Source organism: Helianthus annuus, chromosome 2, assembly GCF_002127325.2.
Source record: "Helianthus annuus cultivar XRQ/B chromosome 2, HanXRQr2.0-SUNRISE, whole genome shotgun sequence".
Taxonomy (NCBI): domain Eukaryota; kingdom Viridiplantae; phylum Streptophyta; class Magnoliopsida; order Asterales; family Asteraceae; genus Helianthus; species Helianthus annuus.
In genome coordinates, this window is record NC_035434.2 from 54,814,028 (window position 1) to 54,886,116 (window position 72,089).

A 72,089-nucleotide genomic window follows, 5' to 3' on the forward strand; every position below is an offset into this window, starting at 1 on the left:
GCGTTTTGGGTGTTATTTTCGAAAAAAAGCTCCGAAGCGTTTTTTAAATCACGTCAAAATGGAAAACTGTTGACCAATCATATGCATCCCTCTTTTTCTTGGCCAATCCCCTTTTTTTGGTTAGTTTTTTTTTATTTAATTCTTTACACCCCTTTTTAACATAATACCCACATTCCACTACACCCATTTTAGAAAAAAAAACCGCCCAATAATGCCCCTTGCTGACTGGACTGTCACATGGCGGAAAACGCCCAAGGGTGGGGGCATTATTCACTCTTACCACTACGCATGGTCTTAGAACATTTAATTAAAGTTTAGTTATTTTAGAGAGACAACTAAAGTTTAAATGACTTAATTAAAACACCCAATAAACTTGGTTACATTTATGTGACATTTTCTCTAATAATAAATGTTACTATAAAATTTCTATGTAGTTTAATTGTGAAAAAAGATCGCTAAAAGATTGCTGATAATGACTTAAAATTTAAAATTTGTGGACGGAGAAGATTTTAAACTCCAGAGATTATGTTATGGTCATGAGACCGGATGGTATGGGGCTCGTCCCCATGTCCATCCCTTTACCGCCGCCCCAGCCTTGCCACCCCCTTGCTCCGTCGCCGCCCAAGTGGCGTCCTCTTCGTCCGCCCAAGCCGGGCCTCACTCCCTCACACATCTATACATACATACATATATATAAAAGCGTTCATCCCCTACCCCTAAGTCCATCCCCTTTAGGTCCATCCTCACACCCGCTTACGTGGCATCTTACGTGACAGCTCATCTCCATAAAGATGACCCTCCCCATACCTTCCATGATAGACTTTGGATGAAGTTAGAATATTGTCTTGCCTTTGTTAGAATTCTCATATAAGAGTTATCGTTCATCAAGCACTATAATGTCTTCTTTCGTATGAGATGCTCTTTTTTTGAAGGGAGTGTAGGACTCGGCATCCTGGTGTGTTAAGCACACTTTTTTCCTATTTATATTGAATTCTTTTATTATTTTTAATTTAATTTATATGGATAATTATTTATAGTTTAATTCCATTTTTACGTCTTACTGTAGTCATGGTGACAATGACGATGGCTATTAAAAGAGGAGCTGGTGGTGGTGTCTGGTGTGGTGCTGATCATAGAGATATTGAGAGAAATTGAGTGAAAGTTGATTGAAATTGATCGATGAATTCATCAGATTGTTCATATGATGAGGAGATGAGGGGGAAAATTAGAGAGGCTAAGTGATAATGTGGCATCATTAAAACAATTGTGATGATGAATCATCACATTAATCATTGTTCATTCAACTCTCTAACTATCATATATTAATTTTATAAAGGTGCTTATTTTATTGTTTAGTTTTATGGATTTACTTCCAAAATGTTTAACTAAATTGTATTGAAATTCATTTTTTTTACTATTCTTTTAATTATTAGTCAAGTTATACGAACCTTTTCATGTTATTTTTTCACTTTTTTTTTTGTTTTTTTACCAACTCATTTTTATATTATGCGCTAAATAAAATGCGCTAAATAAAAATTTAAATTTCTAAATCCATCATTAATTCTTCCCGAATAGGCACATATAACACAATACACCGAATACACAACAAACACAACAAACACAACATACTCAACAATTTCACATACCTTTCAGAAAAAACAATTTCACATGCAATAAATGTATGAAACAGACTAGACGTATTAATAGTGGTGGACCGGTGGTTGGTTGACCGGTACCTGCTGATTAGGAATGATAATGGGCCAGGTATTGTTAATTCCAGGCTCGTACCCGGTTGTAATTCTTTGTCCCATACTTTGGCTGTTACCCGTCGGGTATCGGGCATACTCGCGAGTATTGGGTATACCCGTTAATTTCATAAAAATATCAGTCGGGACAAATGTGCAATTTTTACTTTGATGTTTATATAATTTACTACTTTAATGACTATAACAAATGAAAATATGATTAATAACTTACATATCATATTCCGACCATATATACCAAACTAAATCAAAACGATTACTTAATTAAGTAATTGTATCAGGACCACCTAATTGCATAAACATCCACATAATAAAGGGTGATAGCTTCCATATCCAATATATATGCTCACAAATAAGTTATTTGTTCACTAAGCACCTACCAAATACATATCCACATATGACTATAGAGAATGTAATAAGTACATGTACTAAGTTCATATATGGAAATCTATAATATAATACTTTCGGGTATTATTCGAGTAAATGGGCCGGGTATCGGGCGGGTATCACTAAATACCATACCCGTACCCGATTTTTTTCTTTTTTTAAGCCCGTACCCGGCCCATACCCATTGGGCTTCGGGTATACCGGGCCCGTATGTTTCAGGTTTCAGATATACCCGTCAGGCTTGGGCTTTTTTACCATCCTACTGGTGATGACGATGGGCCGAAAATTGATAAGATACACATGCAAAGAAATTTAAAAAATAAATTAAAATGCTTTAAATTTTTACCTACAAAGTGTATTTTCATTAAAATAAATAAATAAATCATTATCAACCCAATTTGATTATGGCTGCTGAGATAGCAGAACAAAGTTGATTAATCATTCAATAAATAGAATATTGAATAAAATTTGAGTTGGTAGACATCAACACATTTGAAAATGATAAAGGTACTTGATGTCGTGTAAAGTTTTGTAGACCAGCAAATCAAATCAATTGGGAGTGGATTGGTGGTTAAACCGGCAAAAATGGTCCGGTTAGCTAGTGTCATTCTTTTTTCCTAAATCATAATCATTAGCTTCCAAAATAGAAATCATTTCTTTTTTCCTAAATCATAATCATTAGCTTCTAAAATAGAAAACAAATCTAATTTGAAACGGCTGGTTCAGTTTACAAAGTTAGTTTCGAGTTAAAAAATTCTAAATCGAAACGGCTGGTTCAGTTTGCAAAGTTAGTTTCGAGTTTTTAACCGGTTGATTTTTTAATGTCGTGGCTTGTCGTGGAAAGATTGGTGTAGTTTTTATTTACATTGTATGGGAGCTTAATGTTCTGTTTTTCGGTGGACCTTGTATTCATGCCGGTTAATCGGTTAGATTGACCGGTTGATTTTTTAATAAATTTGTAGGCTGTTCAAAAAAAAAAAAAAAAAAAAAAAAATAGAGAGTTTCGAGTTTTTAACTGTAAAGTGTGAATCTTTAAACCCCATTTCTTAACCGTAAATCAAACAGTTAAAGCAAGTTTTTTAAATGTTAATTGAACCTTATAAACTTACAACCAGCCAATTATATATATATATATATATATATATATATATATATATATATATATATATATATATATATATATATAGGATAATGCTAGATAAAAACCCTAAAATTCTTAGAAAACTCTGGAAACCCAAATGGGAAGCCATTTTTACCCAACCTCCCGACATTTTTTTTTTGAAAAAAATTACACATGTAATATACATGTTTTAGAGTGTTTTGGGCCAAAAAAAACAAAAAAGCGCCGAAGGGATTTTTTTTTAAAAAAATAAACAAATTTCAGCTCCTAACACGTGTTAAGCAAAAAAGACATAATTTCGCTGAAAATTGCTGAAACTTGTTTTTTTTTTTTAAAAAATATCCCTTCGGCGCTTTTTTGATTTTTTTGGCCCAAAAGTCTTAAAAACATGTATATTACATGTGTTATTTTTTTCAAAAAAAAAAAAAAATGTCGGGAGCTTGGGTTTTCTCGGGTTTTTTATATATATAGGGTTTTCTATCTAGCCCTACCCTATATATATATATGGAACCCATTAAGTGGAAGTTACCTTTGAAATCAATCTCCACCGTCGGATCATGCTGAGATTAAATCTCAGCCACTTAAACTCACAAAATTAACCGCTATTGTGGCGGTTCAGAGCGGTTATTAGCGGTTTCCTTAATGGGTGGTTAGCTCCACATTTTCCTACCTATTATCTCCACAATTTTGGTGGTTATCTTCTAAGGGGTGGTTAGCCCAACTTTTCAGCAAGTAGTGGGGATAACGGTCTACGTAACTTCCAAGCATAATGTGCATAAAATACGTAGGGAGCATGAAAACGTATTTCATTTTGTTGGTCACATAACCAAGACAAACACTGCAGATTTCTCACAAGACATATTTCGTGATATGCAGTACCTATTTTCAACAGCAGAGTTTGCATGCAAGGTAACTCTGATTTTCTACATGGTGCGGAATTTAAGTGTATGATCCAAAAGTGACAAAATACATATTATATATATTGTATTAGCAACTTAAGAAACTTTCCATTTCCGCTTTCTAACAATGATTCTGAAGCCAAGCAGGACTGGCTTATAGTTAGTCTGATCAGAGAAACACTCCCAAGTGTTGAGATCCTTTATTACGGCCAATGTTTCAGCCCTACAAATGTCAGTTTGAGAGAGATTAGTGAAGAGGTGACCTTTTTTATGTAATTTTACAATACCAATGCATCAAATTATACGATTTTAGAGTTGCATGCATGCATGAGTGTATTTTTATTTTGTTGATTTTATTATATAATTGAAACCCCTCCACTTGATGTATCACATTTTAGCTTTCTAAAAAAGCTTTTGTAGCCAAGCAGGACCAACACATCAGCCCGATCAAGAAAGAACAAAAGGTCTGTTCTACTTTAACAATACTGGAAAATGTTTGTTTTACTTTTAACACTACGGGTAAAAGTTTAGACATGCTGAATATTTATATTTCTTTTCATAAGTTTCAGACTAACACTAGCAGGAACAAAGTGGGGCAACGAGGGAAGTTGGGGTTGCAACTGCCCTTTAGCATATCTATATAATACGCGAATAGTGTCTTAAAAAAATATTTTTTCTCAACAGAACTTGCGAAGCACTTCAACTTATAGAAATGAAGTACATTTTCGAAGTTGACGATTACGAAAGCCAAGGTAAGATAAACTAAACAGTAGAGATGGAGACGTACATGTTTCATTGTTGTAATATAGTTATGCTTTTTTTTTTCATCTCATCCGAGTGACATGGAACAAAAGTAGCAAAGGATAAGTGGAAATGGATACATTTACATGGAGCAAAAGTAGATTCGAATGAAACCACAAACTAACTTGCCAAGGTAATTTATTTTATTAAATATTCTACTAACCTACTTCATTAAATGTAATCAACAATGAATTTTGTTTTCTTGTAGGATGTGTATTTTTATGTTTATTTTATTTTTTAGAAAGACAGTCTCATAGTTGAAAATTAGTTTTTTATGAACCAGTTGGGGTTAACATCAACATATAAACTTGACTAGGTAAATGACCCTATTACTTATTGTTTACTTTATATTATTAAGTAGTAATCAATTCTTTTACTTTTTTTTTTGGTTTCCATGTAAGATAAACAGGTTAAATCCAATGCATGATGAGCAACAGGTAAAGTTTATCTTTCATATATATAAAGACACACTGTGACAGGGCTGAGATATCGACAAATATTGATAATTTTGCATAATTTTTTAATCATTCCATTTTTTGTCTTTCATGCAAGATGATCGAGATTCTAAACACTAAGAATGCTGGCATGATGGTAGAGTTATGTTTACTCAATTGGTCCTTATTAACCGAGTTAGTTATTTAGAGGTTGCTAGAAGCATACCTACTACACCCACTTTCTCCTAAATTAGTTGAGTTAGTGGTATTTGCAAGTAAAGAACCATTTTATTAAGAAAATTCAAAAACCTTCAAAAGTAAATAACTTTTTTAAAAGACACGCTCTATCTACATGTTTTCTAATGTAATAACAAAAACATTAAAAGTTATATGTATACTTAATAGTCTTATATAAAAGTTGCACTAATAAAAAAAGTATACTTAATACCAAAACGGCTTGCGAGTCAATCTGCAACTCCAAATTCTTCAACTTTATATCATAATCACCCACTAAATTCACATCTGATTCCATTTTTATTTCCATGCAGGGTTGGCATTGCTCAACGGCCTAGGTTTTGGTAAGATTAGAAAACCAATCATTTGAGTAAATTCAGGAGCACATTTGTCCTTTTTACAACTCATCCTATATTTGCCATGTATTTAAATACCCTCGCATAAAAACTTTTGAGAATGCTTCACCAAGGGTGAACTTATCTTGGCACGGTGGGATATATTATCACATAAGAACATTTAAACCATGCCACATGTTGCTCCCTTGCTACCATATATTAGTGTTGATACTTTGACAAATGGACACCATGCATCAAATCAACAAGTTAAAAAAAGGCCATCTTTGAGGTTAACGAGGACGATCCAAAAGCCGAAAAAATTGAGGAAGTAAACCATGTTTGACTGTTACAAAACTTTCCCGCATTGTTGCCTACCGTTTACTTTTGCATTAAAATGGCATCATCTCATTTTTTGTCACTCTATCACTTTTATTTTATATTGTTGTGTGGTTTTACACTATTCACGTTCGTTTTCCTTTTATAAATTAAAAATGGTGCTTTTGTTTATAATGTTGTTTAGACTTATGTCCACTTAATGTGGGTATTTGGGATTTGCTTATTTTGAGCTCCTTTTTGTAGTGTTTGGATAATGGGTTTTGAGAATGAGTTTTAGTGGTTTGAAAAGAAGAAAAGGAAAAGTTAGACGGTTGCAACCTTTTCAAAAAAGAATATGGAAAAGAAGAAAAGGAGAAGCGTTCCCGAACACCCTCAATATATATTAGCTTTGTTTGTTACGTTGTTAGCGTAAGCCGTCCAACGGACAGGTATTAAACTAGTTTATTTATGTTTGGAGGGTTGGTCACTTATAAAATACCACTAGAAAGACCCATCAAATTAGAGGTCATATTATAGAGTAATCGTAAATATTATACATCTTTAGATCTTAAATATCCTTATTGAAATGGGAAAGTAATATAATCGATTGGTCGTATTCAAAGTTTCGTCTGAGATTCTCAACCAGTGATTTATATCTTTGGCATTTGAACTGAAATCCACCATAGATAAATTTAGAAAATATCAACTTGTTAGTACATTTATACTATCTATTAAAGTAGCTTAGATGATGACGTAATTTTGCCTACGTGTCGTTATATTAGCTATGCCACATAGACTCCGCTGATGTCATAATTCCGAATTTTTTTTAATCTTAATGTATATACAATCTGTTTTTTAAATGAAAAACTGATGTGTGTAAAATGCAACATATAAATTACATCAATTGAGGCATAAAACTAACCCTTTTTAAGTACTAATGTTGGAAAAAGAGTGTTTTTGTCTTCCTTTTGTATTTTCAGAATTAAATGAGCTCAAATTCACAAAAGAAGCAAAAAAACAGCTAAATCTAACATAAATACAAGAAAAGCAACATAAGTGGATTGCCCGACCCCTCAACAGCATCCTCCCAAGCAAAATAGAGAAGGCAGAAGACTCAACACGCCCCGTGCTCAGCCAGCACGGGGCCGTGCCCAAGAAGCAGCAGAAAAGACAAACCTATAGAAGCTTCTATTGCCCACCACGGGGCCGTGCCCAGTGAACACGGGGGCGTAGCGAAAGTACAGCAGGCGCATTAATTGTAATTGCGAATTACAATTAATGAAGAGAGAGTGTGTCAGACAGGCACGGGGCCGTGTCCAGCGGACACGGGGCCGTGCCCAGCCTTCTGTTCAGCCTATAAATAGGAGTGCTTGGTTTCATTGCAACTCATCCCTTGGCACACCACCTCTCTCACACTTCATCCACCACCCACCACCATCACAACACCATCATCCACCACCATCATCCATTGTCCATCATAGAGTGTGTGAGTCGTCTCGGGATCCAAGATTGATCGTAAGAGTTCTTGACAATCAAGGCCATGTTTGCCTAAGTCTCTTACATCACTTGGTGAAGACAAGTGTTTAGTATAATACTTTTTATTTTTAATCTTTTGCACTTTTTATTTGGTTTTGTATTAATGACTTTAATAACTAGTTGCTTATGTTGAAGGTGATCTTTCCTTATCGTTTGTCCGTGGTGTCTTGGCATTATTTTACTGTCTATATAAAATAAAAGATTTTCACCATTCATATCTCCACGGTCTATATGGAGGTATGTTGGCTACCTGGTCGGGGGTTAAGGGAACGGTTTGGTAAGGGTCTTGCCCTTGTCAGCGTTTAAAGGTCCTGCAAGGGACCTGGGTCAAATTTAGTAGGATCTCCTTCAATGCCCATAGGTATTGGATGGCGGGGATCCAAACTCTTTGACCCCCTCATAAGTTAACTACTATTAATACTATAACCCGGCTATTTAGGACTGTATCCCTGCTGACTCAGACTACTTAGTCGAGGGTAACGTCACCTCCAAAAGAGGGGCCTACCATAATTTGCATTAATAACTTAATTCATTATCTTTCAATAATCCGACCCTTTAGGATTGTATCCTTGCTGACTCAAACTACTGGGTTGAGGGTAACGTCGCCTTCAAAAGAGGGGCCTACTACAATAACTAAGATAATCTCTTAAAGAAGTGCAAAAGTGCGAAAATAATCAAAGGTTATACTAATACACGAGTCGGATCCAAGTGATTCATCTTGTCTATCTGTTTTTATTTTTTTTATTTTCAGCATTTAGTTAGTATTTATTTTCTTAGTTTAAAAATCTTTTCTAACATTTTGATTTGGTTAGACGTTGAGGATAAACCAGTACTAAAAGCTCTTGTGTCCTTGGACGACCTCGGTATCTTACCAACACTATACTACGTCAATGATGGGTGCACTTGCCCATATGTGTGTTTAGTGTTAGTAAATATCGTGTTTTATAAATTTAAAACTTGACTAAAAGTGTAAAAGGGCTTAAAATATACATCTAAAACATATTACACTACACACGCATCAAGTTTTTGACGCCGTTGTCGGGGACACAAGGATTTTAAGAAAGTTAGGAATCAACGACCTAATCATATTTTTATTTTTATTTTTTATTTTTTTATTTTTTAGGATTTTTTTGGTTTTTCAGCTTCTGCAGAGCTCAGCACGGGCCGTGCCCAGCGTTGTTACTCGCAGTTTTTAGTTTTCCAAGTTACAGAAGGCTGACCACGGGGCCGTGTCGGTGCAACACGGGGCCGTGTCCAACTCTCCAGTAACTGGGATCTGGAAAACAATCACTGTAACTCCGACCACGGGCCGTGTTCACTGAGCACGGGGCCGTGGTGAACCTTCTGACCAGCATTCTTTTTTGTTTTTATTGCAGGACTTGGAACCAGACGCCACCCCTACGTAGTGTATGAGCTCCAGTTCTAATAAGGACATAATAGAACATCTAGAAGAAACCGAACGCTTTCTCAGAAAAAGACTAAAAGCCAAAAACCAAGAGAAGGTTTCGGGAAATCCACTTCCAATGGCGGATCAACGTACTCTCATGGATTATCTACGACTCACCGTAGGTAACCTCGGCGCCGCTATCAATGCACCGAATGTTGAAGCCAATAACTTCGAACTTCGGCTGCATTTGATACAAATGCTCCAAAACTCCGCAACCTTCCATGGGCTTGCGGACGAGGATCCCCATCTACATATTACTAATTTCCTAGAAATATGTGATACCTTTCGGATCAATGGAGCATCAAATGACGCCATCCGCCTTCGAATGTTTCCTTTCTCACTAAAAGACCGAGCAAAAGCTTGGCTTAACGCCCTCCCAGCTAGATCGGTAAACACCTGGGATGAACTAGCCCAAAAATTTCAATATAAGTATTTCCCTCCCGCTAAAACGACTAAATTAATGACTGAAATTAATACATATTCACAAGAGGACGGGGAATCCTTATATGAAACTTGGGAAAGGTTCAAGGAGCTATTGCGAAAGTGTCCACATCACGGCCTTGCGATATGGCAACAAGTATCCACTTTCTATAATGGGTTGTTGCCACACACAAGGCAGACACTTGACTCTAGCTCCGGGGGACTTTTAGGTAATCGCCGCCCGCATGAAATATATAACCAAATTGAGGAAATTGCTCAAACCAATTTCCAGTGGCACACTCCCCGAGGCAATAAATCTATTGCCCCGGGCGCCCATAAGGTTGATGAAAACAATTCTTTACAAGCCCAAATCGAGGTCCTTTCTTCAAAAATAAAAAATTTGGAAATGGCAAAAACGGTCTCGGTTATGGCTTGTGAAGGGTGTGGTGGGCCACATGAAAATTGGAGTTGTATGAAAGAAACGGACTATCAACAAGAGTCGGTAAGCTACATTGACAATAGACCTAGGCCGTCGGGTCCTCCAACGGGCACTTACAACCAAGGATGGCGGAATCATCCTAACCTTGGTTGGAGAGAACCCGACAATAGTAGTAACCAACAAAACCAACGAACAAACTTTCAACAACCAAGAAACGAGTCACAAAATTTCACTCAACAACAAGGTGGACGAGAAAGGCTTGAAGATACTGTATCTCGCCTCATCTCCGACACTGAAAAGAAAAACTTGGAAAGATTTCTACAATTAGAATCAAATTTTAGAAATCAACAAGCTAGTATTCAAAACATAGAAAAACAATTAAGTCAACTAGCCCAAAATTTTTTCAAGAGACCACCAGGCGCATTACCAAGCAATACCGAAACAAACCCAAAAGCGCAAGTTCATCTCATCACGTTACGAAACCGCATCGTGGGGCCTGCGGAAGCGCCACCGCCGACAGAGGAGACTATACCACCGCCTCTGCAAGAAAAGGACTCCCCTCCATCATCAGAGCCTACCAAAGCTCCTCGAGTTCCGTACCCCGGTAGGTTAATTCGTCAAAAGACCAATGAGCAATTCGCAAAATTCAAAAGTCTACTAAAACAATTGCATGTCAACATTCCTTTTATTGATGTCCTAACCCAAATGCCTAAATATTCTAAGTTCATGAGGGACTTCCTCACTCATAAAAGGAAAATTGAAACGTTGCAATTAGTTAACTTAGGCGAAGAATGCTCCGCCCTCGTACTCAACAAACTCCCCCAAAAGAAAATCGATCCCGGAAGCTTCACAATTCCTTGCTCGATCGGGGACTCCCCCGTTCGTAATGCACTAGCCGACCTTGGGTCTAGCATTAACCTCATGCCCTCATCAATGTTCAAAAGACTCGACCTAGGAACAACAAGTCCTACAAAAATGAGCATACAACTTGCTGATGGTCCGTCAAATTCCCACAAGGTGTCATCGAAAATGTCCTAGTAAAGGTAAACAAATTTGTCTACCCGGCCGACTTTGTTATACTTGATATGGAAGAAGACACCGAAGTCCCCCTCATACTAGGGAGACCATTTCTAGCCACCGCACAAGCAGTGGTAGACATGAATAACGGAACGCTCACCTTAAGGTACGGAGGTGATGAAGTAAAGTTCGGGGTTGGGAAGAGAATAGAGGACGATGACCCGGTCAACTACATGAAGGTTATTGATTCGAGTTTGGATGCTGCTCTCCGACGGTGCAACATGGGATGCAAAACATCCCACTCAGAAATTATATAACCTCACTTTGGGTCTAGCCAAGGACCCTTATTAACGTGGCGCACCACGGAGGCATTCCGCGGAACTATCCTTAGCTTAGTTTAATCTTTTAGTTTTAATTTGCAGAAATAAAACACACTCATGGTGGTAAAGGATGATAAGGGAAATGAGAAACATGGCCCCATGCACAAGAACAAGGCCACACGTCGACGATTTCTCCGTTACAGAAGGTTTAACACGGGCCGTGCCCAACCAACACGGCCCCGTGCTGAACCCCCTGCAAGAAAATGCCCAGTTCAGCTAACTGGACACGGGCCGTGTTCACCAGACACGCCCCCGTGTCCTGGCTTCTGTTTCTTTTTCTTAATTATCGTTACTGGCACCTGAACACGGGGCCGTGCCCGGTCCCCACGGGGCCGTGTCCAGGCTGCCAGTAACATAAATTTTTGCTTTAAAACACCATGTTACACATTCAATCAACCTAAAAATTTATTTTTGGGACACATTGAGGACAATGTGTAATTTAAGTGTGGGGGGGATGCTAAAACCTTGAAATGTTGCAAGTCCAAATAACAAGCCTTACACAAAACTCTATTGGAACCGCTAATCACCCCAAATTTTTTCAAATTTTTTTTTTCATTTTTTTTGTACTTGTTTAAAGTTTAAGTTGGGAATTCTAAGATTAATAAGGTTATATTTTTGCAAGTTTACAACCGATAGCGTCGTGATAAAAAGAACTAACATAAGAAAATTATGGAACGGCATGACAAACTTAGTTAAAATTCGATTATATATACTTGATCACATAGAAAAACCCATTCCCATAAAAAGTGAGTTTTGAGCCTTTATTGAGCATACAAATACACATCTTTAGACTAAATGCTCATTTTTCATTTCTTGTGTGAATAGCCGCTTGGTTCTTACGACTCTAGAACTTGCCACGACGATTCATTCCCGGTCCTTACCAACTTAAACCCAAGTAAGTAAATGATGGAGGCATTAGGACTAACCCTTTTTCTTTCAAAACCATTATTTTTATTTTTTTTTCACCTACCCAAAAACTCCTCCTAGTTAACCCCTTTGAGCCTAAACCTTTCATTTCTTTACCCTAAAACCCTTTTACCCACCAAAACCCTTTTTATTTTTACCCTTTATTTTAGTAACAAGCTCAGTTTTCGTGTGACTGAAAAAAAAATGATGATGAAGTTAGAAATAAACAAACAAAGCTCTTAAAACAAAAGCTTGTTTGAAGAAATACTTCATTAAGAATAAAAAGTCACTAAAACAAAATGTTTACGAAAACCGACGCTTTTTACGCTTTTCGCCCTTTTCTACTAACCACTAACCCAACTACCCACTTTTAGCCCAAGCCTTTACCCAAAAAGTCCTCTTGATATTTAAAAAGGTAACAAATTAAAAAGGAGGAGGATTGATTGCTTGGCAAGCCTATGGTAGGGATAAGTTCCACGCCGCTCTCGAGTGATTCACTAAAAATACACCTTCGGCCGAGTGTGAGTGATTTCTCCCGTGAGGTATGAGAACTTGTATATAAATGGAATTTTAAAAAGGCATGCTATGCCCAAATAAGTAATTTATCCTATGAAACGTTCTAAATAAATCATAACGAATAGGATTGTAAATAAATAAAAATAAAACCAAAAAGATCTTGGATTCCCGACACTCTATGACAAGCCAAAACCTTCTCTTCTTACCATTCCATTTGGGAGTGTAAGCCACGTATTAAAGAGTTTTGCTTGAGGACAAGCAAAAATTCAAGTGTGGGGGTATTTGATGTGTGTAAAATGCAACATATAAATTACATCAAATGAGCCATAAAACTAACCCTTTTTAAGTACTAATGTTGGAAAAAGAGTGTTTTTGTCTTCCTTTTGTATTTTCAGGATTAAATGAGCTCAAATTCACAAAAGAAGCAAAAAGACAGCTAAATCTAACATTAATACAAGAAAAGGAACATAAGTGGATTGCCCGACCCCTCAACAGCATCCTCCCAAGCAAAATAGAGAAGGCAGAAGACTGAACACGCCCCGTGCTCAGCCAGCACGAGGCCGTGCCCAAGAAGCAGTAGAAAAGACAAACCTATAGAAGCTTCTATTGCCCACCACGGGGCCGTGCCCAGTGAACACGGGGGCGTGGCGAAAGTACAGCAGGCTCATTAATTGTAATTGCGAATTACAATTAATGAAGAGAGAGAGTGTCAGACAGGCACGGGGCCGTGTCCAGCGGACACGGGGCCGTGCCCAGCCTTCTGTTCAGCCTATAAATAGGAGTGCTTGGTTTCATTGCAACTCATCCCTTGGCACACCACCTCTCTCACACTTCATCCACCACCCACCACCACCACAACACCATCATCCACCACCATCATCCATTGTCCATCATAGAGTGTGTGAGTCGTCTCGGGATCCAAGATTGATCGTAAGAGTTCTTGACAATCAAGGCCATGTTTGCCTAAGTCTCTTACATCACTTGGTGAAGACAAGTGTTTAGTATAATACTTTTTGTTTTTAATCTTTTGCACTTTTTATTTGGTTTTGTATTAATGACTTTAATAACTAGTTGCTTATGTTGAAGGTGATCTTTCCTTATCGTTTGTCCGTGGTGTCTTGGCATTATTTTACTGTCTATATAAAATAAAAGATTTTCACCATTCATATCTCCACGGTCTATATGGAGGTATGTTGGCTACCTGGTCGGGGGTTAAGGGAACGGTTTGGTAAGGGTCTTGCCCTTGTTCAGCGTTTAGAGGTCCTACAAGGGACCTGGGTCAAATTTAGTAGGATCTCCTTCAATGCCCATAGGTATTGGATGGCGGGGATCCAAACTCTTTGACCCCCTCATAAGTTAACTACTATTAATACTATAACCCGGCTATTTAGGACTGTATCCCTGCTGACTCAGACTACTTAGTCGAGGGTAACGTCACCTCCAAAAGAGGGGCCTACCATAATTTGCATTAATAACTTAATTCATTATCTTTCAATAATCCGACCCTTTAGGATTGTATCCTTGCTGACTCAAACTACTAGGTTGAGGGTAACGTCGCCTTCAAAAGAGGGGCCTACTACAATAACTAAGATAATCTCTTAAACAAGTGCAAAAGTGCGAAAATAATCAACGGTTATACTAATACACGAGTCGGATCCAAGTGATTCATCTTGTCTATCTTTTTTTATTTTTATTTTATTTTCAACATTTAGTTAGTTTTTATTTTCATAGTTTAAAAATCTTTTCTAACATTTTGATTTGGTTAGACATTGAGGATAAACCGGTACTAAAAGCTCTTGTGTCCTTGGACGACCTCGGTATCTTACCAACACTATACTACGTCAACGATGGGTGCACTTGCCCATATGTGTGTTTAGTGTTAGTAAATATCATGTTTTATAAATTTAAAACTTGACTAAAAGTGTAAAAGGGCTTAAAATATACATCTAAAACATATTACACTACACACGCATCAAAATCTTTTCTTTTTTTAGGAGGCAAATTTGAAAATGCATGGGGAGTTGTTTTGCCATTTAATGCACATCATATCAAGTCTCTCTTTCTTTTCGATTCAAACTTATAGCCACATTTCTCTCTTTCTTCTATATTTCTCTCTTTTTCTATATTCTTCTTCATCACAGGCGATTTCTTTTCAAATTCTAGGGTTTCTCTTACAAAGCTTCCTCGCCAAGAATGTCAGCGGAGAAGAAATCCGTCGGTGAATCACCATCTTTGTCACTCAGTTTCATAGATGATTTGAATCCGTTGAAAGATATGTGGACTATTAAGTGTCGAATCATCCGGAAATGGGTTCAGTCCTTTCGGATGGACCTCGTCTTGCTCGATGAGAATGTATTAGTATTTGTGAAGTGTTGATTCTCTTATTTTACTGTTTTAGGGTTTATACAGAGATGGTTCTCTAATCCGCATGATTTTGGGTTTGTTTTTCTTTCTGAGACTTGGTTGTGTAATAGATGTTTGTGTTTTGTGTTGTGTACTTTAGGTTTGTGTTTTTTCTGATACTCTTACATGTTTTGTAAAAGAAATGTAATTTAGGGTTAGATATAAAGGAGCAAACATGAACTATGTTTAGTTGGTTATTGATCATTGATAGATGTTTGTTCTGGGAAGCCTAAAGTTTGTTTGTTTTAGCGTTAGATGACTTTAGGGTTAGTTATAAAGAAACAAAGATGAATATTGTTTGGTTGGTTATTGATCATTGATAGATGTTTGTTGTGAGTTACTGTTTCTTTGTTAGTTTTACTCTTGGTGACATGAAACAAACTCGAAGATTGTTTGGTTTTTGAAAGTGTTTTGTGTTATGTGTAATTTACTTTTGTGTATATTTTCTGTTTTGTTTTAGTGTTAGATGACATGAAACAAAGTCAAATATTATTTGGTCTTTGTTTGTTTTAGTGTTATTAAATTTGATGCTATGCTATCTTACTAATTGTGTATATTTTCTGTTTTGTTTTAGTGTTAGATGACATGAAACAAAGTCGAATATTATTTGGTCTTTGTTTGTTTTAGTGTTATTAAATTTGATGCTATGCTATCTTACTAATTGTTTCTTTGTTTTGTGTTATTTAGGGTTATCTATATTTTCTGCTGAGTATGTTTTATATTTTTTTGAGGTACCGTTTGGTTGTTTCTTTCTAAACTATCATATTTCACTGCAATGGTCAGGGTCGTAAAATTCAAGCAGGTATTAAGGCTCCATTGATACCTGTGTTTATCTCTCAACTTCACGAGGATGAGGTTGTTATTCTATCCAGATTTGGTGTTGGAGAAAACACTGATGCCTACAAAGTTGTTAATCATGGTTACAAGATTAACTTTTACCGTTGTACGGTTGTTACACGTGCCAATGGTTGGGAAGGGGTTGATTACGGATTTAACTTCATGGCACATTCAAAAATTCTTAAAGGAGAGGGAAAGAATCTGCTCACTGTTGGTAGGACTGTTTATGATAGCCTGATATATATTTTGCTTACATTTTTGAATCTGATTACTGTTGCTATGTTTGACATTTTAGATGTTGCTGGAACTGTTGTGTGGTGTGGAGATATGGAAATCTTTCCGAATGAAAGAAAAAGGATTAACTTTGATATTCAAGATGTGTAGTAAATTTTTCTATCCCACTTATATAAATTTGTTTGTGTGTTATTATTGTATTTAATGTATTGAGGATTCATTAAATGATTTTTCTTATTTATTACTAGACCAATGATTATGTTGTTTTATATCTGTTTATGTGTTATTATGTGTTACTAGACCAATGAGTATGGTGTTATTATGTCTTACTAGAAAATGTTATTAAATTGTTGTTTTATTATTGCATTTAATACAAAGACAGACTAAATCATTGCCATCATTTATTGTGAATGATTAGTGTTCTTTTAATAGATAGTATAGATTTTAGTGGAACTTTTAATGCTGTTTTTTTATCTGTTTGTTGTAGTGGAGAAGTAGTTCGTTGTACTTTGTGGAATGGATATGCACAACAATTTAATGATTTCTTGGCGCAAAACAATCCGAATGAGAATGTGAGGGCTGTCATTCAGCATGCGAAGATTAAGAAGTGACAGGGTAATTTACATTTGACTGATTCACTTACTTTAGTGTTTCCAATGTGTTATTTGTTACATTTTTTTAATAACATTTTCTTATTTATGTGATGAATATTGTTACGTGCAGGACAATATACCGTTCAGAATGATAAGTTTGGAACTCGACTGTTTCTCAACGAAGAAATTGATGAGGTTAATGAACTTCGTAGGAGGTACTATCACTGTATTATATTTCTTATTTTTCATATTTTTCTTAACACGAGTGTGAGTATTAACACGAATGTTGTTTTTATAGGCTTTTAGTGAAACAATTTGAAGGCGGTGCTTCTTCTTCTCAAACCATACTTTCATCTCAGAGTGTATTTCCAGTCCGTCAAGAATTTCTAATTGAGACTCCTAAGAAACATGTTGATGAAATAATTGAGACTGAAAGCGTATGAATATTTCTATATACATACAAAGTCATTTAATTTCCTTTACTTTTTCTATGTTTTATAATTTTAGTATGTTAATAAAGCTTTATCTTTCATATTGTAGGTAATAAGTTGGCGTCAACCCGCGCATTGCGGCGGGACATAATCAAAACGGAAATATATATGTAAAAAGCTTTTAAAACAGACAAAAAGTGATTGTGGCGCAACCCGACCCATTTAATCGCACATAGACTTTTTTACTAGGCCCACTTGAACTATCCATATTAAACATTTACCATGTATTACACCTAATGTCCTAATGAGTTGTGTCTATCTACTTGCAAAAGTTAACATTGACCTCTCTACATGTGACCAAACGAATCTTCATATCCTAAACGTTAGAAGGTAGCCCATGCAACATCTAAAGGGCAACAATATGCATATAGTTTTGAATTGCAAAAAAGATAAGTGATGCAAGATCATTGAAATATTACTTGGTTAACAGGTATGTGCCGCCATTATCGGGTAGCCCAATTCGTAGAGGCTCAAGCCACTTGGAGGGGAGGTCCCGACCCAGATGAATATTCAACCAAATCAACCAAATTCAAAACAAAACTTTCTAAAAACGAAAATAAAATGAAGGATTAAAATGAATCCCATTTGTTTTCGGTCGGGACTAAAACCAATACACTTAGTAAAGAAGATGAATAATTATAAAGACCCGTTGGAAACGGGCCAAAAAGTACAAAATTACACCAAATGTAATCGCCTAATAAACCAACCACCAAAATAACCTATACACATCAAAAACACCAAATTCAAAGAAACAGTTAAAATGTCAATTTAAATTCGGACCCATAGTTTTTGCAGCAGATACAATGAAGCAATCCGAATTAATACCATCTGTTGCATTGGTTCCCTACTGCAGGAGAATCGTATGAAACAGGTTGTTAGACTTCTACGAAGCATTTCGTCAAACAGATGGTGTGCAAACACCAAAATGTCCTTGACTATGACTTGTTTGTAAAATGCCAGCAAGAGTGTAGTATGTAAACAAAAATTGTAAAACTTAACAAATATATCCAAACCTGAATTATCAAGTAACCCAAATCAAATTCCCAAAACCTGAATAATAAACCCGATCAACACCCTAAAAAGTACGGAGTTTAACACATAATCAAAAGGATACACCTTTTTGCAAGGCCCTCACACTGAAACTTCTTCGTACAACAAATGACACCTCTAAATAATCCAAATACCAACAATTACACAAATTAAATGAAAAAAACAAATGATATAAACATGCAACTTGAAGTATATGAGCCCAACCCACTAAAAGATATGTCGCCAACCAATATGCGAATCATTGGCAACCGCAACCCTCTGTTCAATAAACATTCGTGTGCCTCTTCACGTAGTCAACTTACTACAGTATAAAACCAACCCACCAATGAAAACACACACACAGATCGTTGCATGTACCCTCTTCATACGCTACGTTTCTTTTCTTTCCAACTAAGACAACCCTTCCCTAATATCAAAACCGAAGATTGGATGAATAGGTTTTAGTTTTTTCAGATTTTAACCCGCCCATAACACCCAGAACTCCTGAAGGGTCGATTTCAAAAGAAATCTGCATCGGAATGGTTGGTGTGTGATCTGACCGGTGACATCTCTGTGAGAAAGTAACTGCCGTCGGCGTCGCTGGTGTATAGATTATGGAGTTAGGAGAATTGTGGTGAGCGGTTACGACTCGTCGTAGACGAAGATGCTACAGTTATGATTTTTTGAAAAGGTTTTGCATAGTGGTTTTTGCTTTTCCAAACCTAAACAGGGTATTGAATCGCCGGAGACAAATAGGCGGCGGTTACAACTCATCAGGGAGGAAGAGACGGCGGTATGACTCGCCTGAGATGAATAAGCGACGGTTACAAATCACCGAAAGGGCATGATTTCAATAGTTTACGGTTTATGAAATATTTGTTTTTATGGCAACAATAATTCTGGTGTAAACGTTAGGATGTTGAACGGAAACTCTGTGTGAAATTTGGATAGTTCGTATGGATGAAGTGAAAGGGAAGGGCTCCCTTTTATATTGTGCAATAATCTTTTCTTGAACCATTACAACGGTCCGTAAAAGTCAAGACGGTGCGTAACTCAAACGACACATCCCTTGCCTTTTGTGACATTCTATTTCCGAGGAGGCGTGAGTGGTGACGTTTTGTTGGTTTTTGTATAGATAGATAATGTCATGTGTGGTAGTTGCAACGATCAAAATTGTTCAAGAAAACTATGGGTGGTTTTATCTGGCATGTCGAAACTGTAACAAGAAGGTGTTGACTAAAACTGAATACTTACAATATGCTAAAATCATTTCTGATGAGGTCATGAATCTGTCACCTACTTCATTGGTTTGTCCGAAATGCGATAAAGAATGCACATCGATAACCATTAAGTAAGTTAATGTTGCTTTTTAGGTTTATTACTTCCTATAATTGGACTGTAATTTAACTACTATTTATTACAGGTTCAAGGTACATTTAAGAGTTCAAGATGAAACCGGTAGTGTGTCTTTTGTGATGTTTGATAAAGATGTAACGAAGATCATTGGTTCAACTGCGAGTGATATAAGGGAACGCCAAGTGAAGGCCAATGATACTGAAAGTTTTCCACATGAAATATCTCGTTTGGTCAAAAAGAAGTTGGCTTTTAAAATTAAAGTTTCTGATTACAACCTTAACCATGACTATCATGTTTACACTATCCAAAAAGTATGTGATGATCCGACATACTTGCTGAATTGGTTGCAGGTAATGGTAATGCTCTTGAGGTTGCTGATGAGGTAAGACTTTTTGGATATCTTTTATTGATGTGTTTTTGGTTTCCAATTTTTGTATTTTAAATAACTTAGCTGAATTTCTTTTGGTAATATTTTGATATTAGGTGTTTAGTCAAGAAGGTTCAGAAATCAAAGCTGTTCAATTATCTGAATCCTCACAGATGGCTGGTGCTGCTATTTCAAAGGTGAATATGGATTCTATGGTTTTGTTTTTTCTTGTCTGTAGATTATATTACCTTATTTGATACCTTAGTAGTTGTTTTGTGATTTAATTCAAGGATGTTGTATCTGTTACTGCCGACTCTTCCGTTGTCGAAACCGAGAAGGATTCGGGTACCAGTCCCAATGGTAAACGTTCGTTGCAGGAGGTGGAAGGTTAACATGTTGGGGAACTGTCTTCTAGCAACAAAAATAATCGAAAGAGGTCATCTAGGGTTAACATCTAGCTCATTTCACGTCTTTGTCTTTTGATGTTTAATCGAATCTAAGTTTTTGGTATGTACTTAAGTATGTGTTTTTTGAAGTTGGGTTGTTGTTGGTAAGTGTTAACTACTGAAACAGTTTGTATGTATGTGTTAGATGTTGGTAACTTATGAACTTGGATTGTGTGGTAAACCATGATGTGGTTTACTTTTTTGTATTATAAACTATGTTTTTATGCTGCTAACTATAATCTTTGCTTATAATGTGTGTTTTGATTTGTGCAATATATTTTATGAGATGTTTAGTATGGTTGGTCGTAGTATAAATTCTACTTTTTAATGGTACGTTTCAATGTATGTTTAGTTTATAACCACATTATAAAGAAATTGTTAATATCCACTAATTATGTCAAAGAAGTTATTAAATTAATGTTCCTTAAGTCAATTTTCGTTATGACAAATTGATAATGTAGTATAGATAACTTACATATTATCCAACCCTTTTGTAAACTAATGTAGGAACCAATAGATTGATAAGACGAAGACAAGGACGGTTAGAAAATATGTAGCATTTAAATCCATAGAAGTTTCTCCATGCACATAAATTACATGACAATGTGACTCCGTAAAAATGAATTATCAAACTTCAAATCCAAATATAAATCGGGTCTATCGCGGGTATGGTAACTTCATTGTAAGAACGAATATATTGGTAAAACCAAGACAAGCATGATTAACAAAATATGTATTAATTAAATCCATATAAATTACGTTAAGTTTCAATTTAAATTACTTAGATATGGAGCATCCAAAAAACAGTTTGTAAAGAAACAAAGAAATAAAATCAGTACAAAATAAATACAACTAAAGGTCCTTGAATTGGGCTGCATTTTGCAACTAAATGGTATAAACCTTTCAATAATTTGTGCTCCATAAGTTGTGAACCATAAAACCATGTAAAAGGCCCACAACTTGAATCAGTTTTCTTAAATCCTAATCTCATTACCTCCGCTATGAATACCCTCTTATTTCCTTGGTCTGAATCAAAGTGAAGATAAAAAATTAGCACCAGAATCTCAATGCACATTTGAACACCCTCTCACTTTGAAGCAATCGATCAATATTTAATGGTAGGTTTTTCTATTCCATTTGTTTAAATCTTCTCTACAGATTTGTCTGCGTTGATTGTTTTTTTTAGTTAGGTTTTTAATGGGGATGTTCAATCACCACTATCTGTTAAAAAAATTGATTTTTGGACAGTGGTTACAATAATCACTTGTAGCTAGCCCTAAATCACATATATTTTTCCAATTCTTATGTGCAATTATGGAGAGTAATAAGAATTTTATACCAAGAGATAGAAAGTGTTTTCCACAGTGCAGTACCCAAATGTCCAAAGAGTCAAGGAAGATAAGAAAGTCTATCCTGAATAAGCGTAGAAACAGTGGTGTGTTTCACTCTCTACAGACACCTCCTATTATTCATACACTTCCGGCCAATGTTCCTATTACTACGAACGATAATCGAGGTCTGTTTTTGATGATCGTTTTTCATAATACGTATATAAATGTAATGTTATATTAACAGAAACCTATTTGTTTATCTATAACAACCAGTATCATCAAAAGGTCTGTATGAACCCTCAAGTCTACATTACACGCCATTCCCTATAAATCAGAATCAAATTGTAATGTCATTCGAATCCTCTTCTATAAATATGGGTAAATAACTCTACTGCTACTTTTCAAATTATTTTACATACTGATTGTAAAAAATGTGAAATTGTAACTATTTATAACTGGAATTAACCAAATCTCGTCATGTACAGCATGTCACACGCCCGCCAAGTTAGATCGAACATGTGTTAGTACGATTCCTCTGACTTCATCCAGTTATGGTAAGTTTATAAATTGTATTTTTTTAAGGTATGATATCATATTTGACCTTGTCACTTTGTTTCAATTTTTAGGACAATCCGAAAATGCTAATTATGGTGTGCATGACTCTAGAAAGAGGAAACAAAGATTCAAAACGATGGATATAAGTAAATTTGATTTATCTATTGTAGCTGATGAAAGGAGGACGTCTTCAATGGTCACACCACTTGCATCATCCAATCATCATACTGAGAGCAGCCCTCTAATGAATATTACAAACTGTATGCTCTATAGAGTTTTGTTATTACTGTTAACAATTCATTGAATGTTGCTCGAAGTTTTATAACATTTGTAAATTTTGTCTTGCAAGTGGATCGCGTTACAGTAAGTTCCCATCGAAGTCATATTCCAACTCCTCCGAATATTGATATTAGAACTTCTCGACGTTTGCCAAAGTGTTCCATAGTAGGCATTAATGGTATGTGGTTTACTTTTAATGCAAAACTAAATATAGGTTTCCGATTCACTATATTTGAGTAATGTATTGCATATCTTCCTACCTGTTGGAACTGATGTTAATGGTCATTTCTAAAATGAAATGGCAGGAAAAGAAAACTCCTACCCTGGTGAAAGGTCTAACTTTGATGATTCCAATTCCTCTGATTGTTTACCATCTTCTATCCTAAAAAACATTTCCGGAATTGCAAGAGGTACATACCCTCCTTTAACATATCAAAGTATTTTTCCACATAACACTTTAATCTCCTAATATTTCTCTTATATAATCATCTTTTTTATGTGCCTATATAATTTTGTAGAATATGTTGATCATGGAGATGCTATTTTTGTATGTTCTTACTGTCATGCAATGCTTTGGAAAGATGAAATGCTTAGGGGTAATTTGGATTCTAAGAAATCTGCTTTTTCTCTTTGTTGTTCGTACGGAGACGTTGAATTGCCTCCCTCACCTGTTCCTCCTCCGTTGCTCGAAAGGTTTTACAGAAGAGGCTCTCTTGAAAGCCGCAATTTCATGAATAATATTCGAGCATATAACATGATGTTTTCCTTCACATCTCTTGGTGGCAAGGTTTCTAAAAGTTTTCAAAAAAGCAAAGGTCCTTATGTTTTCGGATTACAAGGACAAAATTACCATCGCATTGGTAGTCTGCTACCAAATGAGGGTGAAGAGCCCAATTTTTCACAGCTTTATATTTATGATTCCCAAAACGAGGATTTTAACCGTCAAAAGGCTGTAAGGTAAATTAACCATTCACTAAATACTGGTTCGAATATCTGTTTTTCTTATATCTCCTATATATAATAAAATAATTTTCTACACAGTGTCGAGGAAGGTTCGAAAACAACTACTAAACAAGTGCTTGATCTTGCCATCATATCCAGTGTTAAAAAAGTGTTGGATTCTTGTAATCCACTTGTGAAGTCATTTAGAATGGTACGAGATTGTTTTAAAGAAAATGACTGGCAAAATGTAAGACTCAAGCTCATTGGAACAAGGGATAAGGATGGTAGAATTTTTAACTTGCCTACAGCTGAAGAAATTGCTGCATTAATAATTGGTGATTTTGATGGAGCCTTTGATAAAAGGGATATCATAGTTCAAACAAAATCAGGCGGTCTTCAGAGAATTACTGAGCTTCATCCCTCTTATTTTGCATTGCAATATCCACTTATTTTCCCGTATGCAGAAGATGGATTTAGACTTGGTATTAAACATCGAGGTGTTTCAGTTGATTGTGATATACTTAGAACCAGCACCACAATGAGAGAATTTTTTAGTTACAGAATACAAGACAGACCCAAACAATTTTCGTTGTTACTCAATGCTCAAAAGCTATTCCAACAGTTTGTGGTTGATGCTTATACAATGATAGAATCTGCACGGTTAGCTTACATAAAGACACAACAACCCAAACTTAGAACTCAAACCTTTAAGAATTTAAATCAAAGTGTAGAAAACGAATTTTGTTGCCTTCATCATTCACCGGCGGATCGAGATTTATGATGCAAAAGTACCTAGATGCTATGGCAATCTGCAAAGCTATAGGATATCCGGATCTCTTCATAACAGTAACCTGTAATCCCAATTGGCCTGAGATTTATAGGTGTTTAAAAGACAAACGGCTGAATCCTCAAGACAGACCAGATATTATCGCACGGTTATTCAAAATTAAAATCAATAATCTAATTCAAGATTTCAAGAAACATAAATTCTTTGGTGAGATACAAGCAAGTAAGTGATTGTAAAATGTTTTAATTAATTTGTCAAACATAAATTCTTTATTAACAGTTTTTTTCACGTAATATTTCAGTTATTTATACAATCGAATTTCAGAAACGTGGTCTACCTCATGCTCATATATGTTTATCCTTAAGTGCCGAGAGCAAGTTTCCAACTGCTAAAGAAATTGATTTGGTTATTAGTGCTGAAATACCTGACAAAGAGACGGATGCTGAACTGTATGAACTTGTCAAACAGTTTATGATCCACGGTCCGTGTGGTACAGACAACCCTCATTGTCCATGCATGGTTTATTTAAAATGTTCAAAGAAGTTTCCGAAAAAGTATGTAGATGAGACTTGTGTTGATTCTGAAGGATATCCTATCTACCGTCGTTGGCAAACATGTAACACTATAGAAAAAAATGGTGTGTTGCTTGACAATAGGTTTGTAGTTCCATACAATGCTATGTTACTTAAAAAGTATCAGTGCCACATAAATGTTGAGTGGTGTAACCAAACAGGATCCATCAAATATTTGTTCAAATACATTAATAAGGGTCCGGATAGAGTGACAGCTTCTGTTTACCAAAGTACGACAACTGCTGACGTGAACAAGGAAAATGAGGAAATGGCTAATAATCAAAATCGGTCAAACAAAATAGAAGTAGATGAAGTTAAAGCATATCTTGATTGTAGATATGTTTCAACGTGTGAAGCTGCTTGGAGAATCTTCAGGTTTAACATACACTATCGAGTTCCATCTGTTAAATATTGCCTTTTCATTGCGAAGATGGTCAGGCTATTGTTTATGACGATAATTCAAACTTGTGTGACGTGGTTAGTAACCCAACTGTGAAAATGACTATGTTTACAGAATGGATGAAATGTAACCAAACGGATGCATTCGCTAGAACATTGAAGTATATAGAGTTTCCAAGACACTTTGTATGGATACGCAAAGAACGAAAGTGGATTCGTAGAAAAAGACCTTTTGGTGCAGTTGGTAGGATACATTATGTACCTCCATCACTTGGTGATTGTTATTTCTTGAAAATTTTATTGAATCACGTTATAGGACCAATGAGTTTTGATGATATAAAAACCGTTGATGGAAAAATTTATCAAACCTTTAAAGATGCATGCCTCGCTCACGGTCTGTTGGACGATGATAATGAGTATATAATTGCCATGAAGGAAGCAAGCACATGGTCCACTTCTTTAACTGATGAACAGCAAAAAGTGTATCAAACCGTATGATCGGGCTAGCTTAAAAAAGCAACTTGCATCTTTCTTAAAATCTTTAACTAATGAACAGCAAAAAGTGTATCAAACCGTCATGAATCCAGTTGCTAAAGGAAGTGGAGGTGTTTTCTTTCTATATGGTTACGGTGGAACTGGTAAAACATTTCTCTGGAAAACATTTGCAGCTGCGTTACGTTCCAAAGGTGAAGTTGTTTTGAATGTTGCATCCAGTGGTATTGCATCACTTCTATTAGATGGCGGTAGAACAACTCATTCCAGATTTGTAATTCCTGTAGGATCGGATTCTGACCCGAACGAGTCAATCAGAGGAGTTTGATCAGATATAGGTGCGGAAAACAAGTACCTGACGTAGAAACAGCTAGATATCTTCTTAAATCTCTTTTCTGATTAATTTGACAGCTTTTACATTCAATTCTCACACCGGCAACACCTCGGCATGGAAATCAGAAGGTTACAAATGATGTCCTCTTATGTGGTATTTATAGTCCAGGTAGGTTCCCTTATACGGACATGTCCGTATAAGCGGACCTGACGAATAAGCGGACCTCCCATGTCCGTATAAGCGGACCTCCTCTCTACAACACATATTCTCTCTAGTTTTCTCGTAAAACACGCCCTAATCTATACATTACAATGAGAGACTCGATCTAAGACGAAATCAACAGATGTAGTGCACCAACAGACTCCCCCTCAGATGTTGATGGAGTCGACTATCGAGTCACAACAATGCTGTGTCTTCACATCTACAGTCTTGATCAGTCTCTGGGCTTTTCTTTCTCTCTATCTTCAGACTCCCCCTCTCGATTTACTGGTATTCCTTTGTTCTTCAGTAACATCTTCAGGATCGTTGTCTGGCTTTCCGTCTAACAGCTTCTCATCTTATCCTGCAAAAGCTCTACCTCAAAGTAAATTTCTTTCACATATATATTTCAAACATATAACCCTGCACCAATTCAGACTCTCCTTCAAAACAAACACAGATTTTGATGAACCACTTGAAAGGTTAGATTATGAAAACATTTAATTTCACACAAACACTCCCCCTCAAATATTGCTCATCATGTTTAGCACTCGGAATTTTGAAAATCAGCTATTCAACATCAGTTGTCGAAAATCTTTTTGACTTTTTCAAAAATTTATGCTAAAACACACTGAAAATCTTTTTGGATTTTGAAATAAAGAAACCTGTAATGCAGTAAAGAAAATATTTACAGACAATATTTTTGTGAGTTCGTGTAAGAGGATCATATCAGTTTATGAGACATGTCACTAACACCGTTAAGCTTGATTGCATTTTCAGTTCGAAACAATTCACCTAGATTGTCAGTATATCGGTCCACTGAAATTTTCACACAAAGTTCAATTGATCCGAGATACGATATTAATGTCTTAAGAACTTAAACTTATCCGTGTGTCCCACTACTTGAATATACTCCCGTATCCAGATCCCAATATTCAGTCTTACAGGTGAGTATACCACAGATGATATCTGTTCAGGGGTTAAATGCGAAACCGTGAGAGCTTAGGTCAGAACTTCCGTTCAGCAGAGAGATGACGACTCGATTTTTGGTGTGTCCCCTTTAGAGGATCTTTTGATTACAACAGCAGCGACTATCAATTTTATTATTTCATCAGCTCGCTGAGGGCGATGCTGTGTTTCAAGCATTTGCGGAAAGCATTATCCGAGGACTAGGTCAGTACTTCCATACAGCAGAAGTCCCGGGATAATACCCCAGATATCACTGAGCATAAAGACCTAGTATCTCAGAATAAGGGACCTTTCAAACAAGATTTCAGGGGTTACTTATATATCCAAGTTTGTGTTAACCCGCAGAACAAGCAAGTTTGAAATTTAGTTTATATCTCGTCAGAATTTACTAAATGTGTAAAATCCTACTGGCATATCCTCAGTGAGATTGTTTATCACATTTTATCTTTACATTTCTTTAGCATGTTGTGACAGCCTACTGACGTACTATCATTTCCTCTTTTCACAACGAAACTCATTTTTGAATTTTATCATGTTTTTGGCTTTTTCAAATTTTCAAATGTTTTTGGATTTTCAGAAATTTCCCTACTAATGCAAACACATTCCAAAGAAAATTTGAAAACTTCTAGACTCTTGACCCACTAGAATCATGAAAAGTAAAACAAAACTGTACAGAAACTTGACAACTGACATCGAATCACATCAAATCGCCATTCACTAGGCATAAACAATCTGAACTCCCCGTTTCAACAAACCATTTTCTCATTTAGATCTCAAAACACTTAAGTTTGTTTTAATCGAAATGATTTTTCCAGGAAATGAGTTTGTGTTTACCACTTTTAAGTTTACCACTTATGAAGCATGGGGATATGGTTCATCATCTTGTTTATCAATCTCATATGAATAGTAAATCAAGTACAACTTAATGTCCCTGATTTACCACTTTCAGTACGGAAACTTCTGTACCACTTGTAAACATAAACTCTTCAATTAATACCACTTGTAGGTAAACCAATTAATACCACTTGTAGGATTTACTGTAGGAATGAGACGTCTACAGAAACCTTTACCACTCGTCGAATTATTCAGAAAGATGCCGATTCCTGCTTCTCAATTACCAACCTGGAAGCTCCGGCGTAGTCATTCAACCTGTAAACATTTAAACATTATTCAAAATCTTTCAAACAAACTTTTCAAACACTAGAATGATGCCGATTCCTGATCCACGATATAAACTTGGGATCTCCGGCATAGTCCTTAGACTATCATGGAAAACAAACTTCCATCCAAGTCTTTTCAGACTTGATGGATTTCAACTCTTGCGCAGTGGGGTTGTATGTTGCCTTTTTAGTTGCATAAAAGTATTTAACCCCCTTTGCTTTCCCACTCAACATTTTCCCAAAAATCTTCTTTACACTTCCATTAATTGTTTTCTCGACATCAAAATCTTTTTTCTCATTATAAAACTGATTCGAAATCTCAGTTTTACCAACTTTCTTTTTAACTTCTTCAAATTTCAGTGATGGAAACTCCTCATCATTCACTGAAATTTTCTCCTCAACCTGTGGCTCTTCTGGCTTTGTGGAACCAGATTCATCGCCGACATTCACATCAACCTTTTTAGCAACCCACATTTGGTTTTCATTCTCTTTCTTTTTATGAAAATTCTTTTTCGAACACTCACCAACCTCAAATTTTGAATTTTCAAAAAATTTAAGTCTATTGGTTGGTGGTTCAACATCGACAACTTTTTCTTTCAATTTCTGAGAAACTCCCTGTTTTGTTTTTGCATTTGTCGAACAGTTCCATGAAATGTGACCAGCTTCATTGCACTTGTAACAGGTTTGAGTCTCTCTTTGATAAAACACTTCAGTTCCATTTTTCTTTCTTTCAGCAAGAAACTCTTGATTTGATTGTCTCCAGAATGGTTTCTTCTGTTCCTCATCTGAGCTTCCACCTGACACAAATTATGGTTTTGTTTTAGAATTTTTATCATTTTTATAGTTTTCTGGTGGAACAAAACCTAATCCTTTCTTTTTGTAGCTACGATTTTGGTTAGGTTTCTTTTGAAAACCAGAACCAGAATTGTAACCCTTTTTCTTGTTTAGGCGTTGTTGAACTCTTGAAGTGTACTTTTTAGGTTTTTCAGTAAGATTTAAATCTTTTATTTCAGAAATATTGATTTCTGTCATTTTGAAAACCGTTTTGATCATGTCAAAGCGAACACTTCTTATTGGAAATTCTTTGTCATAATATAATTTGTCCGAATCATTTAAAGTGTATACAACTTCAAATGTTTCATCATCCAAATTTGCTTTTGATAACAAAAATTCTATACTGTAAGACCGTTTAACCGACGAATTTTGACTGTTGACTGACGAATTTGACCCTCCAGACTCAGATTTTGACTCGGACTCCTCATCAGTATCCAACACCTGATCGACCACCTTTTTAATTAACTCAGACTCATGATCGGTATCGGACGAGGTAAACGTGACATCAATGTTATCTGGTAAAACGTCAGTTGTGTCGGTTTTTAGCTTTATATTGACTGCTTTCTCAAGTTGTTCCTCGTTTGGTTTCCTAGGAGAATACCCTTCCCAAATTGGAGGTGGACACTTGTTATAGCTAACAGTCGGTTTCTTACCACAATCTTTCTTCTTCTTTGGCTTCTCATCTTGAAAAGCTTCCATACCTGCAACAGTTGGATAAATACGATCAATGAGATAATCAGAACTAGAATAGCTTAGCAGTAATCGTCTAATTCTCTCATTCTCTATTTTCTCTGTTTCCAACTCTTGCTTCCATTTAGCACTCTCTTCGATGTAGAAATTTATTGCTTTCTGCTTTGACATCATGACTGCATTCAACATCGTCAGTGCTTGTTCTCTTTCTGAGTTTGTCTTTTGGAGACCAGTTACTGTTTTGTTCAAGACATCGTACGATTCTTTCACATAATTGAGGTTGAACAGTAACTGCTCCTTCTTCTTCTCGTACTCAGCTATAATGTCGTCTTTTGCTACACATTCCTTGCAAGCTTCCAAACACTTCTCGCAAGGCTTGACGACTTCAACAATCTTCTCAACCTCGATTGTTTTCACAACTTCAAACACCTTTTCAGCTTCATTCACCTTTTCTTCATCTTTCACAACTTCGGTAATCTTTTCAGCACCACTTTCAACATTTTGAACATCACTTTCAGATTCCTTTTGTCGTTCTTTAGCAGCTCTTTTCTCCTTCAGTTTCTTCATGTGATCTGCAAAATAGAAATGAAAACTTTCAGGAGAAAGATGAGATTTAGCAACATTTATATGTTTTTCTTCCTCAACATCACTGCTACTATCAACTGGTGACTGATCAAACTGTGCAGATTTTTCAGAATCAGCATCTGATACACCAGAATCAGACGGTGTTTAATCAAATACAACTGCTTTTTCTGAAATAACCTCATTCTGTACACTCTCACATGAACTCTGTAAACTTTCATCTGAACCCTCTGAAATTTCTCCAGATCTTTCTGAAAGTTCATCAGTACTTTCTGAATTTTCATCAGATGTAACAGACTTTTCATCCTCACTTGCTACATTCACTCCAATAGATTTCATCCAAGTAGCAAACAAGTCTGGCTCTCGGACAATCTTGGCAATGAATGCTTTGAACTCTCCTTTTTCATCAACAAACATATCCTAGCTGAAGCCTTTAGGTAGTCTCTCATCATCTTGATCAACAAAATAGGCTTTGCTATCAGGAGATATGTATTTGTCCCAGCTGAAATCCACTACACATGCTCTCTTGGGGTCTTCAATCTTCCTACCATGAGCCATCTGTGGTTCTTGAGATTGACCAACTTACTGATAGATAGCTTTCCGATAGTAGTCGTCTTTTCCGAATGGATTCTGTGCACCGCTAGCTTCTCTTCCCTTGCATTCACGTTTGAAATGGCCTTTCTCCCTGCATCGAAAACAAGTAACTTTAGATTTATCAAAACCTAAAGTAGATACATGAGCATCAAGAAAATCATTTCTCCCGGTAATTGCTTTGAACTTCTCAGCACGTCGAAGAACACTTGCAAGACACCATTTGATATCCATGAGTTCCATCTCTTCGGCGTCTATCTGATCGTAATCCTCCTTTGTAAGCATAGGATTTCCGATCCGACCAGTAACAAGACCTTCATAGGATAACAATACAGAACCAAGAAGTGCCATGTGATCTTTTGCAGTGTCTTCTGAAAAGCTTTGACCTTCTGGAAGGTTGAGAGCTATATTGCATTGAATCACATATCCATTTCCAGTCTTTGTTCCCTGAGACTGAAAGCTTGTATTTGTCTCTTTTGGATTTACACTCGGAAACGATGAAAATCCACTACTACTCTTGTTTGAACCCTGATCAGCCTTTTTTGATGAATCCCCAGCACTGAATGCGGTTTGAATTTTTGGACTTCTCTCAGCTTCAGGAACTGAATGCTACCTTTATAGTACATTTTTACATCCTGTTGACCACTGGGACTGCTCATCCTAGAATTCTTTTGTTGTTCCAAATCCTGACTCTCGATCTTCTCTATGAACTGAGATATAGTCAACCCATCATAAACACCTGTGTTTTTCAGAATCATCAGATAGGTTCCCCACTCTTTCTGAGGCAACGCATCAGCTAACTTATCCACCCATTCCTCACGATCTTTCTTAATGATCAGCATCGACATCGATCGTACTAGGTGACAGTATCTCTCAATCAGCTTCTGTCACACCCTGGCTTTGCGGAAGCGTGGTTATTTTGGTGTGACTTCTTAATACCATAGCTTAACCATAACAAAGCTATATGAAATAAAACCATGCAAGATCATCCATTTAATTAAGTTAAAAACCAAATACAACAACACTGTCTCAATGGAAACACATCCTAACGACATTGTTCAACAACACAAACATTAACATGACATAAACACAGTTTAAGGACTGTGACTTGTCCAGGAAAGAGTCACATTCCCCAAACTAGGATGACCTCGTAACTAGTGCAGCGGGAAAACGTGTCATACCGCGCCAGATCCTTTAATTCCCTGAAATACATGTAAGTTGAAAAATCAACAATAATGTTGAGTGAGTTCATGTGTTTAGTATGTGCGCGCGAATAAACCTTTATAATCATTGTAAGTGTGAATATTTTGTAAACTCTGGTATGAAAGCAAATAAGGAAACATATCAGTTAATGTGTAACCACATGGTCCAACCTGCGGGCGCATGGGAGGGGATAGGACAAGGTCACCACATGGTCCAACCTGCGGGCGCATGGGTGGTGTTAAGACAAGGTCACCACATGGTCCAACCTTAGGGCGCATGGGTGGGGTTTGTTATGCTCAAATAGGCCTATCACTTGTATCCCTCGATCGTACTACGAGGACTAATGTTCTTAAGGTTTCACCTACCCAAATCACATAACCTAACAGTTCCTTCCTTAGCTGACCATACCATGTAAGAAATATTCGTAATCATAGTAACATGTATTTCACCCCCGCAGTTTAGAAAACTGAAAACAGTTATGAGAGAAGGGGGACATGAACTCACAGTGGTGCGTTTCTACCAAGTATGCCTCCAAATCAAGCAGCTGTGTGACGACCTACACGTACTAATTCTATTAGACGGACGGCCGTGCCTTAGCTTTATGGTTTAAGTTTTTGGGAAATAGTTAGGCAACTATTTCGTGTTTATATTTTTGTAAATACTTGGTAATCATTTTCCTTCCCAAGGATGGGGGATTTAATACATGTGTGTTCGAAATATATTATTAAGTCTCACATAAAATATATTTTATTTCTAACTCCAAAATATAAATATTCTTCTCAAAAATATTATATTTTCTATTACATAAATTTTCCCAAAATAATACCTTGACAAAAATACGCGTTAAGTCATAATTTCTTAAAATGCGTAAGTTACGTTTTAAATGATCGAGTGGTAATAATAATTACCGGTGTAACTTATATATTTATCGTAGAGACGTTTGTATTATTTTGGATCCATTAACATTCGATAGTATTATTTTTACCCTAAAAATAATACTAGTATTTTCACAAAATAATCATAAACACATATCAAGTGATTTTATGAAAAATATATACTAAATATATATTTACCAAGTTTTATTTTGTGAAATCCCACCTTCGATGTTTGTAAATAAAGTCGTGGCGAAATCGATAATTTGAAAACAAGTCGAAAAGTATTTCTAACACTTATAGTGAAAACAATTCTAAGTGTTAGGTTTTTAGAAAAATTTCGCCAGAGTTTCCTCTGTAACTGGATGTGGCCACGCTTTCAAGCGTATCATTTTCTTTTATAAATCAAATCAACCATTTTTCTTATTCAACAACAACTTTATTCCAACATCATACTAGTTCAAAAATATCGCAAACGCATGAACTCGTGGGTTGTGTAAATGTGTGTAGTAACTTCCCATTATTTTTAATAGATCTTTCTACTTTTATAAATGAGGTCGGTTTCTCGAAATTCTTATTTTTACAGAAAATGCATTTGTACATCTTCTAGACAAAATTTCAAAAATAATTCTCTTGTTAAAACTTTTTGTCACACAAGTGTTTACACACTTGTGGGTTCATAAAAACATCTTTAGTTTATGAAAGACCCGGCTTCTAAAAATATGGTTTCTTTTGACACTTGGTCCTTTGAAAATACCACTTGTAGATCCGTAGATCTACTAGTTTAGAACCCCATTTTATAAGAAAAATTGTTTTTACACAAGTTCATGGTTATAGGTAGTGGTGGTCTTCATCTAACCACTCCTCACACTATAACATACACTAGGTCATGTTCCATGAACATGACTTAGCCGGGTTAGATGACGATCCGAGCTACTACTAGCATAAATCAACACTAAATAATCATAATAAAACAAGTCTCACAAGTTTTACACAAATATTCATCTATTAACCCCTTTGTTTATATTATTTAGTAGACTTTTACCATGTCTTTTTGTGTGTTCGTAGATTTTAACCGACAATGTTCCTTTTAACCACTTTAAAATAGATCAAGTGTGTGTTTCAAGCAACTTACTACTAGCTCGAGGCTAGGGAAGAAACTAGTCGGAAAACGCGTGGATAAAAGCAATGGGGTGAGGTTCTTGACGATCCGCAAGCACCGGGTCTCCTTATGTGAACTCTAGCACCTTGATATTTATGTGAAATTGCAAAATGGAAAATTTGAAATGTTGGTGGATGGCTTTGAAGTTCGGCCGATAGCATCAAAGAAGGAAAAAAAAGAGTTGCAATTTGTTGTTGTAATGAATGATAATGTTTAGTCCTTTAAGCAATTTATAAACCATATACTCTCTTTATCCACTAAACAATATGTAGGCTAGATATTGAACCCTTGAGATTATAATAATCAAAAAGAGTACAAAGTGTGTCACCTAATATGGTGAACGATCGGACAAGGGGTGGGGGGGTTTGGTTTGGGTTTAACTAATTAGTCAAGGTAGTCTAGTTAGTTTATTTAATTTAATTAGTGTAGTTTGTGGTGTGTAATTTATAACGGGTGTTAGGGTACTCGGGGACCCTAACTAGCTCAGAAAAAGAAAAAAAATAATGTAAATGACAATATTTTTATGTCCCGGGTTAAGTCCGTTGTACGGTTGGATATTACTCCGTTAAAGTGTTAAATAGGTATTTAAAGTGTCGTTAATATTTCTTTTTAGTGACACAGTTTATTCCCGACACTTTGGAAAGTGTCTAGTAATATTTTTCCAACTTTTTGCACTTTACTAGTTTAGATAAATGCTGAATTTTTATTTAAAGTGCAGGATTTTGTACTCAAAGTACGTTTTAGGCACATCCGGTCACTATAATTATCACCTAGTGACGCAGTTCTACAACCCTTATATCCCTACACTCACCACTAGTGTAGCAACTATCTCAGGCTCTTACAGGCCTTAGAGGCAGTACCTGCCTGGTGCTAGTTATAACAGCACGTTTAATAGGTTATCCGTTCATTGTGCTACTGTGCGTTTGGTGCATCGCGGTTGTCACTACAGTTCTGTATGTAAATAGTAGAGTGACAGCAATTGAAGTATGATGCAAGTAAGTACATGTATCAGTATTCAAGTAGCAGTTTATCCCCAATTTCAAGTAAGCACAGTAATTAAGCAGTAATTATATATTAATTAAGTCGTACGGATACCTGGTTTGGTGAGGGTTGTCACATTCTCCCCCCGTTAAATAAATTTCGTCCCGAAATTTAAGTTCTGCTACTAGATGCAGGGTTATTGGGAAATAAGTGGGGGTATTTCTCTTTCATCCGGTCCTCACGCTCCCAGGTGTATTCAGGACCATGTCTGGCATTCCAACGAACCTTGACGAGCTTGACACTGTTCCAGCGGGTCTTGTTTACTTTCCAATCCGTAACCTCAACAGGTTCTTCAAAAAAATGGAGCGTGTCATCAACATGAATTTCGTCGGTGGGAATGACAACGGTATCTTGAGTTGGACTTTTCTTCAGGTTGGATACATGAAATGTATCGTGAACTGAATGGAGTTCAGCAGGTAAGTCCAGCTTGTATGCTACTAGTCCTATTCTTTCCAAAACTCTGAAAGGACCAATGTAGCGCAGATTCAACTTCCCACGCTTCCCAAAGCGTGCCACACCCTTCCAGGGTGATACCTTCAACAAAACCATATCTCCTACCTCAAATTACAGAGGTTTCCTGCTTCGATCCGCGGAGGCTTTCTGACGGTCACGAGCCGCACTGATGCGATCTCGGATCTGTGCAATCTTATCTGTGGTTTCCTGGACTACATCAGGACCAACCAACTGTCTATCACCTGCGTCAGACCAACAAAGTGGTGATCTGCACTTGCGCCCATATAAAGCTTCAAATGGCGCGGCACCAATACTGGTATGGTAGCTGTTGTTGTATGAAAACTCAACCAGAGGCAAATGCTTATCCCAGCTACCGCCCAAATCCATAACACATGCTCTCAGCATGTCTTCCAACGTCTGTATCGTCCGCTCGCTTTGACCGTCGGTCTGCGGATGAAAAGCAGTGCTCATATTCAACTTCTTCGAGCGAAAAGCTTCTTGGAAGGATTGCCAAATCCTTGAGACGAACCTTCCGTCTCTATCAGAGATAATTGAGAGAGGTACTCCATGGCGTGTAACAATCTCTCTCATGTAAATTTCGGCCAATTTACTCGTATTATCCTTTTCTCGGATAGGTAAGAAGTGTGCTGACTTCGTTAATCGATCCACTATCACCCAGATAGTGTCATGGCCTTTTGGCGTTCTTGGCAACTTCGTAATAAAATCCATGGAGATTTGTTCCCACTTCCACTTGGGAATTTCCGGTTGTTGCAGAAGTCCTGAAGGCTTCTGGTATTCCGCTTTAACCTTAGCGCAAGTTAAACATTTGCTCACATATACAGCCACATCGCCTTTCATCCTAGGCCACCAATAATAATCTTTAAGATCCTGGTACATCTTATCCGCTCCAGGGTGGATAGAGTACCGCGACTTGTGAGCTTCATCGAAAATCACCTTCCTTAAACCTCCAAACAAAGGAACCCAAATTCTTTTCTCAAAACATAACGTTCCTTCCCCGTTTGGTACCAATAACTTCTCCATCCCTCGGAGATATTCCTCTTCAAGGTTTCTCTCCTTGAGAGCTTCCTTCTGCGCGGCACGAATGCGCAAGGAAAGATTGGTCTGAATAATCATCTCCAAAGCCCTAACCCTTATGGGCTTGATCCTCTCTTTTCGACTTAGGGCATCGGCGACCACATTCGCCTTCCCTGGATGATACTTTATCTCGCAGTCGTAGTCGTTCAACAACTCGACCCATCGTCTTTGCCTCATATTCAACTCCTTCTGGTTGAATATATGTTGTAGGCTCTTGTGATCTGTGAAGATTGTACATTTCGTACCATAAAGGTAGTGTCTCCAAATCTTCAAAGCAAAAACTACTGCGCCAAGCTCCAAATCGTGAGTGGTATAGTTCTTTTCGGGCATTTTCAGCTGACGCGATGCGTAAGCTGTGACAACCCGTATTTTCGAGGTACAAGTCGTTCGTTTCGCTCTTACGAATAAACGGATATACTTATCTATTTTCGACAAATTAAATTTATACTCGTTTAGTATCGTGTGCAAACTTGTAGTCGAAACCGAGTCCGTTGGTGACGAACCTACCCGAACCGTTTGAACCATGACATAAACCGCATAGCATCAAGTTTTGAGGCCCGAACCCTTAGCGTGAATATCTTACATTTATGTTATATAAATCTTTATTAGTTGATATTAGGTTTATACTAATAACGATATATGATAAAGTACCGAAGTAATATAACCCAAATCAAACTCCCTGTAAATATTCAGCCCAATCAACATAGTGTTGTGACAGCCCAATTCGAGCCCTTAATCTCTACATGTTTCAGCACTACTAGTTGGGCTTGAGCCCATTATCGGCCAAAACAGAAGCAAAGGGAACCGACTATCTATTGTTATTTATTTGCACGTATCATGTATGTTATTATGGAATACAAAAAGAAAGCGTAACCCTACCCTTCTCCCAAGAATACGGACGACAGCTGATACCCCTCCCCACCTCCATCGAAACCTCTTCTTTTAGGGATCACCCTTCGTGTCTTAAGTTCCTGGTTAGTCGATCATCCTTATTCAATTCTTGGTTTATTGTTTGTTCTTGATATATGCTATTTGGTTGTTATAGTTACACCCGATATATGATTGAGTTAGTAATTTCATGTTGGGTGAATCTTTAATTCATAAGTGTTAGTTCGGTTCATGTATGAGTTGAATAACCAAGATTGTACATGCATGGTATATGATGTTTACGTAATGAGGTTTCTGTGTGTGATTTCTTTGATTGCTACAGTAGGGTAATAGTTTTACTGTTAACCATATGTGTTACTAGTATGAATTAATTTGAAAGGATGTCTCTAGTGATAAATGGCCGACAACTATGTTTTTGATAAATTTCCATTGGGCCGCACATATATTACTTGATTTAGGCTGCATAAGGTTTGAGTATGTGATGATTATTTAATCACTGATGCTATGGCCATGATTGAATATTGGTCCAGTGAGCATTGTGTGGGTAAACAAATTGTCGGCCACTAAACTTTATTAGACAACCATGTGATTTCATATGTGATTGATGCTTATACATAATACATAACACATGGATGATGATTCAGATGGTATTGCTGATAGGTGAATGAATAATTAAAGTGATTGTATGATTAGATTAGGTTGATCAAATGATTGTTATAACCGATGTAAATGTTAGACAGACGATGATTAGGGCTGTTGTGGTATGTAACTGCTGTGATGATGATGATTTATTGTTTAGGCCGGCGAAAACCCCCACCCCACATGATTTCCTTTATATAGCAGTAACATGAATGAATGTCAGTTCATTATGTATGAATTAATTGTGAAATAGGGATGGGTTAGGTGGTAGCAATCTTGACGTCTGTTACTTGATGATTGGGCACTTATTTGTATTAAATGGAACCATAGAATTATGTATATTGACATTGAAAATAAATGGATGAATCTTGCTAGAATTGGTAGTCACAGTAAGTTCATGTTAACATTTGCTTAGGGATTTAATTGGGTTAAATATGATTAAATGCGATCTGTTATCAAGGACGAGCTCATGAAATTGTGTTGCGAGACTAGGTGGTTCAATGTACGTGATAGGTATGTAATGTGTAGTTAGTTGTTGATAATTGGACTCATGAGCCTCAATATTTGAATGGGTTAATTAAGTAAATTGTGGATGGATACGGCAGGCCCAGGAGTCATGGCAAAGCCCAACAGAACCCAATTATACCCGCAACTAATGGGCTTTACTGTGCAGACTCGCACACCAAAGGGCCGGGCCGTTAATTAATTATTTGGGTCATGATATTTGTATGTGAGCTCGCATACTGTTATATGGTTACATAGTGAAAATTGGCTTGTTATGTGCATGATATGATTTCTTGGCGCGACTTACATGATTAATTGAATGTGAATTGAACCATTTGACATGTGCTATGGTGTAACATGAACTTGTGTCGTAATTGTAATATGAACCGGATGCTTATTGTGACCCACGTTATGATATGTGTTTGGTTTGGTTATTATTTGAGCAATGTGTGTATGGAATATGAGATTGAGGGATACACGACTGATTGTTAATGGTAAACATGTTAGGATCGTTTTGAGCAACTTGAACACAAAGCTAGTCTTACCGAGCGAAACCAAGGTGAGTTCACACAGCCAAGGCATGGGTTCCCAGGGTGGGAATGGGTTGGATTATTTATTTGCGTTTACCTAGCACATGGAACTTAGTTATATGGTCCTCGGGTGAGGAAGGGTTATTGATAAGATACAACTAGACTAATGGTACTAAATTGAACTGATCTTCGCACACACGCCAAGGTTGGCCGCGATATTATGACTAATCTTCGCACACATGCCTAGGAAGGCCGCGAACTATACTCTAAACTTCGCATACATGCCGGGTGGCCGCGATACAAACATACCTGGTCTAGGATACTTGGGAACTTTCCCTAGTCATCGCACACATGCCTAGAGGGCCGCGATATGAACTAATACGATACATGACTTAACGGACGAACAAAAGGCTTACTTCCCTATTACTATTACTGAACTATTTACTGTGAACTCGCTCAACTAGTTGTTGACTCTCTGCTGCATGCCTTGCAGGACCTTAGGTACATATGGAGCTTGCACAGGGAGGAGCAGGTCGTTGTGGGCATGGATCATGAATGCTTGTTAAACGTTTATGACATTACACACTTAATACTTATGTTTGGGTTTTTACGTTAATGCTTCCGCTACACTTGATTATGTTGGTTTTGATAAACACCTTTCGTATTGATGGATAACTATTACTACTTATTTACATGTTCAATATGATTGGTGGCTTGATCCTGGTCATGTCACGTCTCCAAGCGGTGGTACTCCGCGGGTGGATTTTGGGGGTGTGACAGTAAGCGATAACCTTTTGGCGTTGCATCAACACGCAACCCAATCCTTGACGCGAAGCGTCGCAATATACCACAAAATCATCTGTACCTTCCGGTAGTGCTAAAATTGGCGCGTTACAAAGCTCCTCTTTCAATATCTGAAATGCTTCTTCCTGTTTGATTTCCCAATCAAACTTCTTATCCTTCTGAGTGAGGAGCGTCAATGGTTGAGCGTTCTTTGAAGAATTCTCAATGAATCTTCGGTAATAGCCAGCCAAACCCAAGAATTGCGGAATCTCGGTTGGCGTCTTTGGCGTTTCCCAATCCTTGATCTCCTCGATCTTGGTTGGATCCACGTGGATTCCATCTCCATTTACCACGTGCCCAAGGAATTGCACTTCTCGTAGCCAAAACTCGCACTTAGAGAACTTGGCATACAACTGTTCCTTCTTTAGCAGCTCCAGAATGGCTCTAAGATGCTGCTCGTGTTCAGCCTTCGTCTTTGAATAAATCAAAATATCATCGATGAATACAATCACGAATTTATCCAAGTACGGCTTACACACTCGATTCATTAGATCCATGAATACTGCAGGTGCGTTTGTCAACCCAAACGGCATGACCAGAAACTCGTAGTGCCCGTAACGAGTTCTGAAGGCTGTCTTTGGGATACTCTCCTCCTGTATCCTTAACTGATGGTAACCAGATCGCAAATCGATCTTCAAGTATAAGCTTGAACCTTGCAGTTGGTCGAACAGATCGTCAATTCTTGGCAGAGGATACCTATTCTTGATCGTCAGCTTGTTCAACTCCCGGTAGTCGATGCACATACGGAAACTACCGTCCTTCTTCTTGACAAACAAAACTGGAGCTCCCCAAGGCGAGAAGCTTGGTCGGATAAATCCCTTGTCTAACAACTCTTGAAGTTGTGTTGACAGTTCTTGCATCTCAGACGGAGCAAGTCTATAGGGTGCCTTAGCCACAGGCGCGGCGCCTGGAACTAAGTCGATGTGAAACTCTACTCGCCTTTGAGGCGGCAATCCAGGCAAGTCCTCTGGGAAGACTTCTGGATATTCCCTCATGACAGGGATGTCTTCGATCTTCGGTTCTTCAGCTTTCTTATCCACAATGTGTGCTAGAAAAGCAACACATCCTTTCTGCAAACACTTTCGCGCTTTCAAGCAGCTGATAATTCTTAGTGGCGTATCACGCTTCTCTCCGTGAACCACAATGGTCTCACCATCATCGGTTGGGATACGAACAACCTTTTCGTGACAAACTATCTCAGCCTTGTTGCCTGATAACCAATCCATTCCTACCACCACGTCGAAGCTTCCCAACTGGACTGGTAGTAGATCCAGAGCAAACTCACGCTCTCCCAATTCGATCACACAACCTCGGATAACTTCATTGGCTTCTACCAACTTTCCATTCGCCAGTTCGATCGAGAACTGGGTATCTAGGTTACTTACTACTAAAACAACTATATTTTCTGAAGCTAAAATTTGACAATACTGTCAAATAGAGCGTAACATTGACTATTATGAGACGTACCGATATCCACGCTTGGATTTTATCCTCGCTGTTGAGCTTTCATCCATGTGCCTGAGTGTTCTTAGGGCAATACTTCCTGAAATGCTCCACGTCACCGCAATTAAAACATGCTTGGCCACAACCTTGATCGTCACCATCCCTGCCTTGATAGTTGTCGTCGTCGTTATTTCCTCCGCGACTTCCGTTACCATCTTGACCTCTATTTCCATGTTTAGTACCTTGCCGACACGTTTCCTTGACATGTCCCACCTTGCCACAGTTACCACATTTTCCATATCTACACCGCCCGTTATGGCGACGTCGACAGTTGTCACACTTTGGTAGGATACCCGTGTACTCTTTTCTCTTTTTGGCCTTGTCGTCGTTACTCGACTGGGTACCCTGTTTGAAATTCGCCAAGTTCCTCTTGTTATCCCCAGATGACTCTACATGAGTCTCCTTCTTCTCCTCAGAGGTTGAAAATTTGTTCATCCTGATTGCCTCTTCCGTCAGGGCTACACTTAGATTGATGGCCTCAGTGATTGTTGCAGGCTTTGATGCCGTTACCATGCTCATGATTTGGGGTGCCAATCCCGAAATGAAACGCTCAATCCTCTTAAACTCCGGATCTACCATGTAAGGAACGATACGCGATAGAACTTGGAACTTCTCCACATACTCAGCTATTTTTGGACCTTCCATCTTCAAGTTCCAGAACTCAGTTTCTACCTTCTGGCTTTCTGTTCTCGAACAGTACTTTTTATGCATTAGCTCTTTCAGCTCGTCCCATGATAGAGCATACGCGGCAGCCTCGCCCATTGTCTGAACCTGAAGTTTCCACCATGACAGAGCCCCATCTCGGAACAGCCCGGAAATGTACGTGACCTGATCTCTTGGGGCGCATTTGCTCGCACGCAAAACAGTGTCCGTCTTCTCAATCCAGCGTACGAAGGCTACGGCACCCCCAGTGCCGTCGAAAAGCAGGGGCTGGCAGCCTAAGAACTGCTTGTAGGTGCAGCCGTTGGGTGGGTTATTTCCTGAGGTACCTCCGTTGCGCTCGGAGTGATAGGCCTCGTATTGTGCGATGACTGCAGCAATGATTCCCTGAAGTTCCGCCTCGTTGGTGGGTATGCGTACATCCCGTCTTGGAGGCATCTTCTAAATGATGATCGTATGGGTCAGGTCATAGTAAGTAAAGTGTACGTAAGTATACAACAATATCAACACATAACATCTCATGTTATAAATAAATCAATCACATAACATCTCATGTTATAAAGAAATCAATCACATAACATCTCATGTTATAAATAAATCAATCACATAACATCTCATGTTATAAATAAATCAATCGCATAACATCTCATGTTATAAATCAATCACCCATATTGATAGTCTCTACAATGGTTGAGGGCTTCGAGGTAGTAACCATGGCCCTGATCTGGGGTGCAAGTCCCCAAATGAATCGTTCCATCCTTTTGAACTCCGGTTTGACTAAGTAGGAGACGACCCTAGACAAGTCGTGAGATTGCTGGATGCATTCAGAAAATCTCTGGTCCGTCCATTTTCAATTCCGGAACTCTACCTCACGCTTCTGGTTTCCAGCCCTAGAATTGTATTTCTTCTCCATCATTCCTTTGAGCTCGTCCCAGCTCAGTTTATTAGCAGTATCTTGTACCAAGGGTCTGAACCTGGAGGTTCCATTATGAGAGTGTGCCATCTAGAAATAATCCCCGGGATATAGGTAACACTCTGTTGGGGCGAACAGTTACTCATTCTTAGAATGGAGTCGGTCTTTTCGGACCAACGAACAAATGCCACGACGCCTCCTGTTTCGTCAAGGTTCAAAGACTTGCAGTTCAGGGACTGCTTATAGGCTTTCTGTCTGTGGCGAGCTGCTTTGATGTTTGTATGATCTTGGAATGAGGAGATGAGAACTCGAAAATGGTGGGATGGCCAAGGGGGTGTTCGGCCGTGAAATGTAGAGAGGGAAAGAGAGAGTTTGGATGGTGTTGGATGGTGTAAATGATCTTGTGTGCTTCACTAGCTACTTATAGACAAAATGGAACTTATGGACCAAGAGATCTTGTGTCACCTTGATATGGGACATCAAGAAATATAATAATAGGAAATGGTACATGTTCTAGTTACATGGGGACCGAAATCGGCCATGGGGGGGGGGTAAGCTAGTTTATTTCCAAGTATTAGTTAGGTTATTAGTTAAGTTAACTAGGTTAAGTTTAGGGATTAACTTGGTTAGTTGTGTGTAGTGTTTTAGTTATTTCCTGCTACATTGGTCTTCATTAGCTTGACCCGCAGAGTCCACCAGGATTTCTGTGCACCACAAGTCGTTATTACGTGGGCCCCCGTAATAATAAATTGTTTTGCACAGTTACCCCAAATTTTCTCTCGTCTAAGCCGATGATAAATCAAGGAGCAATAGCAGGTGCATCGGCATGAACAGTGTCATGCTCCAATGCGGGGTCAGGAGCAACGCCTGGCTCAGGGGCCATGGCCGGCTCCAGATCAACAAACTTTATTTCAAAGTTAGCTGGATCACAAACACGGGGCTTACAGGATCCTCCAAGGGCTGGTCTAAGTGTATGAACTCAATGTCATGGTTTGGATTAAAAACCAGGTGGAAAAACAGGATTATCCTTAATATCGTGATCAAACTCAAAGCTGTGCGCGAGAACTGGTGCAGCTGATGACGCCATATCGGGGTCGGCGTCGTGTGAGTGATGTTGCACTCCCGGTGTATGCAAAGATGCGGACGCCACAGACTCAAATGGGTCTGGAACAGGTGAATAGACATGAGCCTCTTCTTGCAGGAGCGTCAGCAAGCAGCAGGCTATCACCAACAGCAATAGGGCCTCGCCCTCAAATGGGTCCTCCTCTAATAGATCGTTATCGTCGTCAGAGACCACGTCGGGGGGGGGGGGGATATCAACAACGGGAGAAGCGGTAAGGGCACAGGAGCAGGGATCACCGCGAGTGGCAAATTCCCAACAAGATGGCCATCAGCAGGCTCTGCTACGACATCAGGCAGCGCAAAGGGCTGAAAGTCGTCATTGTCTATGCCGGTAGTATCGGAAATGTACACCTCGTGCTCCGATGAAACTATGTCGTCTGATACTATGGCCATGGGATTCGTAGTGTCCATCTTTCTAGTACATGATGAAGGCATGGCGTTTGTGACACATACGTATAACAATCAATCATATAATCATATAAACATATTAGTCACCAAGTAAGAAATCAAATAATTCTCCTAGTCCCACTAGCCTCCCAGCCTCTCAGACTGCTCTTCCTAGTCCCACTAGCCAATTCTCCTAGCCCCACTAGCCAACTACCTCGATCTCCCAGACCGAGCCTCGGCCTCCAAGACCGAGCCTTAGCCTCCAAGACTGAGCCTATAAATAATAAATAAAATGTGCTCAACATTTGTTTGTAAAAACGTTTTGGATCTGGACTTAAGTGGTATGTAGTAAAAATGTTTTCGTGAGAGCCCTAGTGATCATAGTCTAGACTCGAGAAAGAATCCTAGTTCGCTATGATCAGAGCTCTGATACCAAGCTGTCACACCCTGGCTTTGCGGAAGCGTGGTTATTTTGGTGTGACTTCTTAATACCATAGCGTAACCATAACAAAGCTATATGAAATAAAACCATGCAAGATCATCCATTTAATTAAGTTTTAAAAACCAAATACAACAACACTGTCTCAATGGAAACATATCCTAACGACATTGTTCAACAACACAAACATTAACATGACATAAACACAGTTTAAGGACTGTGACTTGTCCAGGAAAGAGTCACATTCCCCAAACCAGGATGACCTCGTAACTAGTGCAGCGGGAAAACGTGTCATACCGCGCCAGATCCTTTAATTCCCTGAAATACATGTAAGTTGAAAAATCAACAATAATGTTGAGCGAGTTCATGTGTTTAGTATGTGCGCGTGAATAAACCTTTATAATCATTGTAAGTGTGAATATTTTGTGAACTCTGGTATGAAAGCAAATAAGGAAACATATCAGTTAATGTGTAACCACATGGTCCAACTTGCGGGCGCATGGGAGGGGATAGGACAAGGTCACCACATGGTCCAACCTGCGGGCGCATGGGTGGTGTTACGACAAGGTCACCACATGGTCCAACCTGCGGGCGCATGGGTGGTGTTAAGACAAGGTCACCACATGGTCCAACCTTAGGGCGCATGGGTGGGGTTTGTTATGCTCAAATAGGCCTATCACTTGTATCCCTCGATCGTACTACGAGGACTAATGTTCTTAAGGTTTCACCTACCCAAATCACATAACCAAATAGTTCCTTCCTTAGCTGACCATACCATGTAAGAAATATTCGTAATCATAGTAACATGTATTTCACCCCCGCAGTTTAGAAAACTGAAAACAGTTATGAGAAAAGGGGGACATGAACTCACAGTGGTGCGTTTCTACCAAGTATGCCTCCAAATCAAGCAGCTGTGTGACGACCTACACGTACTAATTCTATTAGACGGACGGCCGTGCCTTAGCTTTATGGTTTAAGTTTTTGGGAAATAGTTAGGCAACTATTTCGTGTTTATATTTTTGTAAATACTTGGTAATCATTTTCCTTCCCAAGGATGGGGGATTTAATACATGTGTGTTCAAAATATATTATTAAGTCTCACTTAAAATATATTTTATTTCTAACTCCAAAATATAAATATTCTTCTCAAAAATATTATATTTTCTATTACATAAATTTTCCCAAAATAATACCTTGACAAAAATACGCGTTAAGTCATAATTTCTTAAAATTCGTAAGTTACGTTTTAAATGATCGAGTGGTAATAATAATTACCGGTGTAACTTATATATTTATCGTAGAGACGTTCGTATTATTTTGGATCCATTAACATTCGATAGTATTATTTTTACCCTAAAAATAATACTAGTATTTTCACAAAATAATCATAAACACATATCAAGTGACTTTATGAAAAATATATACTAAATATATATTTACCAAGTTTTATTTTGTGAAATCCCACCTCCGATGTTTGTAAATAAAGTCGTGGCGAAATCTATAATTTGAAAACAAGTCGAAAAGTATTCTAACACTTATAGTGAAAACAATTCTAAGTGTTAGGTTTTTAGAAAAATTTCGCCAGAGTTTTTTCCTCTGTAACTGGATGTGGCCACGCTTTCAAGCGTATCATTTTCTTTTATAAATCAAATCAACCATTTTTCTTATTCAACAACAACTTTATTCCAACATCATACTAGTTCAAAAATATCGCAAACGCATGAACTTGTAGGTTGTGTAAATGTGTGTAGTAACTTCCCATTATTTTTAATAGATCTTTCTACTTTTATAAATGAGGTCGGTTTCTCGAAATTCTTATTTTTACAGAAAATGCATTTGTACATCTTCTAGACAAAATTTCAAAAATAATTCTCTTGTTAAAACTTTTTGTCACACAAGTGTTTACACACTTGTGGGTTCATAAAAACATCTTTAGTTTATGAAAGACCCGGCTTCTAAAAATATGGTTTCTTTTGACACTTGGTCCTTTGAAAATACCACTTGTAGATCCGTAGATCTACTAGTTTAGAACCCCATTTTATAAGAAAAATTGTTTTTACACAAGTTCATGGTTATAGGTGGTGGTGGTCTTCATCTAACCACTCCTCACACTATAACATACACTAGGTCATGTTCCATGAACATGACTTAGCCGGGTTGGATGATGATCCGAGCTACTACTAGCATAAATCAACACTAAATAATCATAATAAAACAAGTCTCACAAGTTTTACACAAATATTCATCTATTAACCCCTTTGTTTATATTATTTAGTAGACTTTTACCATGTCTTTTTGTGTGTTCGTAGATTTTAACCGACAAAGTTCCTTTTAACCACTTTAAAATAGATCAAGTGTGTGTTTCAAGCAACTTACTACTAGCTCGAGGCTAGGGAAGAAACTAGTCGGAAAACGCGTGGATAAAAGCAATAGGGTGAGGTTCTTGACGATCCGCAAGCACCGGGTCTCCTTATGTGAACTCTAGCACCTTGATATTTATGTGGAATTGCAAAATGGAAAATTTGAAATGTTGGTGGATGGCTTTGAAGTTCGGCCTAACAGTTCCTTCCTTAGCTGACCATACCATGTAAGAAATATTCGTAATCATAGTAACATGTATTTCACCCCCGCAGTTTAGAAAACTGAAAACAGTTATGAGAAAAGGGGGACATGAACTCACAGTGGTGCGTTTCTACCAAGTATGCCTCCAAATGAAGCAGCTGTGTGACGACCTACACGTACTAATTCTATTAGACGGACGGCCGTGCCTTAGCTTTATGGTTTAAGTTTTTGGGAAATAGTTAGGCAACTATTTCGTGTTTATATTTTTGTAAATACTTGGTAATCATTTTCCTTCCCAAGGATGGGGGATTTAATACATGTGTGTTCGAAATATATTATTAAGTCTCACTTAAAATATATTTTATTTCTAACTCCAAAATATAAATATTCTTCTCAAAAATATTATATTTTCTATTACATAAATTTTCCCAAAATAATACCTTGACAAAAATACGCGTTAAGTCATAATTTCTTAAAATGCGTAAGTTACGTTTTAAATGATCGAGTGGTAATAATAATTACCGGTCTAACTTATATATTTATCGTAGAGACGTTCGTATTATTTTGGATCCATTAACATTCGATAGTATTATTTTTACCCTAAAAATAATACTAGTATTTTCACAAAATAATCATAAACACATATCAAGTGACTTTATAAAAAATATATACTAAATATATATTTACCAAGTTTTATTTTGTGAAATCCCACCTCCGATGTTTGTAAATAAAGTCGTGGCGAAATCTATAATTTGAAAACAAGTCGAAAAGTATTTCTAACACTTATAGTGAAAACAATTCTAAGTGTTAGGTTTTTAGAAAAATTTCGCCAGAGTTTCCTCTGTAACTGGATGTGGCCACGCTTTCAAGCGTATCATTTTCTTTTATAAATCAAATCAACCATTTTTCTTATTCAACAACAACTTTATTCCAACATCATACTAGTTCAAAAATATCGCAAACGCATGAACTTGTGGGTTGTGTAAATGTGTGTAGTAACTTCCCATTATTTTTAATAGATCTTTCTACTTTTATAAATGAGGTCGGTTTCTCGAAATTCTTATTTTTACAGAAAATGCATTTGTACATCTTCTAGACAAAATTTCAAAAATAATTCTCTTGTTAAAACTTTTTGTCACACAAGTGTTTACACACTTGTGAGTTCATAAAAACATCTTTAGTTTATGAAAGACCCGGCTTCTAAAAATATGGTTTCTTTTGACACTTGGTCCTTTGAAAATACCACTTGTAGATCCGTAGATCTACTAGTTTAGAACCCCATTTTATAAGAAAAATTGTTTTTACACAAGTTCATGGTTATAGGTAGTGGTGGTCTTCATCTAACCACTCCTCACACTATAACATACACTAGGTCATGTTCCATGAACATGACTTAGCCGGGTTAGATGACGATCCGAGCTACTACTAGCATAAATCAACACTAAATAATCATAATAAAACAAGTCTAACAAGTTTTACACAAATATTCATCTATTAACCCCTTTGTTTATATTATTTAGTAGACTTTTACCATGTCTTTTTGTGTGTTCGTAGATTTTAACCGACAAAGTTCCTTTTAACCACTTTAAAATAGATCAAGTGTGTGTTTCAAGCAACTTACTACTAGCTCGAGGCTAGGTAAGAAACTAGTCGGAAAACGCGTGGATAAAAGCAATGGGGTGAGGTTCTTGACGATCCGCAAGCACCGGGTCTCCTTATGTGAACTCTAGCACCTTGATATTTATGTGGAATTGCAAAATGGAAAATTTGAAATGTTGGTGGATGGCTTTGAAGTTCGGCCTAACAGTTCCTTCCTTAGCTGACCATACCATGTAAGAAATATTCGTAATCATAGTAACATGTATTTCACCCCTGCAGTTTAGAAAACTGAAAACAGTTATGAGAAAAGGGGGACATGAACTCACAGTGGTGCGTTTCTACCAAGTATGCCTCCAAATCAAGCAGCTGTGTGACGACCTACACGTACTAATTCTATTAGACGGACGGTCGTGCCTTAGCTTTATGGTTTAAGTTTTTGGGAAATAGTTAGGCAACTATTTCGTGTTTATATTTTTGTAAATACTTGGTAATCATTTTCCTTCCCAAGGATGGGGGATTTAATACATGTGTGTTCGAAATATATTATTAAGTCTCACTTAAAATATATTTTATTTCTAACTCCAAAATATAAATATTCTTCTCAAAAATATTATATTTTCTATTACATAAATTTTCCCAAAATAATACCTTGACAAAAATACGCGTTAATTCATAATTTCTTAAAATGCGTAAGTTACGTTTTAAATGATCGAGTGGTAATAATAATTACCGGTGTAACTTATATATTTATCGTAGAGACGTTCGTATTATTTTGGATCCATTAACATTCGATAGTATTATTTTTACCCTAAAAATAATACTAGTATTTTCACAAAATAATCATAAACACATATCAAGTGACTTTATAAAAAATATATACTAAATATATATTTACCAAGTTTTATTTTGTGAAATCCCACCTCCGATGTTTGTAAATAAAGTCATGGCGAAATCTATAATTTGAAAACAAGTCGAAAAGTATTTCTAACACTTATAGTGAAAACAATTCTAAGTGTTAGGTTTTTAGAAAAATTTCGCCAGAGTTTCCTCTGTAACTGGATGTGGCCACGCTTTCAAGCGTATCATTTTCTTTTATAAATCAAATCAACCATTTTTCTTATTCAACAACAACTTTATTCCAACATCATACTAGTTCAAAAATATCGCAAACGCATGAACTTGTGGGTTGTGTAAATGTGTGTAGTAACTTCCCATTATTTTTAATAGATCTTTCTACTTTTATAAATGAGGTCGGTTTCTCGAAATTCTTATTTTTACAGAAAATGCATTTGTACATCTTCTAGACAAAATTTCAAAAATAATTCTCTTGTTAAAACTTTTTGTCACACAAGTGTTTACACACTTGTGGGTTCATAAAAACATCTTTAGTTTATGAAAGACCCGGCTTCTAAAAATATGGTTTCTTTTGACACTTGGTCCTTTGAAACTACCACTTGTAGATCCGTAGATCTACTAGTTTAGAACCCCATTTTATAAGAAAAATTGTTTTTACACAAGTTCATGGTTATAGGTAGTGGTGGTCTTCATCTAACCACTCCTCACACTATAACATACACTAGGTCATGTTCCATGAACATGACTTAGCCGGGTTAGATGACGATCCGAGCTACTACTAGCATAAATCAACACTAAATAATCATAATAAAACAAGTCTCACAAGTTTTACACAAATATTCATCTATTAACCCCTTTGTTTATATTATTTAGTAGACTTTTACCATGTCTTTTTGTGTGTTCGTAGATTTTAACCGACAAAGTTCCTTTTAACCACTTTAAAATAGATCAAGTGTGTGTTTCAAGCAACTTACTACTAGCTCGAGGCTAGGGAAGAAACTAGTCGGAAAACGCGTGGATAAAAGCAATGGGGTGAGGTTCTTGACGATCCGCAAGCACCGGGTCTCCTTATGTGAACTCTAGCACCTTGATATTTATGTGGAATTTCAAAATGGAAAATTTGAAATGTTGGTGGATGGCTTTGAAGTTCGGCCGATAGTATCAAAGAAGGAAAAAAAAAAGAGTTGCAATTTGTTGTTGTAATGAATGATAATGTTTAGTCCTTTAAGCAATTTTTAAACCATATACTCTCTTTATCCACTAAACAATATGTAGGCTAGATATTGAACCCTTGAGATTATAATAATCAAAAAGAGTACAAAGAGTACAAAGTGTGTCACCTAATATGGTGAACGATCGGACAAGGGGTGGGGGGGGGGGGGGTTTGGTTTGGGTTTAACTAATTAGTCAAGGTAGTCTAGTTAGTTTATTTAATTTAATTAGTGTAGTTTGTGGTGTGTAATTTATAACGGGTGTTAGGGTACTCGGGGACCTAACTAGCTCAGAAAAAGAAAAAAAATAATGTAAATGACAATATTTTTATGTCCCGGGTTAAGTCCGTTGTACGGTTGGATATTACTCCGTTAAAGTGTTAAATAGGTATTTAAAGTGTCGTTAATATTTCTTTTTAGTGACACAGTTTATTCCCGACACTTTGGAAAGTGTCTAGTAATATTTTTCCAACTTTTTGCACTTTACTAGTTTAGATAAATGCTAAATTTTTATTTAAAGTGCAGGATTTTGTACTCAAAGTACGTTTTAGGCACATCCGGTCACTATAATTATCACCTAGTGACGCAGTTCTACAACCCTTATATCCCTACACTCACCACTAGTGTAGCAACTATCTCAGGCTCTTACAGGCCTTAGAGGCAGTACCTGCCTGGTGCTAGTTATAACAGCACGTTTAATAGGTTATCCGTTCATTGTGCTACTGTGCGTTTGGTGCATCGCGGTTGTCACTACAGTTCTGTATATAAATAGTAGAGTGACAGCAATTGAAGTATGATGCAAGTAAGTACATGTATCAGTATTCAAGTAGCAGTTTATCCCCAATTTCAAGTAAGCACAGTAATTAAGCAGTAATTATATATTAATTAAGTCGTACGGATACCTGGTTTGGTGAGGGTTGTCACATTCTCCCCCCGTTAAATAAATTTCGTCCCGAAATTTAAGTTCTGCTACTAGATGCAGGGTTATTGGGAAATAAGTGGGGGTATTTCTCTTTCATCCGGTCCTCACGCTCCCAGGTGTATTCAGGACCATGTCTGGCATTCCAACGAACCTTGACGAGCTTGACACTGTTCCGGCGGGTCTTGTTTACTTTCCAATCCGTAACCTCAACAGGTTCTTCAACAAAATGGAGCGTGTCATCAACATGAATCTCATCGGTGGGAATGACAACGGTATCTTGAGTTGGACTTTTCTTCAGGTTGGATACATGAAATGTATCGTGAACTGAATGGAGTTCAGCAGGTAAGTCCAGCTTGTATGCTACTAGTCCTATTCTTTCCAAAACTCTGAAAGGACCAATGTAGCGCGGATTCAACTTCCCACGCTTCCAGGGTGATACCTTCAACAAAACCATATCTCCTACCTCAAATTACAGAGGTTTCCTGCTTCGATCCGCGTAGGCTTTCTGACGGTCACGAGCCGCACTGATGCGATCTCGGATCTGTGCAATCTTATCTGTGGTTTCCTGGACTACATCAGGACCAACCAACTGTCTATCACCTGCGTCAGACCAACAAAGTGGTGATCTGCACTTGCGCCCATATAAAGCTTCAAATGGCGCGACACCAATACTGGTATGGTAGCTGTTGTTGTATGAAAACTCAACCAGAGGCAAATGCTTATCCCAGCTACCGCCCAAATCCATAACACATGCTCTCAGCATGTCTTCCAACGTCTGTATCGTCCGCTCGCTTTGACCGTCGGTCTGCGGATGAAAAGCAGTGCTCATATTCAACTTCTTCGAGCGACAGCAATTAAAGTATGATGCAAGTAAGTACATGTATCAGTATTTAAGTAGCAGTTTATCCCCAATTTCAAGTAAGCACAGTAATTAAGCAGTAATTATATATTAATTAAGTCGTACGGATACCTGGTTTGGTGAGGGTTGTCACAACTTCTTGGTATCCTCTCCTGGTAAACTGCTAAACAGATCAAATTCTTTCTTTAGCAACGCCTTCTTGCTTTTAACCATATTCTCACTACCTTCAAACTTGACTTTAAGAGCATCCCAGATTGATTTTGCGGTTTTGTCATGCTGAAGTAGAATAAAGATATCTTCCTTGATAGCTTGTTAAAGCAGACTGTCATCATCTTTTCTGCTTTATACATAACACGTTCTTGATCTGTGAATTCTGATAACTCTTTGGTAACGTGCAATTCTGTTTCAGGCAACACATATTTCTTCAATATGCACTCCCACGATCTAAGATGATTTGCCTGAACCCAGTTCTCAAATCGATCTTTCCACCCATAATATTCTTCAATGCTCATCAATCTCGGGGGCTTTTGGGTGGTTCATGTCTCGTTTTCTAAATTCATGGCCTGAGCAATCGCGGCTGGACTAGACGGTGTTGCAAATGCGTTGTAAAACTCGGTATCCATGTTTCACACCTGTATCCCCTGATGATCTCGAATTACCTGACGTAACACAAACAAACAAAACACAATCAGTTTAAAAATTTATCAAATAACAGTATTCTTTGTGAACTGATGAGTATTCTTTGTGAACTGAAGGTTAACACGCTGTGCAGACTGAATTTGATGTGAAATGAGTTTGTTGTCAAAACACGCGAACTACTGTGACCCGGATTAAACTCAAACAACCAGATTTACTACGAACGAACTGATAGACTTTCAAAACGACCTTGCCCGACTTTCAAACGATCTGGGACTGAATCACCTCTTGTAAACTGGGATCAAATTCAAACCGTGTGACACAGAATTCACTTTCAAATTATGATATCAAATGGCTTTGCAATCTGAAACTCACGAACTAGATCAAATAGGCCTCAAACTTCAATATCATGGGCTGACACTATGACTTGGGCCAAAATTGTGTAATACTTGATTTTATAACTGACTTGCACATCTTTATCATCTATCAAATGCAAACCGACACAAGCATGTGGTATCTTATCCCAACCAACTGACAACCTTGACTAATGTCACATACTAAGGACAAATCACATGGGCCGTCACATGTAAACCAAAGATTGGGATGATTGGGCCACAAAGTTGATTGTAAGAAAATGATAGGGCCTTTTTATACAAGTGGGGCGGTGCAATCCTTTACACTACAAAAGATCCACACATGGGCCAATTGGATGTTTGATTAAATGGGCGGCAATGACAACACACTACCCAATTATCAATGAATGGGCCTTTGTATATAGTGGGGCGGTGCAGACAATAACAACAACTAGCCGACAATTGTTTTTAACACTTCAACCTGATTGGGCCTTCAATTGTGGCAGACTAAGTAACTTTAGTTAGTGGGTCGGTGCAATATAAAACGAATCAATTAACTATCCGACAACTTATAAACGATCTGAACCACCACGTGAAGATGATGACACAAAAGCGACCCACTATTAATGAACAATATGAGCGGACCACACTATGACATTATGAGCGAACCAGCACTTGGAGTGATGATTTGACCAGATGAGCGAACCACCTAAGAGCGGACCTTGTATGTTATTATAAGCGAACCATCATATTGACTAATAAGCGGATCTGTTTATACATCTAAGAGCGGACCTATGTTGAATTGACACAAAAGCGAACCACAATTGTATTTATGAGCGAACCTGTAATTTTTAAGCGAACCTATGATTTTTTGAGCGAACCTATGTTATTTGAAGCGAACCAGATGCTATATTTGGAGCGAATCTATCAACATATGTCCTAAAAGTGAACCTGATCCAAATTTTGGAGCGAACCTATGACGATGCCGTAAAAGCGGACCTTATTCGGAACACGTTTTGACCCACTTTTACTTTGAATTTCAGCCTCAAATTTTCAAGGATTTGACAATGTACTGTAACACACAATCTGTGAAATTTTGAGCGAATTCCGACCGTAAAATCTCGCTCTGACGAGGAAAGAAGGTGTAGAAGTAAGAATATGTGATGAAATCCAGCAAATTTCAATAGAACTCCTCCTCCTGAAGCTCTGATACCACTTGTAGGATCGGATTCTGACCCGAATGAGTCAATCAGAGGTGTTTGATCAGATACAGGTGCGGAAAACAAGTACCTGACGTAGAAACAGCTAGATATCTTCTTAAATCTCTTTTCTGATTAATTTGACAGCTTTTACATTCAATTCTCACACCGGCAGCACCTCGGTATGGAAATCAGAAGGTTACAAATGAGGTCCTCTTATGTGGTATTTATAGTCCAGGTAGGTTCCCTTATACGGACATGTCCGTATAAGCGGACCTGACGAATAAGCGGACCTCCCATGTCCGTATAAGCGGACCTGTCACAAAAGAGGATCTCCTATGTCCGTATAAGCGGACCTCCTCTCTACAACACATATTCTCTCTAGTTTTCTCGTAAAACACGCCCTAATCTATACATTACAATGAGAGACTCGATCTAAGACGAAATCAACAGATGTAGTACACCAACAATTCCGATAAACATTAACGAGGATTCTATATGCCCTATAGAACCGCACAGTGAGCTAGGAGGCTTAATAGAAGAAACTAAGATGATAATTTGGGATGAAGCGCCAATGACACAAAAGCATTGTTTTGAAGCTTTGGATAGAACAATGAGAGATATAGTCCGTTCCATTAATCCGTCCTTGCAGTCCAAGCCTTTTGGCGGAAAGATAGTCCTTTTTGGCGGTGATTTTAGACAAATCCTTCCGGTCATTCCAAAAGGTACCAGAAGCATGATTGTAAATTCTTCATTGAATTTTTCTTATATATGGCAGGATTGTCAGTTACTCAAACTAACTGAAAACAAGAGGTTAAAAGTCGGTAAAAAAGCAAGTAATCTTCACGAGACCAAGGAATTTGCTGAATGGATTTTACGCCTTGGTGATGGTCTACTTGGTGATCCAAATGATGGAGAGGTGGAAATTGAAATTCCAGATGATCTACTTATACTAGATGAAGTCAATCCTATATCTTCATTGATCTCATTCACATATCCAGATATGCAAAACTTTTTGTGGGATTCAAATTACTTTCAACAAAGAGCCATTCTTGCTCCCACAAATGATGTTGTTGATTCAATTAATACAGGACTGTTAAATAGTATCATTGGTGAAGAGAAGATATATCTAAGTTCGGATACTTTATGTGAGACTGAGCAACAAACCGACCTTAACATGGCATTGTTTCCTCCAGATGTGCTAAACAAAATGCATTTGTCAGGATTACCTAACCATAAATTGGTTCTTAAGGTTGGAGCTCCGGTAATGTTACTTAGAAACATTGATCAAACAAATGGTTTGTGTAACGGTACACGACTTCAAGTAACAAAACTTGGAAAACTTGTAATTGAAGCAAAGATTATTACCGGAACTAATATAGGTCATCATACTTTGATTTCAAGATTGAAAATGACACCAAGCGATAAAAGATTACTGGTGAAAATTGCACGAAGACAGTTCCCACTATCCCTATGCTTTGCAATGACCATCAAAAAAAGCCAGGGACAATCACTTGAACGTGTAGGACTATATCTTCCACGTCCGGTTTTTAGTCACGGACAACTATACGTTGCTGTATCTCGAGTAAAGAGCAGGAGTGGTTTGAAGATTTTGATATGTGACAGAGGAAAACAAGTGTGTAAAACCACAACTAACGTGGTCTACAAAGAAGTTCTACAAAATCTATAGTCATCGTAGAAATATCATTTTGGATAGAAGTCTTTTTCATGTATGAAGGAATATGGTATAATATTTTGAATATCCTATCAACATGTTTCTTTTATCTAATAATAATGGTTTTTATTTTAGTATATTGTTTTAACAAAAAGTATCCATGTTTAAAATTTGATAGCTTTAACAGTTATAAGACAATGAAAGGCAAATAAGAATAACATATATACAAAACACAAGGAATAACTAATGCAAGTAATACTTCCATTCGTTAGTCATTAGGAACAATACATGTTTTTAATACATTGAAATCTTAGTGTTTCAACAACCAAAAAAACTTATCTGTACGTACACCCTTCGTACAAGAGGGTCAAAACTGCCGGTTTCAACTATTACAAAAGACTTTTAAGTAAACCAACAACCACAAACAAAAAACATTGTTTCCATACATCATAACATTAATTGCACCAGCCGTACAACTATTCAGTCAAACAAGAAAATACCTTTACCCATCACGAACTTAAGGGTAAATTCTTCACGAGGAACCATCTTTTTATCCTTCACAAACTTCTTCATGTTTTTATGTAAAACCGACCATCCGGAGACTCGATTCCAACTTGAACATCCCAAACATTACCATCAACATCTACAATCTTTAAACACCTTTTCCTATCCAAGCCAATTTTTTTAGCAAGATCTTTTTTTAATGCGCTCTAACAAACAACAAATTATGTTAAGAAAGATAATATTTTGATATGGTTAGTACATCCTAAAGTCCTGTTAGTACTTTTTGGTTACGGAAACTTACAAAATGATTGTCCACACGGAAACCTACTGGAATAGTTTCGTCATTCGTGGTTACAGGGAGCATATTAGCTTCTGTGCCGTTAGTAACCTCATCCACATCTTCAGCATCAGAAATACTGATAACCTCTTCTTCAACTTCATCCTTAACAGCAACATATAATTCCGGCGGCAACACTAAATCAACATTCTTGGAACAATTGAAAACGAACATATCAAAAGTATGAAGATCAATCATTTCAAACACAAGCATATGCTCATCAGTTATTGACAATTTCTTCTTAATCCGATCCCATCTAGTTGTTATATAAAGCTGATTGTCAAAAACTTCCATTCGAACAAACACTTTATGCTTCCCAGGACCTCTAATAACAACCGGATAGTTTGGAATGGTATTGTCCATCTTGTGATGTACAAATAAACGATTGATATGCTTCAACGAAAAAAAATAAATATTAGTAATATATATACTAACAATAAATAAATAACAAACCATAATCTATATAATGAATTCAGATTGTCAACTACATACCATAGCATCAGGTTTATCAAAATCACCATTGGGTCTGTAGTAAAAATAATCAGATGGAGCAAATTCAATATTGTCATAGAAATAAAATATTCGGAAACTTGATAATGCTTCTTCATACTGAAATACCAGCCACGATCCAGATTGTAGTTTCAAAGTTTCAACCACAGAATACCACCCATTGTAGAAATAACAGAAGTTTGCTAACTCATATATCTTCACTTCAAAGACCTAGCCATTCGTTGTCCGCACTTTCACAAAGCCCAATGGATAGTTAAACTCTGTTATCCATTGTTTATATTTTTTTGGCAGAACCTATGTATAAATAAATTAAAATTAGAAATTGTGGAATATGATATTATAAAGAAAACTAAATTTACCATAACCGAGAGCAGGGTACTAACCAAACATTTTCTTTGGTTGTCCTCCATGTAACAAGCAAAGCCATACATCCTTATAACTTTGAACTATCAAATAAAATACTATGAATATCATTAATAAATAAAAGAATAAAATATTAAAAGGTTATTCTACAAAATGATAAGAATACAAACAAAGACTTGAAAACACAAATGTATCATCTAAACTACGATAGTGCTGATAACGGTTGAATATGAATGAACTCGATATTGATTAACAATGGACAAGTTGTATTAACGTTCAGCTAGCTCATTGATTGAATAATCAACCAAAACTCCTGTTGCTAATCAACCCAATCTACTGTTCCTAAACCACACTCAATCTACTGTTGAGTCCAATATATTGTTCCTAACCCACACTCAATCTACTGTTTAATCCAATCCACTGTTGACTAATCCCCTGTTGCTAACCAATAATCCAATCTACTGTTCCAACCCAAAATTATATATCTAATCTTTTTCAATGTCAAGAACACAAACTGAAACTATAATAAACAACATAATCTTACAAAATTTTTATACAAAATCTTTATACAAAATATTTATACTAAACATCATAATCTTATAGATTTTGATTATTTCTCCATATTTGATTTCTGACATTTGTTGTTTTAAAAGGCCAACTAACAAAAATTTAGCCCATTACATAACAACCACCCATATGTAGATTACAAATCTACAATCATACACCCATACAATCTATATTAAAGCTGCACTATAATTCCCATGTAAGTCCATACGATTTTGAACGATTTCGAATCCACACGTAGCTGGCAATTTTAATCTCATCAACAAAAAGACATTTCAGCATTAAAGTCAAAAAGCATTTGAGAATTACACTATTTTTTAGAAAACCAAAATTCTATTAAAATACATATACTCACTCGACCATGATCTATTATTAGCCTAGACTTGCGGTACCTTGGTCCAGTTCAGCAAATATCATCCCATACATAATCTTACAAAATCTTCATACAAAATCTAATTGTCACACCCCAACCGATGGCGGAATTATCGGGGCATGGCACTGAGCGAAACAGATTGTCCAGAAGTTTCCATAACAATTATCATTACTATTCAATTTATATAATACGTCCTATACCGTACCTCAAATAGCAAACAAATTATTACAGATAAAATCTAGTCAAATATTCTGTTCCGACAACTCAGATTTAAATATAAAAATTGTTCAACTGCTCCTAGAGACTCAATCTGCAAGATCTACAGACAACTATGCTCTAGACGCTTATTCTAAGCTCGCCTTCCTAGCAGATAAGCATCTTAAACACCTGTCACATACGTTAAAATAAAGTTAATATATAAAATGTAAAGGTGAGCATACAAGGTTGATAATAGCATATAGAGTTCAAAATAGTTTACGCATAACCAACACGTACAGAGAGGAAAACGAAGCATGTTAATTATCGACATGGTTCTATCGATACCAATGACAGTGGGTTGACTGCCCGAGGCAGTTCGCAATACATGATTACCACCGTAATCCATGCAAGTAATTATCCTTAACAACCCCCGTGTGAATGGGTGATGAGTCCAAACTATAGTACTATTGTTGTTAAGGAAGGTAGACAACATTCTACGTGTAAACATAACAACAAGCATTCATTTAGTCACGTAATACATGCGGTAACGGTTAGCGTTTAAAGTAATTGAGTAGTGTGTTCGATTGTGATTTAGTATAAGTAACGTATGTAACACCCAAAAGTGCTAAAGCAAAAAGGGTTCGAGTATACTCACAGCGATTGATGGATTGAAGGGAGCGCTTGAGAGTAGGGTTAGCCTGAATAGTTTGATAGCATAACGATAAGCAACGCGTAAAACAGAAAACAAGTGTCGGAGGGTCGGACAGCTGGTCGATCGGATGGTAGTCCGATCGGATGGCTGACCTTTTGGCTGATACTCTGTTCGGACAGCTGTCCGGTCGGTCGGTAGGCCGATCGGATGGCTGTTCGAGTGGATTGTTTCTTCCATTGAGAAGGATGTGTTTGTGTATGATGGTTTGACTTTTGAAGTTTTCGTTGTAGCATTTGAAAACATTAAAGTATCTTTACCTTTCAGGTCGGTCGATCGGACGGTTGTTCTATCGGCCGGCTAACCGATCGGTTAGGTACTTCAGCAGACAAGTTCTCAGCAGGGTGTCACCTGATCGGATGGCTGTTCGATTGGGTGGCACTCCTAGTGCATTGAACACGTTGAAAATCGACTAAGTGTTGAAGTATAGTATCTCATGATCCGAAGAGTAATCCAATCGGACTGTAGTCCGATCGAACAACAGTTCGTTCAATACTAGTTCTTCAAAAATTGATTAAGTGCGGGGCCATGTGCTAGCCGATCGGCTGGCCTGGTCGATCGGCTGACTGTCCGATCGGCTGGCTGTCCGTTCGGACAGCAGTCCGATCGGTCAGCATCCTGACCTGATCAGCCTGTTCGTCTAACACTTGGCTGTTCTAATTATTTGTCGTTATATCGAGGTATTTTGACAACGAGTCGAACCATAGAACCCTCGTTCTTACTTGTTTCTCCCGATCAGACATGAATCACCCAAGTCCGGCCGGTGAACTGTTCGGAACGGAGTTGAACATTTAACCCAAAATCGGTGAACCTCGTGGATAGAATCAAGATCTTGAGTCATGCAACCACCAGAATGATTAACAAGTCGGCACAAGCTCCGTTTCTATCGGTTTTGAAGGCATTGAGTGTAAAAGAGTTGTAAGAAAGTTGAAAACCATCTTTCAATCCTTTTCACCATGTAAGTGTTTAGATATATGAAAGATCCTTGTTTTTTTATGTGGAAATCGGCTAGATCCAAGTGATTCTTGGTGGATTGAAGCCAAAACATGAAGTTCCTCAAGAACACCATGATGACATCATCCTAGAACACTTGAATCTTGATGATTTCACGGTTAGAAATCAAGATTTGAAAGATAGAAAGGTGTAGGAGTGCGAGGAATCTGAGAAAAAGAGGGGAGCACGAGCTGGTCGGTCAGAGATTTCCAAAAGTAGAAAGTTTGAGAGTGACAAGGGGTATTTATAGGATGCCATAAGGGGAAAGTGCTGGCCGATCGGCCAGGCAGCTTCTGACATAGAGAGCGATATCCCTTTTCATGCCCGGCCACCAGTACTTGTAGCGAAGATCCTGGTACATTTTATCGGCACCAGGATGAATAGAATACCGAGATTTGTAGGCTTCGTCCATTAAAATCTTTCGCAATTTGGTCCGCTTAGGGATCCAAATTCGGTTCAGAAAATAGAAGATCCCATTCGATTTATGTCACACCCCGACCACGTAAAACAACAAAACGTGGTGGAAACGTCGGGGAGTGTTGTAACAGAATCATTGTTTCATAACACATGGAAAATTGAAATGTTGTTTTATTGATTTAAGAGTTACAATGTCTTAATAAACAAAGTAGTAAAACAAAATTTAACTAGTCTTGCATCTTTTATTGTCACTAAGGCCTCGTCCAATCCTATGTGAGCATGCATCAATATCATCATCAAATATCATCAACTATTGTACCTGAAACACATGTGAAAGTACATACACATAAAAATGCCGGCGAGTACATAGGTTTTATTGATTTAGGATTCATGACTTAAAAGATTAGAAAAAAGTTGTTTAACAAAAATTAGTCATGATCCTTGTAAAATGTTTTGTTTTATAAATCGTTTGAAAAGCGATGATAGATATGTATAGATAAAAGAATGATTGTAAGGTTAAATGAATAACCAAGTAAAAATGAATTTGTATATTGCAAACTGTTTTTGTAAAACAATGTCTTGTGAAAAATATGTTATTTGTGTAAAAATGTGTAAATCCAAATTGAATGATTTAAATAATGCTACGACATGTAATATAATACAAGCACTTATATATAGGAAGTACCAGCGGCGTATCCACCATGCTTGTATCACATTACACACGCCTCGTTACCTAAATCACTTACCCAAACAAACCACCAATGTAAATTGCTCATGTCTAAACCAATTGTCAAATGTTATTGTGAAAGCCATGTCAAAATGTCTATGTCAAATGTCAATCATGTAATGTGTAAACAAAATGTCATGTATGGCAAATGAAATATGTATCGACTAAACCATAGGTGAAAATGCACAAAACAAAGTATTGAAGTAAAACTCAGTTTAAATCAATGTTATGCTTTGTGTAAATGCATGCTATACTGATACAAACACTTATGCGGTATGTTAAACGCATACATTCAAGCCTTGAGATAGACGGATAACCTTAAGTAAAGGTTATCAATGTGAAATGTTTTTGGATTCAGTCATTCCTTACACCCAAACAAACCTAGGATGTCAGGAACGGGATTTGTCAAGTCCTATGGTACCATTACTTACTACCGAGCGGCGTAGCTAATGTTAATGAATGTATATAAGTCCCGTTTTTACAAACCAAATGTCATACCAAATGTAAGCATGTGATGTGATGTGAATGTACTAAGTATGGACTAAATGAACATACATAGCATGAAAAGGTAATGTAAATCAAATGCACTAAGTATGCTAAGTTAAGATACAAAGCAGAAAAGTCATGTAAAACAATGTGCTAGCATGTTAAGTAAACATACATAGCATGTGATGTAAAACAAATGTACTAAGTATGATGAACATACATAGCATGTGATGTAAAACAAATGTGCTAAGTATGATGAACATACATAGCATGAAAAGGTAATGTAAAACAATGTACTAAGTATGCGCTAAACGAACATACACAGCGTAAAATGTCATGTAAAATGATGTACTAAGTATGCACACAATGGACATACATAGCAAAAACATAATGAAATCCTGTACTAATAGTGTACTAATGAACATAGCAAGTATATGATATGAAAACATGGAAAACATGAAAGTAACAAGTAGGCACATGTGTTTCACCCCAAAACGTCTGAAAAATAGTAAAAGAGGGGTCTATGTACTCACTTGAGGGTGCTTAGAAGTCTTGAACAACAACCAAGCAAAGCTAGAGGGATCACGGAATCAAACGGCACCCTATATAGATAACTACATAAATAACTGGACCTAAATCAGGGGATCGGGTAGTACGAGGGTTCGTAAACCAAATAAGTGTGGGAACTTATGTAATATGGTTTAACAAAGCCTACATACTAAAACGAAACCTATCCTATGTGCTTTTGACCCATTACGACCCGTTTAGGTAGCTTATGCTACTTTAACGCGTCGTTCGCGTAAAGCGCATTCGGAATGCCTAACTAGTCCTATGACAAGCAAGATATGCCTTAATATGCTTAATATTGTTGCTAAATCAGTTTAGATACCAAAAATTATGTTGCATAGGTTTAAAATGAATTTTAGCATAAAAAGGGTATTTTAGTAATTTACCTAAGGCACATACATTACCTATCATACAACTACTTAAACGACGTGACCATAAGGTATAACCTCGGAAGGTTATTCCTTATACAACTATGGTCACCTAATGTGTTTGGTTGGATCCTAATGATCGACCAAATGGGTCGGGTTCGAAAGTATAAGCGATTGTTTAGATCGCTTACCTTTACGACCCTAGACAAGCACAATACTAAAAGTGACGAGCTAAACATGTCGAAACAAGATTAACAAAGTTAGAAAACAGGTTTGGTATTAAAACAAACGGTTTTAATACCCTAGAGTAGTTTGGTTACAAAATACGCGAGAAAACGCATTTTGGCCGAAACTACGACTCGTCACTGAGCCTATATAACGTGGTAATCAGTAGGTATAGTCACTAGGGACTATAACCATCGTGATTATGCTCACGTTATGAAGTTCAAACGAACTTCGCATTGACTATAAACTGGTCAATGCAGAAAGTCAAACGCAGTTTGACTTTATCGCTAAAACGAACAAAAGAACGAAAGAATACTTACAACAGGTCCAAGAACGGAAGCTTTGATCCGAATATTCTCAGGTATGAAGTGATAAACACATCAACTTAGAGAACCAATTCAGATTCAAAGTGTGGGTTTGAGAGTGAAGATGGAGGTGGGTATTTATAGGAAAACCAAGACCGTTAGGATCGTTCCTCGATAAACGAGAATTAATCTGGACCGTCCAAGTGGGCACAAGGTTTTGGAAAACTAGGGGTGCCTCAAAACCATCAAATGGTATTGAAAATGTTACAAAATAGCCCCTAAACTTCAAGTTAAGTGCTGAAAATGGACATGCAAGTGCAAAAATGGAGTTTCTGCCCAGATCAGTTGCTCGCGTAGCGCCACGAGGTAGGCATGAGTTGCTCGCGCTACGCTAGCATGTGCCAGATACAGAAAAGTTTCAAAAATGACAGTTTTGGTCCCTGCACGTGTTTAAGGCCGTTTTCGATGCGTTTAAACCCCATTAACCTCATTTCAAGGCTCTAAAATGAAGTTAAAGTATAGGGAACTCAAAACATGCTCAAAAACATCTCGGTGTCGGTTCGTTCGGTCGTACGGTTGCGTTGTTTGGTTAATTACCACGAGGTAGGCATGAGTTGCTCGCGCTACGCTAGCATGTGCCAGATACAGAAAAGTTTCAAAAATGACAGTTTTGGTCCCTGCACGTGTTTAAGGCCGTTTTCGATGCGTTTAAACCCCATTAACCTCATTTCAAGGCTCTAAAATGAAGTTAAAGTATAGGGAACTCAGAACATGCTCAAAAACATCTCGGTGTAGGTTCGTTCGGTCGTACGGTTGCGTTGTTTGGTTAATTACGACGGAAGTCGTAACGGACGCAAAAACGATCCAATTTAAGCGACGAACGGAATTTTATCATGCCAATCACTAAAACATAACATTTTAATGATTACATAAATTTTTGGTTGTCCGGAAGTATTCAGAACGTAGGTTATGCGCGAAGATGCAAACTTATGCACTTTTTGACGCTTTTAGTCCCTGAATGAGCATAAAGTTTATTTTAGCACACCGAACACCTCAAAGCCTATTTCTAAGCTATGTAAAGGATATTTAGGGTGTGTTTAACTTATGATCAAGTTCCGAAAGGTCTGTTACAGTAAAAATTGACATACTTTCGCAGTTTGTCGAATTTAGTCCCTGTAAGCGAATAAACTTGATTTTGGCATACCAACCCATCCAAAACTTATTTCTAAGTTATGTAAGGGTTGTTTAAGGTATGTTAAGCCTATGTCACTGTTCCGGAGTGTTTGTTGCATTAAACTGGTTATATTTACGCATCAGATCGCGTATAACCTTCCAGAAAACGATTTAAAGCCCGAAATCGATCAAGAATTAATATGTGCAACAAATTATTACAGATAAAATCTAGTCAAATATTCTGTTCCGACAACTCAGATTTAAATATAAAAATTGTTCAACTGCTCCTAGAGACTCAATCTGCAAGATCTACAGACAACTATGCTCTAGACGCTTATTCTAAGCTCGCCTTCCTAGCAAATAAGCATCTTAAACACCTGTCACATACGTTAAAATAAAGTTAATACATAAAATGTAAAGGTGAGCATACAAGGTTGATAATAGCATATAGAGTTCGAAATAGTTTACGCATAACCAACACGTACACAGAGGAAAACGAATCATGTTAATTATCGACATGGTTCTATCGATACCAATGACTGCGGGTTGACTGCCCGAGGCAGTTCGCAATACATGATTACCACCGTAATCCATGTAAGTAATTGTCCTTAACAACCCCCGTGTGAACGGGTGCTGAGTCCAAACTATAGTACTATCGTCGTTAAGGCAGGTAGACAGCATTCTACGTGTAAACATAACAACAAGCAATCATTTAGTCACGTAATACATGCGGTAACGGTTAGCGTTTAAAGTAATTGAGTAGTGTGTTCGATTATGATTTAGTATAAGTAACGTATGTAACACCCAAAAGTGCTAAAGCAAAAAGGGTTCGAGTATACTCACAGCGATTGATGGATTGAAGGGAGCGCTTGAGAGTAGGGTTAGCCTGAATAGTTTGATAGCATAACGATAAGCAACGCGTAAAACAGAAAACAAGTGTCGGAGGGTCGGACAGCTGGTCGATCGGATGGTAGTCCGATCGGATGGCTGACCTTTCGGCTGATACTCCGTTCGGACAGCTGTCCGGTCGGTCGGTAGGCCGATCGGATGGCTGTTCGAGTGGATTGTTTCTTCCATTGAGAAGGATGTGTTTGTGTATGATGGTTTGACTTTTGAAGTTTTCGTTGTAGCATTTAAAAACATTGAAGTATCTTTACCTTTCAGGTCGGTCGGCCGGCTAACCGATCGGTTAGGTACTTCAGCAGACAAGTTCTCAACAGGGTGTCACCTGATCGGACGGCTGTTCGATTGGGTGGCACTCCTAGTGCATTGAACACGTTGAAAATCGACTAAGTGTTGAAGTATAGTATCTCATGATCCAAAGAGTAATCCAATCGGACGGTAGTCCGATCGAACAACAGTTCGTTCAATACTAGTTCTTCAAAAATTGATTAAGTGTGGGGCATGTGCTAGCCGATCGGCTGGCCTGGTCGATCGACTGACTGTCCGATCGGCTGGCTGTCCGTTCGGACAGCAGTCCGATCGGTCAGCATCCTGACCTGATCAGCCTGTTCGTCTAACACTTGGCTGTTCTAATTATTTGTCGTTATATCGAGGTATTTTGACAACGAGTCGAACCATAGAACCCTCGTTCTTACTTGTTTCTCCCGATCAGACATGAATCACCCAAGTCCGGCCGGTGAACTGTTCGGAACGGAGTTTAACGTTTAACCCAAAATCGGTGAACCTCGTGGATAGAATCAAGATCTTGAGTCATGCAACCACCAGAATGATTAACAAGTCGGCACAAGCTCCGTTTCTATCGGTTTTGAAGGCATTGAGTGTAAAAGAGTTGAAAGAAAGTTGAAAACCATCTTTCAATCCTTTTCACCGTGTAAGTGTTTAGATATATGAAAGATCCTTGTTTGTTTATGTGGAAATCGGCTAGATCCAAGTGATTCTTGGTGGATTGAAGCCAAAACATGAAGTTCCTCAAGAACACCATGATGACATCATCCTAGAACACTTGAATCTTGATGATTTCACGGTTAGAAATCAAGATTTGAAAGATAGAAAGGTGTAGGAGTGCGAGGAATCTGAGAAAAAGAGGGGAGCACGAGCTGGTCGGTCAGAGATTTCCAAAAGTAGAAAGTTTGAGAGTGACAAGGGGTATTTATAGGATGCCATAAGGGGAAAGTGCTGGCCGATCGGCCAGGCAGCTCGATCGGACAGCCTGTCCGATCGGCTGGCTGTTCGATCGGTTGGTAGCCTGATCTTTCAGCTGCACGATTCGAGTGTTCGGTGCGATGATTTTTTGATATTTCGATCTCGATTGAGGATGATGCGAGTACGAGAGAGTTTCCTATTCAAATTACTTTTAATCCCAACCACTATATCTAACATACAATCATCCATATCTCGCGCTATCTCTTTTCCACCAATTATCATGATTCGATTTCGATTGAGTTCGTTTGAGTTTCGAGTTTCGATTCGATTGATCACCACATATAACATAAATAAACATGCACAAGTAACACATAAGGCACACACATACACGTATATTAATACCAAAATTCACGTAATTCGAATCTCGAGTTTGATGATGATAAGATTAGTTCGATTACTGATTAATTGACTTTATCGCATTGTTACTTCCTATTATTCACAGTCGTAAAGCGGTTTGCATCGATAAATAAACTTCGATTAATTCGATTGCAATTAATTACTCCACATAATACAACTAACGTAATCATAAACATAAAATAGACTAACTACGGTCAAAGGAGTCAATCTTGACTTTGACTTTCGGTGACACGGGGTGTTACAGCCTCCCCTTGTTTAGGGAATTTCGTCCCGAAATTAGGCTGAAAGCTGCACAGCACCGTGAATCACCTTTTGCTACTTTCTCTCTCTAGACTTTCACTTAAACAACTGCGGGTACTTCGCCTTCATGTCGCTTTCGAGTTCCCAAGTGAACTCTGTGCCTCGTTTGCCTTCCCATCGTACTTTCACGATAGGGATGCGCGAGCGCCTGAGTTGCTTGGTTTGGCGATCCATGATTTCGACAGGCTTCTCCACGAAGTGTAGCGTTTCGTTTATTTGAAGGTCGTCGAGAGGTACAATCAGATCATGCTCAGCCAGGCATTTTCGGAGGTTTGACACATGGAAAGTCGGGTGGACGTTACTAAGTTCCTCCGGTAGTTCGAGTCTGTAGGCGACTTTTCCGATCCTTTCAAGAATCTTAAAAGGTCCAACATATCGAGGCGCTAGTTTCCCTTTCTTGCCGAATCTGAACATGTTGGATCGTCGTTGACCCTAAATGAGTCGATCAGAAGAGTCGTTTATCCAATTCAAAGGCGGAATCAGTGAATTAGACGCTGAAACTAAATATAATGCTTCACTTTATTGATTTTGACAAAGTTTACAACCTGGAAGCAATTTGGCAGCACTTCGTTACAGAATCAGAACCGTGCCAAATGAAACAGACATGCACCTATTTATAATAGATCTGGTTCGCTTATATGGTCTGTCCTAAAAGCGAACCCTAAAAGCGGACCTGAGTGATATATGTGGTTCGCTTATATGGACAGTGTCCCTATAAGCGGATCTCAATGCTAATTCACCACATTTCGTTTCTCGAACCTCGTGCACAGAATATTCTAACCTATCCTAATCTATTACATGATACAAGACGAAGTCAATAGACGTAGTGCACCAACAGACTCCCCCTCGGATATTGACGAAGTCTTCAGTGAGCATTCTCTGTTATGCCACCTCATCAGTCTTGATCATCTTTGCCAAATTATTCAGATTGTAACAATATAAGTATCCTTCAATCTTTCTCTTTGATCATCTTAACAATCTTTATCATCTGTAGGCTCCCCCTCTCGTCAAGCTTCCGTGCTTTTAGGGATCGACACCTTGCTTTTCAGCTACAAACTCTTCAGTCTTCAGACTCCCCCTTAAACTCTGCTCTCGGGATCATAGTCTGATATAACATCTGCAATTCTCAAACAAATGATACGTAATAATCATTTTAAAACCATTAACCAGAAACCGTAATCTAGCTCTATTCAACTCTCTATATCACTTCCCTTATCAACAATCTTTACAGTTTTTGACAATATAAAGAATCCAACTCCCCCACAAATTATCATTCAAGTTCAAGTTAATGATCTTGAAGATATCACAAACTTGTTTTTGAAGTTTTCTAGAAATTTCAAATTTCAAATTAATGAACTTGTTTTATTTTCAGAAACACAATCAGCTTACTTAGATTTTGAAACTCAGCAACTCAGACATCGGTTTATCGAAAATAAAGCAGAAATCAAAATCTTTTTGTATTTTCTGAAAATATAAAGCAGTAAAGAAATATGTACACACATATTTACAAACAATATTTTTGTATGAGTATGCGTCAGAGGATCATATCAGATTTTGACAAGTCACAAGTACCATTAAGCTTTAAATCATACTCAGTATTAAACAATTTACATAGACTGTTTCTAAATTCTCACACAATTTTCAAACTATTCAGGATACGAATTAGATGATTTATGAACTTAGCTCATTCATGTGTCCCACCTATTGAATATACTCCCGTATCCAGAATCTCAATATTAAGATACACAGGTGATTGTACTAAAATGATGTCTGTACATAATTTAGGATATGCGAAAACTGAGGGATCTCAGGTCGATACTTCCGTATGCGCAGAGAGATATCAGTTTCGACTTTTACGTATGTCCCCTTTAGAAGATCTTTTTGCTACAACAGATGATTATCAATTTATTGTCTAATCAATCTGAGGGCTATAATGCTATGTTTCAAGCATTTCAGGCAAAGCATTATTCAAGGACTAGGTCAGAACTTCCGTTCAGTAGAAGTCCCAGAATAATACCCCAGACATCAAATAGTAGAAAAACCTAGTATATCAGAATATGAGACCTTTCAAACGAGATTTCAGGGGTTACCTATATATCCAAGTGGTGTTCCCCACCAATTTCGCAAATTTGAAATTTTAAGTTTATATCCCGAATAAATCTACTAAATGTGTAACAATCTATCAACACATCATCAGTAAAACTGTTTAACACTTTATACTATACAAATCTTTAGCGTACCGTAACTGTCTACTGATGTACTATCATTTCCTCTTTTTTACGCAAAACTCAAATTTTTGAATTTTATCATGTTTTTGTATTTCTCAAAATTTCTAATGTTTTTGTATTTTCTGACAATTTTTCTCCCCCTAAAATGCAAAACCATTAAAGAAATTTGACAAACCGATACTGATAGCTTTGTCTCGCCATCCATTTTCTGCTTAGAGTGCTCTGATTTGCAGAAAAACTATTATCAAATACCCCCATGATTTACAACCCATTGATTTTGCCCGTTAGAAAACCGTGCTTCTATCTGTGACAGTAATCATGCTTGTTTAGCCGTGAGGGTTTCGGCGTAGTCCATCAGCACTTATTCTAACAAAATTAACCACAACCATCACAAACACCAACCAAACGAACAAACAACAAACAAACAAACAACAAACATCACATATTGTTCAAATTTTCACAAAACAACACACAAACTCCCTGTCTGACCAAACCAGAGTTCATCTTTGTCCTACTCTAGTGCCAGGCTACTCTTATTTGCATTCTGACAATCTTCTGCACCATTGAGTACCTGCACATTCAAACTTTATCAAATACGCAAACAATTTGACACAAACAAAATTTCAATCAATAAAGATGCCGATTCATGCTTCGCGATAAAGGAAGCTCCGACA

General features: G+C 37.5%; 1 protein-coding gene and 1 non-coding gene across 2 annotated transcripts; one reads left to right on the forward strand and one right to left on the reverse strand.

Annotated features, from left to right (window-relative positions):
• Positions 1-9,725: 9,725 nt before the first annotated feature.
• Positions 9,726-9,832, reverse strand: LOC118489954. The gene has a single exon (XR_004887965.1). It is a non-coding gene; the product is annotated as a small nucleolar RNA R71 (small nucleolar RNA).
• Positions 9,833-19,150: 9,318 nt separating this feature from the next.
• LOC110889616 lies at positions 19,151-57,560 on the forward strand. Its single transcript, XM_022137180.1, has 17 exons — positions 19,151-19,170; positions 19,267-19,329; positions 19,960-20,096; positions 20,243-20,274; positions 20,376-20,456; positions 20,550-20,646; positions 22,663-22,851; positions 22,941-23,048; positions 23,176-23,280; positions 23,389-23,827; positions 23,912-24,472; positions 24,694-24,821; positions 24,901-25,546; positions 25,654-25,844; positions 25,887-26,062; positions 26,127-26,336; positions 56,649-57,560. Exons 1-17 carry the CDS (start codon positions 19,151-19,153, stop codon positions 57,558-57,560), a joined length of 4,095 nt encoding a protein of 1,364 aa, XP_021992872.1.
• The last annotated feature ends 14,529 nt before the right edge of the window (positions 57,561-72,089 follow it).

Bases quoted from the DNA above. Each gene is read 5' to 3' on its own strand.
- LOC110889616 (XM_022137180.1), top strand. From the start codon at position 19,151: ATGGAGTTAGGAGAATTGTG. The intron at 22,852-22,940 runs GTATGCTCTATA...TTGTCTTGCAAG, and splicing joins TCTAATGAATATTACAAACT to TGGATCGCGTTACAGTAAGT. The intron at 26,063-26,126 runs GTATGATCGGGC...ACTAATGAACAG, and splicing joins AGCAAAAAGTGTATCAAACC to CAAAAAGTGTATCAAACCGT.